At 47.5% G+C, this 67229-nt stretch overlaps 7 protein-coding genes across 9 annotated transcripts in view; all 7 read right to left on the bottom strand.

The window, feature by feature from the left end:
• Positions 1–200: 200 nt before the first annotated feature.
• Positions 201–5045, bottom strand: LOC119712200 (keratin, type I cytoskeletal 15-like). The gene is made up of 8 exons (XM_038163166.1): positions 4484–5045; positions 3922–4004; positions 2960–3116; positions 2516–2677; positions 2269–2394; positions 1911–2131; positions 1015–1040; positions 201–514 (listed from the first exon to the last, which is right to left on the bottom strand). The coding sequence occupies exons 1-8, from the start codon at positions 5000–5002 to the stop codon at positions 432–434; spliced, it is 1377 nt and encodes a 458-aa protein (XP_038019094.1). The 5' UTR covers positions 5003–5045; the 3' UTR covers positions 201–431.
• A 4043-nt stretch (positions 5046–9088) lies between these two features.
• On the bottom strand, positions 9089–14284 carry LOC119712255 (keratin, type I cytoskeletal 19). Its single transcript, XM_038163294.1, has 8 exons — positions 13575–14284; positions 12114–12196; positions 11651–11807; positions 11284–11445; positions 11025–11150; positions 10699–10919; positions 9794–9822; positions 9089–9336 (listed from the first exon to the last, which is right to left on the bottom strand). Exons 1-8 carry the CDS (start codon positions 14013–14015, stop codon positions 9317–9319), a joined length of 1239 nt encoding a protein of 412 aa, XP_038019222.1. The 5' UTR covers positions 14016–14284; the 3' UTR covers positions 9089–9316.
• An 8055-nt stretch (positions 14285–22339) lies between these two features.
• On the bottom strand, positions 22340–26629 carry LOC119712177 (keratin, type I cytoskeletal 15-like). Its single transcript, XM_038163095.1, has 8 exons — positions 25767–26629; positions 24868–24950; positions 24558–24714; positions 24198–24359; positions 23909–24034; positions 23590–23816; positions 22955–23040; positions 22340–22643 (listed from the first exon to the last, which is right to left on the bottom strand). Exons 1-8 carry the CDS (start codon positions 26211–26213, stop codon positions 22624–22626), a joined length of 1308 nt encoding a protein of 435 aa, XP_038019023.1. The 5' UTR covers positions 26214–26629; the 3' UTR covers positions 22340–22623.
• A 4634-nt stretch (positions 26630–31263) lies between these two features.
• Positions 31264–35477, bottom strand: LOC119712176 (keratin, type I cytoskeletal 14-like). The gene is made up of 8 exons (XM_038163094.1): positions 34728–35477; positions 33851–33933; positions 33503–33659; positions 33142–33303; positions 32853–32978; positions 32534–32760; positions 32286–32374; positions 31264–31896 (listed from the first exon to the last, which is right to left on the bottom strand). The coding sequence occupies exons 1-8, from the start codon at positions 35172–35174 to the stop codon at positions 31877–31879; spliced, it is 1311 nt and encodes a 436-aa protein (XP_038019022.1). The 5' UTR covers positions 35175–35477; the 3' UTR covers positions 31264–31876.
• A 2471-nt stretch (positions 35478–37948) lies between these two features.
• On the bottom strand, positions 37949–43820 carry LOC119712258 (keratin, type I cytoskeletal 14-like). The gene is made up of 8 exons (XM_038163299.1): positions 43134–43820; positions 42299–42381; positions 41699–41855; positions 40932–41093; positions 40454–40579; positions 40016–40242; positions 38922–39277; positions 37949–38474 (listed from the first exon to the last, which is right to left on the bottom strand). The coding sequence occupies exons 1-8, from the start codon at positions 43818–43820 to the stop codon at positions 38449–38451; spliced, it is 1824 nt and encodes a 607-aa protein (XP_038019227.1). The 3' UTR covers positions 37949–38448.
• Positions 43821–50433: 6613 nt separating this feature from the next.
• LOC119712287 (keratin, type I cytoskeletal 9-like) lies at positions 50434–56281 on the bottom strand. 3 transcript variants are annotated; one of them, XM_038163313.1, is made up of 9 exons: positions 55641–56281; positions 55469–55551; positions 54696–54852; positions 54081–54242; positions 53681–53806; positions 52836–53062; positions 52230–52531; positions 51673–51774; positions 50434–50811 (listed from the first exon to the last, which is right to left on the bottom strand). In XM_038163313.1, exons 1-9 carry the CDS (start codon positions 56238–56240, stop codon positions 50786–50788), a joined length of 1785 nt encoding a protein of 594 aa, XP_038019241.1. In that variant the 5' UTR covers positions 56241–56281; the 3' UTR covers positions 50434–50785. The 3 variants fall into 3 exon arrangements, with proteins under 3 accessions (XP_038019241.1, XP_038019242.1, XP_038019243.1); XM_038163314.1 differs by lacking the exon at positions 51673–51774; XM_038163315.1 differs by lacking the exon at positions 50434–50811 and having other exon boundaries at positions 51685–51770.
• A 6989-nt stretch (positions 56282–63270) lies between these two features.
• LOC119712196 (keratin, type I cytoskeletal 13-like) overlaps positions 63271–67229 on the bottom strand; it is a 5129-nt gene continuing 1170 nt past the window's right edge. Inside the window, 8 exon segments of the mRNA XM_038163158.1 lie at positions 63271–63562; positions 64088–64206; positions 64675–64694; positions 64696–64901; positions 65063–65188; positions 65640–65801; positions 66213–66369; positions 66880–66962. Coding sequence (XP_038019086.1) covers positions 63560–63562; positions 64088–64206; positions 64675–64694; positions 64696–64901; positions 65063–65188; positions 65640–65801; positions 66213–66369; positions 66880–66962 — 876 coding nt within the window. The 3' untranslated portion in view covers positions 63271–63559.

Below are 67229 nucleotides of genomic sequence, written 5' to 3'. Positions count from 1 at the left end.
CTCCAGATGGCTGGCAGAATCTAATGGCACTTTATCTGTCCATTCATCACCATCTTTATTACAATTTTTAAGGTTATTATTTTTACTGCTGTTGTTCTTCCCAGAGTATCCCCTGGCTGGGTTCCAGCAGCCCATGCTGGGAGGGCCTGTGGGCCGTGTGTGGCACAATGGCTTCAAAAAACACCATTAGACTGGATTCATTTGCAGAAGCAGAACAGAAACTTTATTGTTAGGACACAATAGAGCACCAGCAGAAAACAGGCTTGGCATGTCTGACCCAGCGAGCTGATGCTCGTGTACAGAGGCAGAGCGAATCTGAGGAAAGACATTCTTGGATACATTCTTGTGATTTGGGGAAGAGAAAGGCTCTTTAACTCAGCAGTAGCCAGTGTGGAGGCTGCACTGGGTCCACGTGGAGATTTGCTATTTCTTTATTGGTATCTCCTGTCACGGGTAGAAACGGGTTTTCCATCATCTTCTGCGCCAGAGCGACCTCTTGTAATGCTCCCAAATGCTGTTGTAGGGGGAATAAAAAAAAATTAAATAGGGAACAAAAAAAACCACTATGGCACTGCCAAGACCCTGAGGAGCTGAACCATGAGGTTGTGTTTGTTTGTTTCCTCACAGATCTTTCACATATCAAAGGCAGAACTGCCTTTACATCTTATCTACTTTCCCTCCTGGTCCTCATCCAGAAAACCTTAGGAGTGCACATCAGATATGGATTTGGAAGCATCTTGTATGTTACGTGAATCAGCAGAGGAATGATTCTTTGGGAGATCTGGGTATTTTAGAATCCCATGAGCAGTTCATGCAATCATTTTGGAAATCTACTGGTTTCAAAAATGCACATTAAATAAAGTATTATATTTTTGTCCCTACATGACACAGAACATGCTCATTGTGGGGAGAATGGAATCTGTGGTAGTAAGAAGAAATCTAAAGATAAAAGGTTTATTTAGTCCTATTTTGCCTGTTCATTTTAGCCCCTCGTTAAATAAAAATGTTTCTTACCATCCTTGGGGTTCAGTCCTGACAACCTGTAGAAAAGAAATATTTGATTAATGACCATTCCTGACCTTGTCCCCTGAAACCATTGAACCATTTAGGGATCTGTGAGGATAGCCAGGATTTCACACAGCTGCTCTCCATGGCTGGTTCTGAGGTGTGCTCTTGCTAGAGGTGGTGTTAAGGTGCTTTCAGCTTTGAAATCCACCCCTATGTACTTGAAAGGGAATGGGAACAGTGGTCAGACCAGTTCCTTGTCCTGAGGTGTCTCCTTATACTGCTCCTCTCCTCAAAATGCCTCTTCTAGAAACTACATAAGAGCTGACTCCTTCTCAGAAATCAAAAGTAATTCCATGGATGGATCAGATATGAGAAGTGGGCATGAAAATGCAGATTTTACTGAAGTAAGCTGGAGTCTGTTCCAGGCTCTTTTCTTGCTGGGGATACTGGTGGGTGAGGATGAGTATTTATTTTCACCTCTGTGCACAAATGGAGAAAACCAAGAGCTAAAGAAATACTGGGAGCAGGTTTTTACAGGTTGTCTCAGGCTGAAGGCTCTAATTCCAGTGCAACCAGAGGATTAAGTGAGACATATATATGGGGCCTGGTGCCTTTTGTAATTCATCATAGTCAAAATGATAGTATTTATATTTTCAAACCCTCCACACCACCGATGTGCCTATTTAGGTTGAGTTATGGCAGTACCAGGGACTTTGCCAGACACCTGCCCTGCCAGTGCTCCAAAGGCTGCGAGTGCAGGGAGCGTGACTGAGCTCTCCAGAGTCAGCCTGGCAGCCTCAGCTCCCGCTCCAGAGTGTGTTGTTACCCTTATCTGCTTATCAGGACCTTATCTGCTCATCAGGACCTTATCTGCTCATCAGGGCCGGGACAGAGTGACATACTGTGCGTCCTGGCCCTCCAGCAGCTGGCGGTAGGTGGCGATCTCCTGCTCCAGGCGACTCTTGATGTCCATGAGCATTTTGTACTCCTGGTTCTGGCGCTCCATGTCGCAGCGCAGCTCGCTCAGCTGCTCCTCCACGCTGGTGATGAGCGCCTGGATCTGCGCCAGCTGCGCGCAGTACCGGCCTTCCGTGTCCCGCAGGTTGGCCTCCAGCCCGGCTTTCTAAAGTGCAGCCATGGCAGAACAGGTTAGAAGGAAGTTTGTCCCATGGAGGGGGAGTCAAGGAGAGGTGACACAGCGAGGGAGGAAGGGGACAGTGCGAGGCAGTGCCTCGTGGAGGGCTCGGGGCAGCTCCGTACCATGCTGAGCTGCGACTGGAGCTCGATCTCCAGGCTCTGCAGGTTGCGGCGCAGTTCCGTGATCTCTGACTTGCTGGTCTGTATCTGCTGGGTGTGGGTGGCAACTTCACGGTTCAGCTCTTCAGTCTGAAAGGAAGAACAACTTTAAAATCACATACAAATGTATAAAAAATCAATCATTTTGAGAAAGGGAGGTAGGGACCTGCCAGAGCGGTAATGCTGAGGCAGTGCACCGCTGTGACCGTACCTGAGTGAAGAACCAGGCCTCAGCATCCTTACGGTTCTTCTCAGCCAGAGCTTCATACTGCTCCCTCATCTCAGCGAGAACTCTGGTCAGGTCGATGCCAGGAGCTGCATCCATTTCCACATTGACTGTTCCACTTAGCTGGTTTGAGTACTCTTTCATTTCCTGCATGGGCAGCAGACAGGGGAGACAAAAAGATCAGGCTCTCTCCTCTCACCCTGCTCCTGCCCCCAGCAGTCCCTGCTGTGCTGCACAGTACCTGTGCTGTCAAGTATCACAGATGGAACACACATAAAACATTTATCCCATTTTCTTTATCATTGCAACAGCTTCTCTATCTCTGTGTACTCAGGACACACGTGTCTACATGTAATTTAATGTATGCTTCATTTACAAGAGATAAATTCCAAAGGGGACTGATCTCCCTTCACTGTCCAGGACTCTCACCTCCTCATGGTTCTTCTTCAGATAAGCCAGCTCCTCTTTCAGTGTCTCAATCTGCATCTCCAGGTCGGCTCTGGACAGGGTCAGCTCGTCCAGGACGCGGCGCAGGCCGTTGATGTCGGACTCCACGCTCTGGCGCAGGTACAGCTCGTTCTCATACCTGCAGTTCAACAAAGAAACAAGCACTGGAACATGTCCGAGTTTGTATTCACTAGAGCTATAAAATGATCACATATAGGATGACCAGTGGACCTTAGATGAAAACATACTGATTTAGAAGTGTACAAGCAATAAAGCTGTTTTTTCCCAATACTCAGCTATGGCATAAGGAAGCACAGACAACGCCGAATGATTTTGTTCCTGAGGAGGACATGACATTTCACCTTGCAGAACCTAATAGTGGTTATCAGCATCAATAGAAACATTGTCACACAGGACAGGAGTTTTGCAGTGTCCTCCCAGATTTGTGTAGGAAAGCACAGGTGGGCCAGGGCTGACAGGAACACAGGAGGGAAAATAGAAACCTGCAGGTGCATTGCTGCAGGGAAGGCAGCTGCACGTGCACCTTTGTCATCTGATGTACTGCTGAGCCTGGGAGCTGGAAAAGCCCCACCTTACTCTAAATTTCAGACTCCAGCAGAGAAATGCTGAAGCCCCACAGCAATCTCTTCCTGCCACTCAGTTCCTTCTAAGTGGAAATCTATTCATGTCTTCTTTCCTCTGTCATTCAGGCTACTAAAAATATTTGAGTATCACAAACCAATGAAGTCATGGGCTGTAACTGATCATGCAAACAGCTCAGTGGTCTGAATGCTGTGTTCTGTCAGGCTTATACTCTGAATTGGTCCTTCATCAATGGATTCTGCTTGCCCGGATGTTTTGTGTCTGAAGTTACTGAAGAAAAAACTGTTTTGAGAAAGTGAAGACAAGTAGAGTAAAGACAAATGAGCTCCTGGTGAACTTACTTCAGTCTAAAGTCATCAGCAGCCAGCCTGGCATTGTCAATCTCCAAAATGACCCGGGAATTGTCAATGGTAGCAGCAAGGATCTGCAATTAAGAAACATGGAGAAAAGTTCCTGTGAATAATGGTAAAATACCTGATCCACGTTCCATGAGCAAACCAGAGGGCTGTGATACTCTGTGCAACATGGATTAGAACCATAATAGGGAAATGTGTTTGTACAACACCTGATCTTATCTGTAGCCAGGTGAATTATCTTTCCAGCCTTTGAGGCCTACCTGTCACATTCTTTGCTATTTGATTCCTAAATAAATAGATTGATAACTCTAAATACATTTTGCTAACTTTTACTGTAATCATTTTAATTTCAACAAACATCACATTGTCAGGATATTTGGCGTTTAAATTGAGAAGAGGCTACTCTTTTCTGCTAGAATGCTTAGGAGCTCAATGTATTTGTGATGAAGAATTCACTACTTCTTTTGTAATTATTTTAAAGACACGGAACATGCAGTTCCATAATTTTCTTGCCTTCTTATAACTCCTTTACATATGAATGTCATACCTTGTCTCGGAGATCTTCAATTATCTTGTAATAATTGCTGTAGTCACGGGCGGGGCTGGTGGGAGCTTGTTTCTGGTACCAGTCTCGGATTTTCACTTCTAAATCAGAATTGGCCTCTTCCAGGGCTCGTACTTTGTCCAGGTACGAAGCCAGCCGGTCGTTCAGGTTCTGCATGGTTATCTTCTCATTGCCAGAGAGGAGGCCATCGCCGCCACCAAAGCCACCGCCGAGGTCAAACCCTCCACCAAAGCCAGAGCCGCCTCCAAAGCCGGCGCCCCCTCCAAAACCGCAGGCTGCCCCCCCTCCAAAGCCTCCTCCATAGCCCCCCCCAAAGCCGTAGCCCCCTCCTGAGGAGGAGACGTACCTGGCCGAGGAGACGGAGACGCCCCGGCCGCCGGAGCCGCCGTGGATGCTCGGGGCCCGGTAGCTGCCCCCGGCGCGCACCGAGGACAGGCGAGAGCTGCTGCCCCCAAAGCCGCCCCCGTAGGTGGAGGAAGAGCTCATGAAGGAAGTGGCCATGGCTGAAGCACGAGAAGGAGCAAAGGTCACTTATGCAGCCTGGCAAGAGAAGACAGCGTGTACCTTCACTGCCCCGGTGCCTCTTTTATATCCTCATGATGGGGTGTTGGGAGACAAACCCCACTGCAGCCCTCCCTCCAAAATTCCTCCTCCCTAGAGGTGAGGCCAACTGTGATGACATTCCTGACAAGCAGTGCTGGCAGCACATCGCAGGGGCTTGGGCTTGGGGTTTCTTTTTTTAATTAAACAAAAGGCATGAATCAGATGATGTTTTTTCTTCAGGCTATAGTTCTGAAACTTGGAGTTTACTTCTCTGACATTTAAGAATGGAAAAACAAAGTGAGTTCAGCCCCACCCACTTGCCTATTTACAATGCTCACCATGGCTACCTTCAGAAAATCAACTTTTTCTAAAAACGAGGCTTAAGTAAAATTAAGAAAAATGTACAATCGTCTCTTCATCTCACCATTATTCCTTTTTTCTATCTGGATTTTTTCCCTTTAAAATTTTGGAATTGAATTAGATTGTTCTGATTTTTTCTTGGAACTAATATTTGGATTTTGGAGCCTGAATTGTTATTACAGGAAGCATCTATTCATGGCACTGTGTGAGGTAAAATCAGCATCCATCGGTGTGCAAGAGAGAGTGGAAACAGTAAATTTATTAATCATTGTGAAACAGTCCAGAAAGGCAACACAGATTGAAACAACTCAGTTAAAAGAGTACATGTGGGAGGACTAAGATCCTGTTACTTTGGAAAATGTAAAGAGAATGGGTTTAAGATAACACTGTTCTGATAGCAATACACGTGTTTAATGCCAATGTGCACGAGGAAATGGAGCGGTGTTTGAAAATAAGAGAAACACTCAGAAGGGGCACCTTAATCCTTCATTTAAAGCAGGAGTCTGAAGCAGAAATACATTACTGAGCTGATAAATGGCCAGTGAAATTCAGGAGTTCAGTCCCGCAGCCCTGCTCGCCCTGCAGGGAAGGCAGATTTGGGCAGTGTGAGGAGGCAGGAGCTGCCCGTGTGCCCTGCTGGGGACGGGCTGTGGGAGTGTGGAGCTCGCAGAGCACCCACTCTCTGCACAACACAGGGACCACAAAGAAAGCTTAAAGAAGAAAACTGGTATGTTTGCTAAAAACATCATAAGAAGAGCATTGTTTTTAGCAGTCTCTGGCAGTACAGAAACTGAGCTTAGATCTTGGGATGGGGATTTTGGAGAAGCCAAGGCTCACACAAGGGGCTTTCTGGCACTTCCAGCTGAGATGTTAATGCAGGCACAGGGAATGCACAGCATTTTCATTCAGAGATGAGCACTTGGGAGGGAAGAAAAGGCAGAGTCCAGCTGTGATGTGCCCCTGCAGGCTGGCTCTGGGCACGGCCACTCGCTGCGGGCCGAGCAGAGCGCAGGGGTGGGTGTTCACCGCTCTGGAAACGTGTTTCAAACTGAACCTGGCCCTTTGCCACAGCCCTTCAGTTTTGCTGCTGGGCAGATTAATGGTCTGTGTACCTTGCCAGATCCCTGTGTCTCCAAGGGTTGGTGGCTCATGAAACAAGTTCAGACAAGCCCTCCTGAAGATAAAAAATTGTCTTAAAGACTCCTGTAATCACTGCCCCGAAGTGTGTGCACTGCCAGGGGCTGCTCAACCCAGAGAGCCCACAATTAGCAAATCGTATTCCATGAAAAAAAACCCAAGCAACAAAACCCCACAAAATTTAGTAGGAAACTTTGGGGAGTTTTCATTGAGTCTTCTTTCACTCAGGTGTGGTAACTCCTTTGGAAGGTCATGGTGAAACACACTTTGCTGCTTTCTAACATGCCCCAGGCGTCACGCTGGATCGGTATCAGATGAACGCTTACAAAAACCAGGTAGCAGATAAAAGCTGTTCCTTTCTGTTGAATATTTACCATTGGGAAACAAAATAAATCAAGCAGCCAATACAGATCATGCCCCATAACATAATTTAGACAATGATTTCTACAGCATTTTCTCCTTACAGGCTGTACAGGGAAATAGAAGCCGATCACTTGCTGAAATTAAAAAAAAATTAAAAAAAATAAAGACTCTTTCAAGCTTATGCCTTTATTCCAGTCTCACTAACTTTGCTCAGAGATTCCTTATCCAATGTCTTGACACACGGACTCATCCTTTGCACAGTCTCAGAATTGTACCTGTGGTCCTTGAACTCCTTGGTTTGTCATCTTCCACAGAGCTTTCCTGGAAGACATTCCCTGACATGCCTGTGCTGCACAAACTCCTTTGTTACCTCTGCTGTGGGATTAACGGGGCTGACACACTGCAGCCCCTCCTCTCAGGACAGCAAGTTCCAGTCAAGCAGCAGCTTGTTTGTCATCTCAGGGATCACTCTATGAGTGATAAAACCATCACTCAGAGAAGACATGACATGCCTTTAGAAAACACTTTTTTCCCTGAACCAGACGCTAAAATTATAGTGTCTGAGTGATTTATATCAAACATTTTACCAGAAATCCTTCACTGCCTTACAGACAGAGGAAAAAACTAAGAAAATTATAAAATAAAATTATAAACTAGAATTAGAACTAAGCTATAAAAACAAGAATTCAGGATTTTTATAGCTTGCATTCTTGGAGCATGAGAATTTCTTGTCAGACTTGCACATTTGCAGCTGGACAATACCAGAAATCTGCAACAGTGAGCTCCCACCCTGACTGGTTTTGTCACAAGAAATTGCTGTCAGAGAATGGGATTTGTTAAGATTAAAAAACAAATCTGGAGCTGTTTGTTCTTTCATGTAGGGAGGTTTCCAGGTCTCGGTGTTGTAGGGAATAAGTTTGGTACCAAGCATGTGTTAATGTGTCTGCACTCAGCAGCTGCCCTTACTGAAGGCACGAGATCTTCTCCTGGCTCTTCCAGAAGTGAACCCCACAGAAATGGGTGAGCTCCTGAAGGATCCCCTGCACCCCGTGTGCCTCTCGGGCCACTTTGACTCTGCCCTTTGACTCTGCCCGTTCTTCCCCCTGTTCTCCCCATCGTGTCCCTCTGTCTGTGACTGACAGTTCTCTCCTGTCACTGTTTCCCCCTGTCAAAGTGAAGCCACTGCTAAATGCCACCATACTCCATTCCAGAGGCTGAGCTGGGATTGTCGGTGTCAGTAGTGACAGCTGATGTTGGCAGGTCACCTGAGTCACTGCTGAACCAAACCCAAGCATCAGCAGCTTTGGATTGAAGAGGATTGCCCCACCTTGAGAGAGGAGGTCTAGAGCTCAGGGTGCTCCAAGCCATGCGTGCACTCCATTAATCTGCTGTGAACGAGGGATCGTGGATGTTCCCCAGGGCCAAGGAGAGAAGTGCTGAAGGGTTTTATGATGTCTCCCTGAAACACAGACTGCAAACTGATCCATTCTGGGGGACAGCAGTGTTGGGATACTTTCAGTCTGGGCATATCTCTGTTTTCACTCCCCCCATCTGTGGAGCAAACTGTGCCTCTGGTAACAGCAGGAGCTGGGAAGGTGCTGGTTGGGCTGGAGCCATGGTTTGCTTTTAGCACAATCCCTGAAGTTTCCTTGGCTGTCAGTTTGGTAATGAATAAAATCAGTGGATTGGAACTAAAAGTGTAATTGTAATTTCAGCTAGTATAATATCCTTGCAATGGCATGGAAGGTCAGTGGGCTGAAATTGGTGCTAAAGGTTTGTAAGCCCTGTGTGAATGGGGAATGGAAGTGAAGAATTCTCCCCACTGCAGCTCACCCTCGCGTGCTCCTGCAGGAATTATCTACCAGCCAGTATTTTACTTTGTATTTTACCCTGTGAAACATTTCCCACCTCCTGCTGCTCTCCAGAACCACTTCCCATCCCACTGCCCTGCACTCTGCAGAGTGCACAGCATCGTAGTGAGAAACCCAGGTCACTCTTGTGTCCCACTCCAAGGGGCTGGGGCTGGCCCTGCCTCTGTATTCCAAACAAGAGGAACCAGCAAGGATCAGGATGGAGCCCAAGCTCCCCACGCTGTGAGCGCTCTCAGGGAGGCTGGCTGGATAGCTCCTGCCTGGGTAAAGCCAGACTTCAGTGAATATCACAGTAACTCCAAAGAAGCAAAGGTTGCAAGGATATCATCTTTATTTGAGTAGATGCAGCAATTCAATATATGCAAAACCTAGAAATAATTGCAAAGCTGACCCAATTCGCATCTTAATCATCACTAAGTGAATGAATCTGCCTGAACTTTGTGTGGCCAAGAACCTTCTGTGCTTCAAGAGTCATTTCCAGCAGTTCAGAGTGATTTCTCCATCTCAATCCTCATGTGTTCAGATGACCTTTGAAGGACCTTCAGTGCTTGTCTCTTTTGTCTGCAGTAACATGGAGAGAAGGAACAGCAATTATTTAAGCCCAGCTCACACAGACCACTCTGTGATGGGTGCTGAGCTTGGCTGGGGCCTCATCTCTCATTCCCTTCTCTCAGAACTTTTCCTCTCCATTGCCTGGATTTGACTCATCCCTTTAATGACACTGCTGACCTCTAACAGCTCAAGGCAGGTTTTACTGGCATGTTCCTGCAATTCCCCCAAGCTCTGGGGAAATGATTAAGTGTTTTGTGCTTTACGGTAGCAGATTCTGAGATGTTTTTCTGGTATCTGACAAATTTTAATTGCTGAAATTTGTTCCATTCTAACCAGAGACATCATTTGTTGCTTTTTTTTTTTTCCTGTGACAAATTATGCGGACCCAAGTCTCTAGAACAGACACAACTACCAGTTATGTGGTTTTAGCAAATAAAACTTCTCCTGAAAGAGAAAGAATTCTTACCAGCAGTTCCCGAGAGGGAGCCAAACATCCTGTGGAACAAAGAGAACAATTGAAAGGAGAGTTAATACATCAAATGCTGCATCAGATGAGGATTGATGAAAGCAAATTGTCTTTATTGTATCAATCAGGTGCACTGTGTGCAGTCAGGGAAGAGATGCCCATCTCCCTGAGCTCCTTCTCAGCAAAGGACAGGGAGTTGTGGTAGGAAATACATTTTTAAACTGAATTGGGAAAAAAAATATGGAAAAGAAGTAACAGAGCAAACCAAAACCTCTCAACCCCTGCCTCATTTTTTTCCTCCTTGAGGCTGTGTGAGACGAGATTGAGCTGTGCTGCCATGTGGGAGTCACTCAGTGACTGCCCTCATTTTCTTCCCAGTATTTCCACCCACACTGATTCCTGTTGGGTAAGAGTTCTCCACCTGGTAACAGGGAGTTTATGGGAGTTTGGTATTAATTTTTATATTCTGTAAAACATTATTAACTGCACTTTTCCTGACTGTGATGCAGCTGATCACCTCAACTGTTAGTTGCAATTAATCTGCTGTGCTGCTTGTCAGTTCCCCTTCCTGTTCAGAAACTCTTTGAGGTCTCACTTCATGTAAACTGTAACATTTCTAGCTCCAGAAAAATTAGTTTGTTAAAAACTGTAGAACTCCAGGAGTACTGTGTTAACCAAGGTGCTGAGCAGATGAGCACCATGACAGGGTCAGACTCATGAGGCTGAGCAAAAGGCTCTTACTGGGACTCCTGGCCTTCCAGGAGCTGAGCAGATGAGCACCATGACAGGGTCAGACTCATGAGGCTGAGCAAAAGGCTCTTACTGGGACTCCTGGCCTTCCAGGAGCTGAGCAGATGAGCACCGTGACAGGGTCAGACTCATGAGGCTGAGCAAAAGGCTCTTACTGGGACTCCTGGCCTTCCAGGAGCTGTCGGTACGTAGTGATCTCTTGCTCCAGCCGAGTCTTGATATCCATGAGGATCTTGTATTCGGTGTTCTGGCGCTCCATGTCAGCTCGGAGCTCAGCCAGCTGTGCCTCGATGCTGCCAACCAGCCCCTGGATCTGCGCCAGCTGCGCCCCGTAACGCGCCTCTGTGTCGGCCAAGGTGCCCTCCAGCGCCGCTTTCTGTCGGGGCAAAGCACACACAGGAAAGGTTGCTGCCTCTGTGTAGGGAGGGAAATACGGGCCCTTTTCAGTGGGGGGTGTCAGGCAGTGCCAATCGTGACGTACCATGCTGAGCTGGGACTGCAGCTCGATCTCCAGTCCTTGCAGGGTGCGTCTCAGGTCAGTGACCTCGGACTTGCTGCTCTGCAGTTGTTCGGTGTTAACGGCGACCTCACGGTTCAGCTCTTCAGTCTGAGACAGGGAAAACACCACGTGAGAAATGGGGGGGGCGTAAGGCTGTCACAGCATTTTTCTGCGTGTTTTAATAGTTGTTTCTTTCATGGATTTCTTTGGTGGGCGTTTGTACAATATGGAGGGGTTTTACCTTGCTGTGGAACCAGGCCTCAGCATCCTTCCTGTTCTTCTCAGCCATCTGTTCATACTGGTCCCTCATATCTGCCAGGATCTTGGACAGGTCAATGCCTGGAGCAGAGTCCAGCTCAACGCTGACTTGACCTGCTACTTGCCCTCTCAGGGCACTCAGCTCCTGTGGGGAAAGGCAGAGGAGGCAAAAGAGGGTACAACTGTGAACTGAAAACATTATGAACCTTCTGTCCTTTCTTCAAGGGCTAAGGGATCCTACACAGGAACCTTTCCTCACTGTTGGAGAGCCCAGGGCAATCCTGAGGGACTACACATCTCCACAGGCTGTTTTTCTAGTGCCACTTTCAAATGTGTTTCTTGGGGTTTACCTCCTCATGGTTTTTCTTTAGGTAGGCCAGTTCCTCCTTTAATCCTTCAATCTGCAGCTCCAGGTCGGCTCTGGACAGGGTCAGCTCGTCCAGGACGCGGCGCAGGCCGTTGATGTCGGCCTCCACGCTCATGCGCAGACCTTGCTCCGTCTCAAACCTTAAAAAAGCAAAACAAACCCATTCAGGTTCACTGCTTATCCAACCACAAGAAACACAGTATGAATACATCTGGGTTTGTAGGATTATGGTGTAACAAATGCCATCAAGCATTAAACCTTTCTCCATATGCAAAATTTTCAGTGGTGCTCTTAGCAAGGACATGAAGGGCTGGACTGCATGCACAGGATCAAACCAATATTCATACAGGGGTTTTAGGGGCATTCCATTCCTGTTTCACTGCCCTTTGGCTCAACAAGGATTTTTGCCTACTCATGAGATCTTTTCCCTCTCAGAAATGACTCACTTGGTTTTGAAGTCATCAGCAGCCAGCCTGGCATTGTCAATCTGCAGCACAATCCTGGCGTTATCAATGGTGGCATCCAGGATCTGCAAACAATGAGAGCTCATTACTGAGGCTGAAACAACTGTTATCAGCTTCCCTGCTGTGCAGATAAGAGTGAAGAGTCTATTTCACCTGTAGCTACAGCAAATAGAGATGTAGGGAAGGATCAGTGATCTCCAGCAAACACGTCACACAGATTTATCACATACTTCTGCCAGGATTCTGTTTTGGACACATCCTCATGTCCAGTGTATGAAGTGAAAGCCACTGGAGGTAGAAGTTCCACAGTGAGACAAAACTACGTGCTGGCTGAGAGGGAGAGGACTTTGAGAGACCATCTTTGATCACATTTTTATTTCCTAGAATACCCAGGATGGTGTTTATTGATTGCTTTAATGGATCATGAAAGCCTCTGAAGGAAATTTTATTCAAAGGAATCTCTGTTCAGTTTTACCTGGAAAGCATGTCTTCTATGCCTGCCACTTCTAAAACTCAGAAGGTCATCCACAAACCAGCTGTGTGGTTTCCCACCCCTAACTAAGGAGAGCAAAAGAAAGGAGGGAAAAGAATACTAACAGGAGGAAATCCCATTGCCAGTTCTGCCACCAGCAGAGCTCAGATTCTAAATCAGGAGCAATGTGGATGGGTTGCAGCAAGGAGAAGCAACCTGCGTGGGAGCGGTCATGAACTCCAGGCTGAACTCAGAAAACTAAACCTCAAGTTTTCTTTCTTTTATTTACATAGTTAATCAGCTACTCCCTGTGTTATGCAGGGTGTGTATCACCTCAGCAATCTGTTATCAGCTACCCATGGGCTCTTGGGGCAAATCCTGCATTTATATATGGGATTGATTACTTCATGTCTGCTGTCTCCTTTTTTCCTACGCCAAATGTTTCAGTTCACTTAATTCCAAGGTTAAGTATAGGAAATGTGAAAAAGAAATTACTCTAAACCCGTTTTTATTTTCATTGTTAAAGCAGTGTGTCTGGGCCTCTGAGGGTTTTGAAGCTCTGTGGCAGGTGAGAGGTTGCAGAGACAGGCAGGGTGCTGTCAGGGCTTGGCTCTCGTTACACAGCAGTTTGTACACGGTCATAGATACATGAACTGGTCATATGTGTGTGCATGACCAGCATGTGTATAAACATATGCTTTGTTAAAAGCAAACATTGCCAGACTTCAGTACTCGGGCATCCCCCACTGACTGGTTTGTACCTCCCCTTGGCTAGCATTTTAAAAAGTAGATAATTCCATACTGACATTGACTTTAACCCCCCCACCCATTCCTTGCATTTCCATCTCATCTTCCTCTCCCTCCCATGACCTGCAATGCTTTCTAGGGGTTCCCTAAGGATATTGTTGGGTTTTCGTGCTTCCTTTGTGAGTGGAAATCTAAGATGACTTCCGATAAATATTAACACCTACCTTGTCTCGGAGGTCCTCAATAGTCTTGAAATAAGGACTGTAGTCCCGAGCCGGGCTCGGTCCTTGTTTCTGGTACCAGTTTCGGATTTTGGTCTCAAGGTCAGAGTTTGCCTCTTCGAGCGCTCGCACTTTCTCCAGGTAGGAGGCCAGGCGGTCGTTCAGGCTTTGCATGGTCGCCTTTTCATTTCCCGAGAGGAGCCCGTCGCCGCCCAGGCCACCCCCGTAGCTAAAGCTGCTGCTGAAGCTGCCTCCACCATAGCCCCCCCCCAGGCCGCTTCCCAGGCCAGAGGACACGAACCTGGCAGAGGACACGGACACACCTCTGCCACCAGATCCCCCGTGGATGCTGGGGGCCCTGAAGCTGCCGCCGAAGCGGAGGGGGGAGGCGCCGGGCCCCCCCACCACGGAGGAGCTGGTTTGCCTGAAGCTGTAACTGGCCATGGCGAGGAAGAGCAAGGAGCCAACCTAAGCTGCAGCTCCGCGATTCGTGATCCCGAGGCAGGAGAGTGCCCTGCTCCCCCACCGCACCGCTTTTATGCCGGTGACAATGGGAGTTGTCTCCAGAATGTGTTATCTGAGACCCATGGAATTTATCAGCCCTAAGCCCTCTGCCAACACGGCGGTTCCCCTTATTGGTCAGTGCTGTGGAGTGGGCCGTTTCCTCCCCGCTACCTCCACTCGCGGGAGGCCATCCCCTCCCCCGGACCTCTGCCGCTTGAAGCGAAAGGTGGGATTTGGAGGAGGCGTCTCCCTACCGAGGGGAGCGCTCCTAAACCTGGTTAGAGTTTACCTACGTGGAAACAAAGGGGTTAGGAGCGCACCCAGTGCGGCCAACGCCGCGGTCAGAGCGGAGTCACACGAAGCCTTGTTTTAAGAGTGATTCAGCCTGATAACAGAGCTTGTAAGGAGCCCAGATGGTGAACAATGTGTGTGGACCTTCACGTTCCCACCCCTCTGCTTCTCTCATTCCCCCTGAGAAAATTTCTTCTTTCAGAACGTTTCAGGACGTCTTTCAGGACGTTTTCACTCTTTTTGTCTTTACTCTCGGTTCCACTTGGGCTAACAGAGAACGTGCTGCGTCTGGGAACGGTTTTCTACAGACACAAGAATCCTCCTGAAGCAGCCATGGCTGTACCTGTAGCAGAGGGAAGCAGTGACATCCCTGAGTACCTGGGGAGTGAGCAGAAACAAGTGTCTGATTACACACTGAGTCCTTTGATTGCTACTGAAAGAGAGAAGCAAAGAGAAGAAACAGAATCACTTAGTCTTCTGATCTTTGAGAGTCATGAAAATGTTATTTCTAAAATTTTCAGGTCCTCTATTATCCAAAATGGATTTTCAAAACCTTTTGCTACTGTGAGCTCTTCCCTGAGCATCTCTAACACACAAGGGGATACTCTGAGCTTTCCTTGCATTCTCTTTCTTTCTCATTCCCTCCAAATTCTGTGGAACTCCTCAGAAGTGTTTTGGAGGAAGGAAGTTCTGGCCTGGCAGCACTTGCAGCTCTTGGGAGCAGCCAGGCCTTTCTATACCCATGAAAGCTGCTCCAGGTGTTTCAGGCTACACAATGAGCTGCACTCCCTGTGTACAGAGGTGTCAAACTGCGGGGCAAATTCAGGGAGGGAAAGAGCAAACAGCAAATGGGAGGCCAGCCAAGGCACCTGCATCACAGGTAATGAACGAGGAGGCCCCATCAGCAGGAGGAATTGTGCAGTGACTCAGGTGTGGAATATATCCCTGGATACACACAGGATATGTACCACACTTCAGCCCCAGGACACCACAGCAGAGCTCTTCCCTCTCTGTGCAGACCTTGCCTCCCACAGCTCTCCATCCTGCACTGCAGAGCTGTGCAGCCTTTCCTGCCAGGCCCGGGGATGCTCCTGCTGCCAGAGACACGCCAGCTCCTTCTGGAGACCTGGATGTCCTGTTCAGCCCTGGCTGGGACAAACCTGCCCAGCCAGTGCCTGCTCCAAGGGCTGTGAGCAGATGAAATAGTGGTGTCAGGAGGTGACTGAGAGAAAACAACCGGGGAACAGTTATTTTTTTGTTAAATATTAAAGTCCATAATTAGAGCGTAAAGAGCACCAGTGCATGTGCTTGTCTTCACTGAACAGAAAAGCAAGAAGCTGAAAGGAGAATAAATACTAGCGTGTTCTTTTGGAGATCTGTATCCTGGTGCAAGGAGAGGTGAACATCTGTCCCTCCAGGTATTCCTTCAGCATTCCCTGGACTCCCATTTCAGGTCCTCAATGCAGTGTATTTTTGGGTTTTGCAAAATGAAAAGCTCATCTGCATAATATTTTATGATCCAGCTCATGAAAATTGTCATCTGGATGGCTTCTGGATGCCCTCTGCAATATCTTGAGTGAAAGCAGCAATCCCCATGCATTGCACTGTCAGAATATTGACCAGGTGCTGCAGGCAGGTTGGGTTTGCATGAGCTTACAGGGAAGCATCTCCCAAAGAATGAACTGCAGTTCTCAGTGGCAGTTTGGAAGTACAGCTGAGGTGTCAGTAAGAAGAAAGGATTGGGACACACAGTCACATGGATTAATCTGATTTATAACACCAAATACAGCATAAGCCTCTCGTACTAAATCAGTCCCTCACACAGCATTTTTGCCAAAACTTAATTCTAAATCTTTTGACTTTCATTTCTGTTTCACCTTAATGGTTGCATGTGTTTTGGTAAGAACTTCCTTAAGGTGAGAATGTGTATTTAAATGCTTGGAAAAGCCTTCAGTATAGCAAGCTGAAGAAGGAGCTGTTAGCTTTCAGTGTAAGTCTCTTTTTCTGCCAGTACTATAAACCTAATTTATGGTAGGGTCAGCTTTTTCCCAATAAGGAATGGTCAGCACAGGGAATTTCCCTTATCTGCACCTTATCAGAGGGGAAGGGAGACACATATTTTCAAGCAGAGTCATGCAGACACACCCAAGCTCCTGGCTCAGACCTGCTTCTCTTCACCTTTATCTTCTCTGCTTTGCCAGTGACTGCTGCTTTATAAAACCGTTCATATTGTTTCAGGGTAGCTTTATTAATTGTCCTGTAAACACTTTTTTTCTTGCCCTTGAGGGCACTGGTATATTCTTCTCTCTTTTCACATCCTGCTGAATTTGCTTCCAGGGATAGCTAATGCAATTACACTTTAATGAACTTACTGAACATTTAAACCAACTTTGTTGGTGCCTGCAGTTCCATGGATGCATCTAGGAATGAATGAGCAAAGCCAATTTATTATTCTGCATTTATCTTTTCAATTTTTAACTGTTTGTCCCTTCTGGTAATTTTTCCTTTCTGCCTTTGCTTCCATCAATGAAAATGTGCTGCTTTTTCATGTGTACATTTTGGGTCTCCATCTCTTCTCTTGCTCACATGAACTTTTTCCACCTTCCCCACCAATCCTGTCACAGGCCCTCTGAAGATCACAGCTTGGGATGATCTTCTCCCCTTTTGAAGATCAGAGGCATGAAGTATTTGCAGCTTTTTAATTCAAGCACAAAATTTTCTATTTTTTCTTTTAAACTTCCTTGTGGGAAGAACCAGTGACAACAAGCTCTGATCTGCAGCTGGCACCAAGCTAACTGCAGTTATGGTTTGCCCAAGATACAATTCTCAGCTGTCAGACTTTTACAGCCCATCATAAATCTTTGTTGTTTTTATTTTTTTAAATCCTCAAACCCTGGCATTGCCATATATTCCCTGAATGTGCCAATAGATTGTGAGACAAGAATGCTGCTGTGCTGAAGAGGCAGGTCCCAGCACATGCACACCCAGCTGTGAGTGGCTGGAGAAGAGGGTTGGGAAGAGCACAGCAACACTGGGAATTTGCTCAAAATGATTATTTTTGTGAAGTAGAGGAATTGGGGTGAAGGGAATGCATAATTTCTGCACTGAAAGAGGAGAGAAACAAAGTTGTGTAAGGGTTCTGTGTTAACAGAAATTGTGAGAGTAAGACACAGGACAAGACATTTCTGTCCAGGGCTCTGGTTTGCTCATGGCAGGACAGAGATGATGGATCAATGGTTTGAGCTGACCTGGAATCATTCCTGCCCAAGCTGCTGCAGTGCTGTTGGGGCACAGAATTTAATCTGTCAATGATTGCCATTTATAGAACATTTAAACAGATTGGTATGAGGAAAATAAATAGAAGATCCTCCTGAAGAGGTCAAGCACTTTAACTGGGAGCAGTGTAAATATCTCACAAATCCTTGAAACTGGCTGTGGTGTGGAAATGCTTCATTATTGTCCCTGTTTCCCTAGAAACATAACTAACTTTAAACTCCTGACTCCTCCATCATTCCAGAACTCTAATGATAAAACAAATCGTGGAGTAAAGTACCTGGGACAGGAAAACCAAATTTTCTTATCGTGTGATTAAAGATTGTGTGGGAAGGAAGGCTCAGCTGGGGCACCAAGCCCTAGGGAGTGCAAGTCAACTCACTGGATGTACTTTCACACTTCCTTTACCCTGTTATCTGGCTGGCAAATCTCAGCAAGGTATGATTGGGCTGGAAACTATTATTGAGAGTCAAACATCCAACTGACAGGAGGATGTGTTCCAAAAGTCAGGTTTCTGCAGGCAGCAGCAAAGGCAGTGCAGGCCCTCTGCCAAAGCCCAAGGGACTGAAGCTGTCCCAGCTTTGGGAGCTGTGGCTGTTGGACACTTGCCACGGCCTCTGCACCTGGGGCTATCCACAGGGATCTTCCCATACACCACATGGAAAATTCCTGCTCAAAAATAAATCCTAGACTTGGGAGGGATACGGAGTAGATGGGGCTCATAGCCCAGAGCTGAGCTGTTTTATTCTGTTCCCATCAGTAAAGCATTTGTATGCCTATTATCTATATCTATGTGCTCATATATTTACATGCATATGTTTGTATTTATAGACTTATATATTATTATTCTCTTGTTAATTTTGTAAAAATATATTCCGATCATAGGGGTATGCCACAGCTTCCAGTAAGGGCAGAGATTTGACTATGCAAGCCTTGAATATTAGTTTAAACATTGGTTTAAACATTAGTTCTGGAACTAATTAGAGTAAAGGAGCTCTCTTTGCACCCTCCTGGTGGATCCTTGCATTTGGGCTTTCCTGATCCTACTGGTGGTTTTGTACTCAGTTTTTCTTGACTGGAATTCTCAAAGCCTGAAGATCTCTGGTCGGGCTCTGAGAAAATCCAGCTGTTGCTCTGTGAGGGCAACCCTGCAGCCCCTGGTTTGTGGAGCCCCTGCCAGGGGAGGCGTTTTTAACCCTTGCTCTTCATGGCAACTCTCAGCCCATGGAAACCCTTCGGAGCCCAGCTTCTGCCTGCCCTGGCTGGGCACACAGCTTCAAGGGAGCAAAAGGGGATTTCTCACTACTTTTGCCAGTTTGTACCTTTCAGAAAGGACTGTGTTGCTCATGTTTGTGTGTACCAGGAAAGTCCCTTCCTGGGCAGTCCTGGCTGTTACCTTAACTAAGAGCCGTGGTTTTCCAGCAGACTCTGACACCCATATTCAGCTTTAAACATTCCTTTAATTAAAAACTGAGGCTTGTGCCAACTACCTGTGTTTTGGGCAGCCCACCGCCAGCAAAACAAGTGACTGAAGTGCTTTCTGAGTGCTTTTTCATGCTTTCCTAATGGCTTCAGCTTTAATAACTGATAAAAATCTGGTGACATGATTTCTAACAGCATTTTCGACAGCAAGGAGTTGTTGGAATTTATTTAAAATCCTTGCATGTGTGTGAGCTCCGTGAGCTTTTGGGTACAGCTGTGATTCTCGATGGTCTGACATCAGGCTGTGGGAAAGAACTGAACTGAGGTTGGGAACGCTGTCAGGAAATGTTGATTGCTGAGGCTGTGGCAGCTTCGGTGCCAGCCCTGCGCGGGTTGGGAGCGCAGGTGTGTGCAGGAAAGGTGTTCCCTGGAGCCAGGCTTGGCAGAGCGTGGGCTCCCAGCCTGCTCCATTAGGAGTAATTGCAGCGTGCAGAAACCTCTCTTTAGGCACTGCTAAAACAGCTCTGAGAGTCGGCTCCGCTGCGCCTGGGACTACGTGGTGGCTGTCACTTGGCCTTTATCATGGGATCATGGAATGCTTCGGGTGGGAAGGGACCTCAGAGCTCATCCAGTCCCACCCTCTGCCACGGGCAGGGACACCTTCCACTAGAACAGGTTGATCCAGGCCATGAATGCTTCCAGGGCAGCCGCAATGTGGAAACACTTAAAGAAATTCTGAGGTTAGCTGGGATTAGCACTCCAAAGTGTTATATATGATGTGAAACCGAACAGAAATGGTTACAGAGAGAAAGGATTTTCCTGCATGAATTCTCCTACTTACCTAACTGGGCTGCTGCTATTTTTCATGGTTATGGTGGGCTGGTAGATGTCAGAAATATCACAGGAGCAGCTTCCTTTCCTCTGGCTGTTTGTTACAGGCACAGTGAGTCAGAGTTTCTTTTCTCATTCCTTGAGTTGGTGGTGGGTCGAGAGGGAAATCTGCCTTGTCACCCGTGTGGTTCCATTTCCTTATAGCCAGCAGTGCCAGAGCCTGGCAGGAGCGTGCACAAAGGCACCAAGAGTAGCAGTGGGCTGCTGTTCCTGTCCATCCTCACAGCTGCCCTTGCAAATGGAAGCATTGCCGTGGGTCTAAATCCTAAATCCTGCTGTGTGCCAGAATCCTGACGGAGAGTGACACCCCTTGGAGAACCCAGTCCACTGAATTCTGGCTCTTGTCTTGAATTTCTCTCCATACAGCCATTTCACCCTCTTATCTTCCTGAAACCTCCTGAAAATGTTGGGTTACCCCTTGGAGATGATGAATTCCCAGAATTGAGTCACCAACTGTGGGATTCGGGGCCTTGGGAAGCGGGAGCAGCACAGAGCACCCCCTGCAGGCCCGGCTGTTAAACACAGCCACCGAATCCAAGGCAGGAAATAAAAATAAAAATAAAAATAAATAAAAATAATAAAAATAAAAATAAAAAACTAAAACTAAAACTAAAACTAAAACTAAAACTAAAACTAAAACTAAAACTAAAACTAAAAATAAAAATAAAATAAAAATAAAAATAAAAATAAAAATGTGCCGACTTTCCTATTAATGAATCTGTTCTCTCCTTGTACAAACCGCGTCCCAGGCCTGAGGCTTTGAGTTTATTTTGAGAATGTTTTGAGCAGTTTGTATCACAAATCCTACTTGTTATTTCCTTAATTGCCAGGGAGCCGACCCAAATGGACGGACACACAGTCTGTCACCCACAGATAAAGCCTGTCCCTGGTACAGAGCTGTGGGACACGCCACGGGAGCAGGGTAAGGCTCAACCAAAGCATTCCCTCATGCTGCCACTGCAAACGTGTCCCACCTGAAAGAGAGCAGAAGGGAAGCAGGAGACTCGGGAATGTTCCCAACAGGCAGCCTAGAGCACAAAGGGCTCCTTTCTGGGATTGCAGATATTCTTCCTCGTTAAACTGTGCCTGAAGAGGGTTTTTGATCCCAAAGTCCATTAGAGCTGGCTAGCGCTGAGGGGTTTTGGGGTAGATTGATAAGAGAGAGGAGTAAAAGGGATGATAAGGCAGAAGAATCTCTGTTGCTGGCACAGAGCAGAAGAGTCCTGTTGTGACTTCAAGGAGAGGCAGATCTGCTTTGACTTTACAAACCTTTGTTTCCCATGGAAATAGTTTCTCTGACTCATCCCTGTCCTGCTGTGCTGAGAAATCAGCCTGGATTGTAACACGGAACAGTTTGATGTATTTTAAAATAATACCTTTTTAGCAAAGTGATGATGTTTTACCTGTCCTGACTCTTTGCAAACCGAAGTGTAAGTGTAAAGCTGCGTGACAGATGAAGAAATGTCGGTGATTTAGGAGGTGTTCGGGGAACAATGAACCACTGAGACCCACCCAGGGTCTGGGGCAGGGCGGCCGTGGAGTCACTGCCCTGCTATGTGGCTGACCCTGTTCAGCAGCTTCCTCAGCCCTGCAAACCAAACACTGAATTGCAGATTTCTCCGTTTGAAATGACTGAAATATTTCACCCGTTTTCCTCCCGCGTTGAGCCCAAATCAGCTGAGTGTGGTACCCGAAGTGGGGCAGGTTTAGTAACAAAGCTTGAGCCTTGCCTGCACCGTGCCATTCTCCACCCAGAGTTCCACACAGCACGGATCTGGGAATGACCCTATGGAATATAGGAACACGCTCCTCCATGTGGGACTTCCAGGTAAAAGACCTGAGCTCAGATTTTCCAACAGGTCAGGAGGAATAATCCCAACAACTGAATGTGGGGTTAGTAGAACTTTCGTAGTCCTCATCATTTCCTGACCTAACCCTTTGCTTAATTGAACAAGATCAGACAGAGCTCTCACCCAGAAGCTGGGAAAGGGCTGCCTGAGTAGGACTGATTCCTTGTTCAGCGACTGAGGAGAAGTGGTTTTGATTTGACAAAATTTTCATGAAATTTTGGGGTTAATTATTCCTAATTTTTCACTTCAGCTGCTGAATTGGCAAATCAGCTACTTGCACACCCCTTGCAACATATGCTGTGAAAAAGGGGTTCCCCACCCCTTTCTGTTCCCCATAGGTGTCACCCTTGAGTTTACTGTGGATGTGTTTATTCATCTCCAGGATTTTTCCCAGTCATCATATGATTTAGAATTCACGTATTTCTTTGGAGCCATATTACATAATTCACACAAACCTTAATTTCTTTGCGTACCTGACTTGTTCCACCTAAATGTAAATAGAATATTAATATACCAAGCAGACTGCTGGACACAGAGTTTTCTTTGCATTGCAGAAAGATAAAGCTTTATTCGAGGGATTGTTGTTTCTAGAGAACCAAGTGCACTGCAGAGACCTGTGTGTGTGAGCACAGTGATCACAGCGCTGGTCAGGATGAAAAGGGAGGAGTAGATAGTTTTAGGAAAAGCCTAGTAATTATTAATTTTGATTTCAGGGATAGCATTTGGAGAGCAGTCTGTGCGTGGGGTAGGTCACAGCGCTGGGGGCTGGCTGCTCTCGTGGCGCTGACTGGATCAAGGGAGCCCAACACGTCGGTGGTACCTTAACACACTCTTGACTGGCCTGTGGAAAGAAAGAAGAAACCATTGCTCTGACAGGGAAGCCAAAAGTCTCTTTGCAGCACTGACATTTCAGACTCATTCACTATTTAAATATCCATTTGTTAGCAAAAGCATGGGAAAGGAGCTTAGCCTGTCTCTGGAACTGGAGCCAAACCACTTTGAAATGAAGAGCTTTGATTGTGAATGGCTTAATCCCTGCTGCAATTGCAGACGTGGGAGCCATAGCACAAGGCTGGTATTAACAGGAAAAGGGGTGAAACACAAAAATGCGAAAGCCATAAGTTTGGATGCTCTTTGAAAGATGTTTCTTACCTGCCTTATCACTCGACTGACCATGACAGTAAGAAGTAGAAGAGTGGGAGGACATACCTCCTCCTTGGAGAGCTCCTTGAGAAGATCTGTAAAAGGAAAGGAGTTTTAATGAAGGGAACTATAAATACATACTGACATCATGTGCAGAGCATGTAACGGCTCAGCTTTTCCTGGATCTTGCAAATATATTTTTATGTACATTTTTTCATTTCATTCCATTCAGCTGTATTTTCCTAGAAAATTGTAAAAGCAGAGACAGCAAGAGACTGTTGCAGTAAAATTCTTGTACTCTCACAGTCCAGCTGTGCTTGTTTGTCTGCTGACAGAAGGAACTTCATTACAATTTGGTTTGGCACAGTGATTCCTCTCATGGAATTCACTCTGTGCAAACAGGTCAAGAGGAACTGATTAACTGAAAACCTGGCACTAACAATCTGCTCTGTGTTTCCCTTGATGTTTGATCTGCTTATGAGGTTTTTGATAGACACATTCCGATGCAGATGCCGTGAATAAAAGTAGCTTAACTTAGATTCCAGCTAGAGACAAGTAAAATATTCTGCTCTGTCTTCCATGAGTGCCAAGGGAGAAAAGCTTGTGATAAGATTTGTGCCCTTATTTGCAAACAGAGAACATACACAAGATCCTGCTGCCCCTCCTGCAGCAGCGACCGGTACTGCTGGATCTCCTGCTCCAGGCGCATCTTGATGCCCAGGAGCATCTTGTACTCCTGGCTCTGACCCTCCATCTCACAGCGGATGCTGCCCAGCTCCTCCTCCACGGAGTTGATCTGCATCTGGATTTGTTGGAGCATGCGGCCATAGCGAGACTCGGTTTCTGCCAGGGAGTTTTCCAGAGAGCTTTTCTGGAAAGGCAAGCACAGGAGTTGAGGAGCAGAGTTCTGCGGCTCCCTGCCCGTGCCGAGGAGGGAAGGGCCCGCAGGTGCTGCCCACGTACCGTGCTGAGCTGTGCCTGCAGCTCGATCTCCAGGTTCTGCATCTCGCGCCTCAGCTCGGTCAGCTGGTGGCTGCTGGTCTGGATGTCCTGGCTGCTGGAAGTGACCTGCTGGTTGACTTCTTGGATCTGCAGAGTCAAACCCCAGAGACACTGTCTGAGCCACAAGGGAGCAGATTTGCTGGATGAGAGCTCACGTCTCCAGGGAGCCTCTGTGTTTCAGCCAGTCCCGCTACCAGGGTGTCTGGGCTGTGCCACCAAAGGAGACTCCACTCTGGGCATTGCCACGTACCTTGACCTCATACCACTGCTCCACCTCCTTGCGGTTCTTCGCAATGATCTGCTCATATTCATCTCTCAGGTCATTCAGGATCTTTGTCAAGTCTTCTCCAGGGGCAGCATTGACCTCCACGCTCACGTCGCCACCAGTTTGGGACTGGAGCTGCCTCATTTCCTGCAGGGAGTCCAGAGAGAAAGACAAGAGCACACACAGGTCACTTGTTCTGCCGGGGACTGTGGGCAAGGCAATACCAAGGTACAAAGGAACGACAATCCCATGGCATGAGGTGAAATGGACTCGATGTGTGATGGTGGGAGCCATGAAGAATCAATGGATTGTGTCTTGGCTGTGCTATCTGTCATTGGATCGTACCTCCTCATGGTTTCTCTTGAGAGCAATCAGCTCATCCCTCAAGGACTCCAGCTCAGACTCCAGTGAAGACCGAGTGGTAGTGAGACCATCCAGGATGTTTCTCAGGCCATTGATGTCAGCCTCCACGGTCTGACGGATGACCAGCTCGTTCTCATACCTGTACCAAAGGAAAGCAAATCATTGCACACTCATTTCATTACGATGTGTAGGCTTGATCACACCACTTCAGACAGGGCTTCATCCACCGGCATTCACGAGTCTCATAAAATTTGTGACATAAAAGAGGCAAGGTTCACAGGGAGGTACTCACTTCATTCTGAAGTCATCGGCAGTCATCTTGCTGTTGTCAATGTCCAGAATCATCCTGTTGTTGTCCACAGTAGCAGAAATGATCTACAATAGGGGAAGGTGGACATGTGTCTTTCTGTGTTCTCTATTTCCAGGACAAGTAGAAAGAAGACACAAAGCTTTGGAAGAGTGCTACTGCTGTTCTTCCAATTGTTTTATGGAGTAGTGCAGGGGCCACAGAAACTTCCTGAATTGCCATAGCACAAGGACTGGTTTGTGCAAGGTTTTGACTTTCCTAAGATTTTGATGAAAGAATAAATTGATGGGGGAAAGAACAGAAGAACATTTATTTTGGGAACTGGCCAAGCCCTATGGGGCTCTGCAGCCTGGGTGTCGAGGCAGTGTGGGCTTTGCCCCTGATGCTGTAAGTCATCTCATTATGAAAGCAGTTGATTGTAATGGAAGACCTCAGTCCTCCCACATGGTGTCTGCAGGAGTGTGAAGGGACAAAGGGAGCTCAGATCCTGCCATCCAGGTGCTTTGGCTTTGCCCTCCATGCAGCTGATCTGGCTGGGAGCAGAGAGAAGCACTGCAAACCACACACGGCTGGTTTGGAGCCACCTGCACAGCGTGGGATGTCCATTGCGTGAGCCAGCGTGTCTGTGGCTGCTGGAGCTGCTGCTGCCTCGGGCTGGGCCCTGCTGCCTGTGGGCTGCTCGGAGGCTTTGCTCAGCCAGGGGATGGGAGCTGCAGCTCTGCAGGTTTGTGCCTCAGGTGCCACCAGCACGGCCACGCCACGGGTGGCAGAGCCCAGTGCTGGGGATGGAGGGAGGAGGAAGAAGCAAAGAGGAAGGAGGAAGGCCTCAGAGGAGCGAGAGGAGCATGTGGGAGATGGAGCCCCGTGTGCCGGGATGGTCGTACCTGGTTCTGGAGTTGTTCGATGGTCTGGTAGTAGGAGCTGTAGTCCTTGGAGACGCTGGGAGCTTGTTTCCTGTACCACTCCCGGATGTGGTGCTCCAGCTGAGCGTTCTCTTCCTCCAGCCTTCGCACCTTGTCCAGGTAAGCGGCCAGGCGGTCGTTGAGGTTCTGCATGGTGACCTTCTCATTGCCGCTGAGCAGCAGGTCCCCCCCGGGGCCGCAGCTGCCCGCGAAGCCCCCGCCGAAGCCCCCGGCGAGGCCGCCCATGCTCAGGCCGCCGCCGTAGCCCCCGCAGGCTGCCCCGCCGTAGCTGCCCCCGCCGATGACGGAGGAGGCGTAGCGCCGGCAGGACACGGAGGAGCTGCGGCCGCTGCTGCCTCCGCAGGCGCCTCCGGCTCCTCCTCCGCTCCTGTACGAGGTGCTGGACGTTCTCTTGATGCTGCAGCTCATGGCGAAGGGATCGGATGTTCAGCCCCAGATGCAAAGGTGTGCACAGCGAGACTCGGGAAATCAAAGTGCAGCGGGCTGTCCTTGCTGCTGGCTATTTATACCTGCCCGGGTGGGTGTCACCTGCCAGGCAGTCCAGCTTCCCATGGGCTTTGCCAGCCATAGTGCTCATGCCGAAAGTGATGTGCTAAGGGGAATTTCTTTTGGGGCTTGGGACAGCCCTCCCCCCAGGTACTGGGTTTGCATGCTGATTCACACCAAGCCTGCGCTGCAATTTCGGGTGGGTGGCTGTGAGTTAGATTTTGTTGGAGATAGTTTGTTGCTGGCTACTTAGTGAGTGAGACTCATTTTAATAGTTGTTCTTTGTTCTTTGGAGTAATTGTCTTTTGTCCTGAAAACAGGTGGTGAAAGCACCACCTAATCACTCTGCTTTTATTTCAGATTTGGAGAAGTATGAACTCAAGCACCCTTTGTGTGAGGCTGGTTCAAATTTGCCTTGGAACTGCCACTTCTGGAGACACAACCTCTATAGAATTTAGGTTTTATGTCAGACTCTAGAGTTTAGGTTTCGAATTTCTTCTCCCTAGAAAAGAAAGCTCACTGTGGGCACTGTCTCTCAGAGTGCTTAGTGATCAGTCACAGTAGAATGAGCTCAACAGCAGCGGTGTTATTTCTGTTCTCACCAAACTCTGGTGGTATCATTTACAGGAAATCCTCCTGTCTCATGCTCTGGTATGCATGCAGTAATGCCATTTTAAAGTTGTGAGTTTTTAAACATTTTTGTGCAAATTTCCAATCGCTCAGAGGTTATCTTAAACTTAAATGCCTACATGAAATCTATATGGCTGCATTGGCTGTATTCTGGGAGAGGAAAGAAAGGATTTGGCTTGGCCAGATAGAGGTTGAGATTGTTATCAGCTGGCTCTTGAGGAAGGAGGTACCAGGGCTGTTTGGAATACAGAACAATCCTGTTGTCCATGTAGGAAAGGGCACAGTCTGGATTTGAGTGTGTTTGGGCTGGAAACTAAGGGGAAATTTTTAACTATGGGAGGCAGAAGGGTCTTGAAGAGTTTCCATTGCAGGAGCTGTGGATGGAAGAGAGAGTTTCAAATCTGATCTCAGTCAATTGATGTTGGGGATTTTATCCTTGTATAACAGAGGTAGCTGTGCTGACCCTCTAGATCCCCCTTGCCTGCAGTCTTTTGTCCCTTGGTGCTGCACCACTGCACCATGTTGGTAAGGGGGCAGGTTGTGTTAAGCCCTTCTTTGAAAAGGAAATTTTGCCTTTAAATAACTTTTAGAAAATGTGAATTTTAAGCCTGAAAAACAGGGGGCCACATTATGGGAGGGTTGAACTTTGATGGAAATCCATCTCTACTTGGAAGTTACAATTTACCCACTTTTTTGTGTTTGGTTTCTCCATTTATGCTGTTACTTACACACACCCTGCAGTTGTGGCTCAAGCAGGATTTTTTTCCTTAGCCACAGTGATGATGAGATCCATAAAGTTACTAATGTGTGTTATGGCTGACTGAAGGATCACGGAAAACCATTCACCCGCTTTCTTGACACACCACCACCACCCCCATATCACAGATCCTTTGATCTGCATAATTATGATTGTTGTTTTATTGGTAGCTCTCTAATTATCCGCACGTCAGAACCAGGTGCTTTGCATATGTTATTGAGACTGAGTCATCTTTATTAAAAAATAAAAATTATTTTCTCACAGGGTGTGATTCCTTAGTCATATTTTCCTCATTAGATTGTTGAAATGCACTTTTATTCTCTCCTATGAGAAGTTTATTGCTGATTGGTGTTAGTGCCAGAGGTGTTGATTTTATATCTCCTCCTCAGCATCGTTGCATCACAACACCCGGCCCAACAATTTCTGACATTTCCCAATGCTGTAATTTCATACTGTCATTTCATACTGTCATTTCATACCAGGTCCCTTTTCTCTGTCTCTCTGTTCCTCTCTTCTTTTTTGAATGGTGATCTGACCATCCTTATTGCCTTAACTGCATCCCAAACTTTTCATCTCTAGACTGTTCTGTATCTTGGGGTTTTTCCTTGTCTCCATGTGCATTTCTGGCCACTGTGCTGTGGACATGGCTCTTGGCCTGAGTTGGCTGTTGTGAGTGAGTTTGGACCTGCTCATTTACTTCACAAGCCAGAAGAGCCAAGGCTGTTCAGGAGCCAAAAGAGCCAAGGCTGCTCAGGAGCCAAGGCTGCTCAGGAGCCAAAAGAGCCAAGGCTGCTCAGGAGCCAAAAGAGCCAAGGCTGCTCAGGAGCCAGAAGAGCCAAGGCTGCTCAGGAGCCAAAAGAGCCAAGGCTGCTCAGGAGCCAAAAGAGCCAAGGCTGCTCAGGAGCCAGAAGAGCCAAGGCTGCTCAGGAGCCAAAAGAGCCAAGGCTGCTCAGGAGCCAGAAGAGCCAAGGCTGCTCAGGAGCCAAAAGAGCCAAGGCTGCTCAGGAGCCAAAAGAGCCAAGGCTGCTCAGGAGCCAAAAGAGCCAAGGCTGTTCAGGAGCCATTACCTTTCACAATGACAGAAGCAGGTCAGACATGTTCTGCTGCAGAAGATGTTGAGGCTCCTCAGCCCTTCAGAGGCTCTGTAAGAGCTTTGAAATCACATTTCCCCCGGCAGACCTTTTGCTCACAGTGTGCCCCATGGACCTCTGCAAGTCAGAAGTTTGTTTGAAGCAGGAGTGCTGTGAATCCTTTCCAGTGCTGTTTACTCTCTGGTGAAGTTGGATGTTTCAAATTGGCAGAAGAACCAAAAGCAGCCTGTGGTTTCCACAGAGGCTGTGATGCCATTACTGGATGTATGCCTTCAGTCACACTAGAGGGAGAGGACAATCCCAGATACAATTACTGGTAATTAATTGTTTTACAGTAAATGAGTCAAATGTGGTCTTGGTAAGAAGAGTGCTACTCCCAAGAGTTTCGTCAGGAACTCCATTGGAGCATTCCTCATCCATTGTCCTGCAGCAGCACCCAGCCTGTGTTTGTTCAGTTCATTCAGAGCTGTAGGATTTCCACAGCTCCTCATTCTGGGCTCATCTTCCTCTTATGTCACCCCATGGGGTGGGCTCATAAACTTGCATACGTATGGACCTACAGAAAATCCTATTGAGTGTGAGCTGTTTTAATTCCACAGCTCATCTAAATCATTACTCATTGTCCTTCCTACCACTGAAAAAGGACAAATGTAGAGATGCTTCCCGAGGGAAATTAAGCTCTTCCAGCAGAGGGATCCTTTCCTGTTCTCTTTCTCTCTACCTCCTTCCATGCACTCTTGTTATTGATGATGGCAACTAATTGAATTCTAAATTCCTCCCTACCAAAGCCCTTTTTTCCTATCCTGTAGATATTTTCAGAACACTGAGCAAGTGTTAAGAACATGGATGAGTGAAGTGAGCACCGGGAGCAGGCAGTGGTGTCAGGATACCCGATCACAGAAATAGCACAAGGTTTCTGGAGCACCTGCAAGCCTTGGATGGAAGCTGTGGGTCTTGCTGTGCCTTTGGCACACCTTGGCGTGTGTTGTCCCCAGGCCAGGCCTTGGCCCATCCCTGGGTGGGGGTTAATGCCCTGAGGACCAGCAGGAACGTGTGGAGGGCATTGTGCTGTCAGCAGCAGGACTCCATGGTGAGCTGATCCTGCTGTGGAGACTCCTGAGCACTCTCCCCAGTGCCACCCACTGCACCAAGACCTCACACTCCCAAACGGGCTCAGAAATGGGGACAGACGCTGCAGCCCTGGAGTTCCAGGAGTTCTCTGAGTGAGGACTGCATTTTTGATCATTCTGGTGCTTCTCTATGCCTCAGGAACATCAGAAAGAAGCAAAATAACCTCTCAGTTCTTTAATTACAGACATTCTCTGTAGTTTAAGGTTCCATAATCTGGCTTTAAAAGACGTCTCCTTCATCTGCTTTGGCTACAGTAAATACAGCTGGGACCTGAGTGAGCTCTGGCAGCCTCTAGAGACAAAACTCATGTTTGCATTTGCTTTACATCACTTTCTATACAGTTAAAACCTGAAATAAGCTTTTTATTCATTGTAGACAGGCTTTTATTCACACAAATCCCTGATGCTGGACTGATAAAAGTCAGTTTTTTAACAGAAGTAGAAAATATATTCTTTGTGGACACACTGCAGGCTGCAGTCAGGGTGCTGTGCACAGACCAGGCATGTGGTTACTGAGAGAAGACCTAAACAAAATCAAGCTCTTCTAAGTTGGTTGTGGTGAGAAAGTGTTTAATTGCCTCGCCCTAACAGATGAATCCTTCAGTCTGAAATGAAATGGGAAATACTAGAAACCAGGTTTAATCAGCAGGGAAGGGACAAACAGGCAGCTGTAAGTGATACATGGCTGATTTCGTGTATCTGGTGCACAACAGTCAGAGACTGAAAGGGGCTTCACTGTGATCTTCAGAAAGCAAAATACATCTCAAGGAGCTGCCCTAATTTAGCATTGCTGTTTCATCTCTAATTTTGTTGCATATTTTATGTTCTTAAGCAGTAAAATACAGCAAATACCTTCAGTGAAAAGAATGTGTCTCTCATTTCTCTTCAGGCAGAGTATCAGCCAGCTGTGTGCACTAACAGAAATCGGGTTCTTGGTATTATATCAGTATTTCAATTGAAATTTCTATCATAAAACACTGGAGTGGTTTTGGTGCATGACACTGAAGGGAGCAGATCTGATTTCTTGCTGTCTGTTTCTCCCAACAGAAGTCAGCAATACGTCATTCCCTGTGCAACAGAAGGTGTAGAAATACTTGTGAGGAAGCCCCTTCATACGGGAAGAACCTCTCCTGAGTCACACCTTGCTTCCCACAGTACTGTGGCTGTGAGGAGATTAATGGACTCAGATAACTCACTGTAGTACCACTGGGCACAGTTTAGTAAATTAACAGTTAATCTCCTGATAATTCCCCATCATTTGTACTTTCTTTCTCCTTTCACTCACATAATTCATTCTCTTTAGTACAAGTGGCGATGCAAGGGGCCAGAAAGCAATCCCTTAGTGACCACTAAGAAACAAAATGGTAAATGGTTTTTAACATCTCAGGAAGGAGAAAAAATGTGTCAAGAAGTGACAACAAGATTTCTGTTTTCCACCTTATATCTCTTGCTTGTGAAGAGAGAGTTCTGCCAGCCTCACCCGGCAGTTCCCCTCGGCAGAGGCTGGCTGTTCTCTCACCTCACACAGCCATGGTCACAATTCCTGATATTTCTTTTCACTCGGTGGTTCTATCCCAGCACTGTGTCCATTTTCCTAGTGCAGAATGGCCTGTCCTGAGATCATGTACCCAGTACAGCTCCAGAGCCCGTGTTTGGTGGATGATCTGGATAAGTACCCGCACGAGGTTGGTTCAGTTTATTTTCTCAGACATGTTGTGATTTGAATTGCAGACATAAAGGTTTATTAGAGCAGAGTTACCAGCAGAGTGTGAGCCCTTTAACAAAGAACGAGTTGCCAAAGACAAGTTGAGTAAGCCAAGCCTTGCAGGGCAGAGGAGGGGGTGCTGGGGCAGGTGACCAGGCTCGTCTTCCAAAGCCTTCCCGCTGCCTCGGCCGTGCTGCAGAAACTCTCGGGTGTCCCTCGCCGCCCACGGTCGGTGCATCTCAGCTGGACGGTGCCAGGGCCCCTCCACTGCTCTAGCACACTCTTGACTGCCCTGTGTGAGCACAGAGCAAATCGCTGCCTTGAGGGCAAGTCTGAGCATTCCTGCTAGGTGGAATTCTTACACCTGACAGTGTTAGCAGCAGAAGAGCAGAGGCTCCGTGCCCAGCAGCACCGTGGGCACTTTCTCAGAACTGTATTTTTCTATTATTCCAGTAAGCAAAGAAATATTTCCCATCCCATAAAGTTTATAAACTGTATTTTATATTTAGGCAGAGGGAAGAGCAGCACTTGCTGTATTTTTAACCTCTGATTCTGCTGCAGCAGAGTAATGAGATTTCTCACTCCGCTCAAACTACAAACATTTGTCTGACCAAATACATTGTAGCCATTGGGGCAGATGTAAACTACTAATAATAACATGCTGACAAAGTATTGACTTACCTGACATATCTCCACTCTGGGAATGAGAGTAGGAAGCAGAGTATGACTGGGAGGATTTTCCACCTGCTTGGAAAGCTCCTTGGGAGGCACTGTAAAAAAAAACCAACAGAGAATTCATCAAAACCTACTAACGTTGGATATTCAGTTGAAAGATATGTTGATGTAGCTTCAGGGGGAAAAAGTCTCTATTGGGAAATAAATGCTTGAGGATTTCTTTTGACTCCCTTGCTCTAATATGAAATACGTACACAAGATCCTGCTGCCCCTCCTGCAGCAGTGCCCGGTACTGCTGGATCTCCTGCTCCAGGCGGGTTTTTATACCCAGGAGCATCTTGTACTCCTGGCTCTGACCCTCCATCTCACAGCGGATGCTGGCCAGCTCCTCCTCCACAGAGTTGACCTGCGCCTGGATTTGCTGCAGCAGGAAGCTGTAGCGAGACTCGGTTTCTGCCAGGGAGTTTTCCAGAGAGCTTTTCTGGAAAGGCAAGCACAGGAGTTGAGGAGCAGAGTTCTGCGGCTCCCTGCCCGTGCCAAGGAGGGAAGGGCCCGCAGGTGCTGCCCACGTACCGTGCTGAGCTGTGCCTGCAGCTCGATCTCCAGGTTCTGCATCTCGCGCCTCAGCTCGGTCAGCTGGTGGCTGCTGGTCTGGATGTCCTGGCTGCTGGAAGTGACCTGCTGGTTGACTTCTTGGATCTGCAGAGTCAAACCCCAGAGACACTGTCTGAGCCACAAGGGAGCAGATTTGCTGGATGAGAGCTCACGTCTCCAGGGAGCCTCAGTGTTTCAGCCAGTCCCGCTACCAGGGTGTCTGGGCTGTGCCACCAAAGGAGACTCCACTCTGGGCATTGCCACGTACCTTGACCTCATACCACTGCTCCACCTCCTTGCGGTTCTTCGCAATGATCTGCTCATATTCATCTCTCAGGTCATTCAGGATCTTTGTCAAGTCTTCTCCAGGGGCAGCATTGACCTCCACGCTCACGTCGCCACCAGTTTGGGACTGGAGCTGCCTCATTTCCTGCAGGGAGTCCAGAGAGAGAGACAAGAGCACACACAGGTCACTTGTTCTGCCGGGGACTGTGGGCAAGGCAATACCAAGGTACAAAGGAACGACAATCCCATGGCATGAGGTGAAATGGACTCGATGTGTGATGGTGGGAGCCATGAAGAATCAATGGATTGTGTCTTAGGCTGTGCTATCTGTCACTGGATCGTACCTCCTCATGGTTTCTCTTGAGAGCAATCAGCTCATCCTTCAAGGACTCCAGCTCAGATTCCAGAGAAGATCTAACCAGAGTCAGGTCATCCATGAGATTTCTCAGGCCATTGATGTCAGCCTCCACGGTCTGACGGATGACCAGCTCATTCTCATACCTGTCACACACACAGAGACAGAGAAATGGGGAAATGAAATGCTGGCAGTCGACAGCACACATCCCTCTAAGATCAGTATTCCAGTAAAATAGGATGACTCAGTAATACCACCCAGGGCAGTCCTCCCTTGTCTTCCTAGATGAGATGAGAGGGATTTGACAGACATGCAAGGTTCACAGGGAGGTACTCACTTCATTCTGAAGTCATCAGCAGTCATCTTGCTGTTATCAATGTCCAGAAGCATTCTGTTGTTGTCCACAGTGGCAGAAATGATCTGCAATAGGGGAAGGTGGAGAGAAGTCTGTGTTCTCTATTTCCAGGACAAGCAGAAAGAAGACTCTAAGCTTTGAGAGGGTGTTATTGAGGGTCTTCAAATTATTCCTTGCAGTAGTGCAGGGGCCATAGGGAAGGGTAACGATCCAGATTTACTTTTCAGGGAAGCTTGTGCTATCACAGACCATCCTGCCAAATCCATGTTCCTCTATTTCTCAAGGTAGGAACAGCCCTCATGAGTCCCAAAGAGTGTTTGCAGCCCATTCTATATAAAGTGCTTCTTCACGGTGTCTGTTTAATTTGGTTTTTCGGTACTGTGTGACCTGATTGTAATGGAAGACCTCAGTCCTCCCACATGGCGTCTGCAGGAGTGTGAAGGGACAAAGGGAGCTCAGATCCTGCCATCCAGGTGCTTTGGCTTTGCCCTCCATGCAGCTGATCTGGCTGGGAGCAGAGGGAAGCACTGCAAACCACACACGGCTGGTTTGGAGCCACCTGCACAGCGTGGGATGTCCATTGCGTGAGCCAGCGTGTCTGTGGCTGCTGGAGCTGCTGCTGCCTCGGGCTGGGCCCTGTTGCCTGTGGGCTGCTCGGAGGCTTTGCTCAGCCAGGGGATGGGAGCTGCAGCTCTGCAGGTTTGTGCCTCAGGTGCCACCAGCACGGCCATGCCACGGGTGGCAGAGCCCAGTGCTGGGGATGGAGGGAGGAGGAAGAAGCAAAGAGGAAGGAGGAAGGCCTCAGAGGAGCGAGAGGAGCATGTGGGAGATGGAGCCCCGTGTGCCGGGATGATCGTACCTGGTTCTGGAGTTGTTCGATGGTCTGGTAGTAGGAGCTGTAGTCCTTGGAGACGCTGGGAGCTTGTTTCCTGTACCACTCCCGGATGTGGTGCTCCAGCTGAGCGTTCTCTTCCTCCAGCCTTCGCACCTTGTCCAGGTAAGCGGCCAGGCGGTCGTTGAGGTTCTGCATGGTGACCTTCTCATTGCCGCTGAGCAGCAGGTCCCCCCCGGGGCCGCAGCTGCCCGCGAAGCCCCCGCCGAAGCCCCCGGCGAGGCCGCCCATGCTCAGGCCGCCGCCGTAGCCCCCGCAGGCTGCCCCGCCGTAGCTGCCCCCGCCGATGACGGAGGAGGCGTAGCGCCGGCAGGACACGGAGGAGCTGCGGCCGCTGCTGCCTCCGCAGGCGCCTCCGGCTCCTCCTCCGCTCCTGTACGAGGTGCTGGACGTTCTCTTGATGCTGCAGCTCATGGCGAAGGGATCCGATGTTCAGCCCCGGATGCAAAGCTGTGCACAGCGAGACTCGGGAAATCAAAGTGCAGCGGGCTGTCCTTGCTGCTGGCTATTTATACCTGCCCGGGTGGGTGTCACCTGCCAGGCAGTCCAGCTTCCCATGGGCTTTGCCAGCCATAGTGCTCATGCCAAAAATGATGTGCTAAGAGGAATTTTGTCTGAGGTAAGTAAAAGGCATTACCATTCGGTGCAAATATGTCTCAGTTGATTCACACCTAGCTGCACTATAATTTTCTGTGGGTGGCTCCTTGTTGGATGCTTTGTTGAACAATGTCGTATCTCTCAGTTTCTGTTACTCTGGCAATATCGCGCTGGTAACGGCAGCTAATGAAGCTTCTGGTTCATTGTCTGTGGCCATCATTTTTATGCTTTCAAACTCAGTAGCTCAGCTTTACTCTTCCACCTGAGATCACAGACACGATTCGTAACACCAGCTGCCTCCAAGGGACTCTTCATTCATTGATTTATTTCAAATTACATCAGCTTCATAGAAATCTCCTTTAATGCAATGAAATTAAAATTTTGAAGACTGCATTCCCATGTCCATTACAGAAGAAGACTTGACTCCGAATTTTTCACTCTGTGTTGAATAAGGTCCTGCTGGCATTCAGCTTTCTCTGGACATGCAGCATGTGGATCACTGTCTTTTTTCTTTTTGAAGAATACCCTGTGCAACAGCCATGAAAGTAACATTGTGCAAGGAAAAAGATATTAAATCTTTTCCTATCAAAGAGCTCTTAATTTTATTGTAATGGTTTTAAACCAACTCAGAGGAAATTGAGAGGAGAAATATTTTACTTTGCACGTTTTCATTACTGTATTTAAATAGTAATTTCTCAGAATACTTCATTGAATTATATAATACAATGAAAAAATAAGTTTGATTAAAACAGACTAAGATTAGATCTGAAAAAAATATCATCATTACAGTGAGCTCATTACAGTGAGGAGTGTTTTGCAACCACGACAGAACAGCTTGCACCACCCAACAGAGTCAGAAATACTTGTGTACTTTTTTCCACTGCCCATGCAATAGGGAATGGCAGTGAGCTGCTTTTTCCATCTTTACTAATCGAGCTCCTGTGAAACTGAGAAAAGCCTTGAACAGAAACAAAATCTCAGATTTCCAGCTGTGCATTAAATTTCAGCATTGCAGCTCCTATGGAAGAGTCACTGGGCTGTGCAGAGGAAACACGAGGAGCTGGTGGGACCTGCTGTGAATTGTCACCTCAAAATCAGCTTATCCACAGAGAGGGAGGATGGATTCAACCTAGAGGTGTTTCGGGAAGAGGTTCTGTATTACAGAAGAAGAAAGAAGCCCGCTCCTCTCTCTGGCTGCAGTTGTGCAGGTTTGTGGCTCTGTTCCCCCGAGGCCCCCATCGCTGAGGGGCCCTGCCCTGGCTGGCAGCGGGGCTGTCCTGGGCTGCCACTGCCTCCATCAGACACAGGGGGAGCTTCTGGCAGCTTCTCACCAGATTTCTTCTCAGAAATCCCCCTGGATCCCCTGCTACCCAAACCTTGCCACACAAACCCAATCCTGTGCCTTATGGACGTAAAATGATCTTGGAAATCCTTCTGTCCCTCCACCTGGGTCTCTCAGTAGCTGCTGCGTGCATTCTGTTTTAACCCCTTCTGCACTTCACTGGATGGTGTGTAGCACCTAGTGCCCGTTGGGCAGCGAAGTAATTAGGAGTCAGGGAAATAAATACTCTTCCAAGGTTGGTTTAAAGCATGGACTGGCATCAGTGGAGGTCCCTGTCCCTCTCTCTGCACCTGTAGGAGGTGACAATGCAATTCCCTCCCTTAGAGGGCTCTGCAATACACACAATTCCTAATCCTCAGACCATCTATCATGAACACCATGGCTTTTTCTGGATGCTGTGTGTAGCCCAAGTTTCTAAACCAAAGAAAGAGAAATCAGCATTACTGGAAGCTCACTGTTCCTGTTGTGTGTCCTTGGCAGCATTTTTGCCACACAAACTCTGTTTGACAAGCCTGCAAAGGCTCGTTCATGCCAGCACAATGCCAGCACGCTTTGGCTTGGTCTAAGTCAAGTGTTTCTGTTTCCCTGAAAGGTTTCCAAGCGCTGAGATGGCAGTGTGACGTGTATTTCTGGAAATCAGTTTTGTGTCTGTTCTCTCAACCCATACTCAGGTGCATCTGTGGTGTTACTCAGCAGGGCTGCTCCTCTTCTGTGGAGCTCACCTTCTGTTTCACTCTCAACTCAACCCCAGAGGCCCCTCCTTTGTGTGCAGCCCTGCACCTGCAGCTCAGGCTGCAAGGTTGTGTGCAGGTGAGGTGTACCCTCCCCTCGGGCAGCCTCACTGGGATTTTGGCCCCTCAGTTGCTGGGATACACTGGTAGCTGTATACAGAAGTGAACATTCCACCCTTTTACATGTACTAAATTTCTCAGAGGTCGAAGGCAATTGCTGCCAAGATGAACATTTTATGGAAATGAACTTTGTAAAGTTCCTGTAGATTATATTTCCCTTTCACTTCTTGTCATTTCAAAACAAGATCCCTTATCTGTGCATTTCCAGGTTAAACCAAGGAGCACCCATCAAGGTTTTGTGAATTGAAAGACTGGTTTCATTTTACAACCACAGCTCTGTAATCATTAGCGTTCTTTGTGGACACTCACGTGCTGCCAGCACCATTGGAGTCATTGAGCACTGAGGTTCTGCAGCCCCTTTAAGGTTGATATTCATCTGTTGGGTCTCAGAACTCAGCTCCCAGGAATATCTGACACATTGTTAAAAAACAAAGAAGAAGATTCTGATCTGCCCCTACTGCTCAGAAATTGTGTTTTAACTCTAAATTTATCAACTACTGGAGTGTATCATCAACCTCTCTACCTGGAGGTGTGTCTTGGCATGGCCTTGTGTTTTCTAAGTGTTTACACCTACAGAAGGAAAGAAAAACCCCATACAGGATTCTGGTTGCATCAGACAGAAATAAAATTTTATTAGAGACATGTTCCTGATTCAGAGCAACCTGAGTACCAAACAGGTTGGATCTGTAAAGCAGCAGTTTGAGTGCCAGTGACCAAAGCTGCAGAGCTTCGTGGGCAGAAGCAGCACAGAGCATGCAGGGCAGGGGGAGAGGTGGCATCTGCACCTCCCAGGAACTGTTCAGAGCATCATCTTTCCTTGGGAGTGTGGGGAATGCAGCGGATTTGGGCCAGTTTCTCTTTGAAAGGTCTTGCGTTGGAGGATCCTTGATGTAAATTCTTAGTCAAAAGATTTTCTTCCATACCCTGTTTAGAGACAAAACAAGCACAAACTTCATCAGTCCTGGCACTGAATGTCCAAGATACCAGCATCCCCCAGACATCAGGATGGTGTGGGAGTGGCCATCAGCATTCCAAAAGCAAAAAGGAAAACTCCAGCATGGCACAAAGGCTGCAGGATTTACCAGATTCTGCAAAGAATGAGATGGAAAAAACCAGCTGAAGTGAAACTACAAGATCAGCTGATATCAGCTACAAAATGGAATAGAAATGGACTGTGTGCTCTGGAAGTGGAGTTGATCCTTTGCACACAAAGAGGAAAGAATTGTTAGTAATGGTAAATCTAATACTTCCCAGAAATGTTAGTTTATCCTCAGTACTGTTTGCCTCTGGAAGAGTATGTTGGTATAAATTAGTGCATAAATGAGTCAGGATGTGACTGAGAGAACACTATGCCCATACCAGAGTTCTCACCTTGGCTTTCACCTCCACTCCTGCAGGACTGGGACTGGGAAGATGAAGAGTAGGAGTGGGAACTGCTGATGCCTCCTGAGGTTCTTCCTCCTCCTCCTCCTCCAATGCATCCACCGCCGCTTCCCCCTCCCATTCCTCCACTTCCTCCTCCCATTCCTCCTCCACCACTTCCTCCTCCCATTCCTCCTCCACAGCTTCCTCCTCCCATTCCTCCTCCCATTCCGCTGCCACCACCTCCATATCCACCACTCATGCCACCACTTCCTCCTCTTCCTCCTCCAGAATAACCACCACCTCCAATTCTACCACCTCCCATGCCTCCTCCCATGCCTCCTCCCATTCCTCCTGCTGGGATTCTGCAAAGAGAGAAAAAGAAGAGGGAAAAAAGTTAATCAATAGCACTTTTCCATCGAAAAGCCTTTGAGCTACAGCTGCTGCCCAGGAGCCAGCACCGCTCTGGGCTGTACTGCTGTTAGAGCCCAGCACTGCACACCAAAACAACTGAGGCAGTGCCACAAATTATCCTCTCTTTCAGCTTCAACTTGAATGCAAGAGCTTTTGCTTTTCCCACATTCTGCCTAGGGATTCCTTGCAATATTTAGCACATACATCAGTGTACAGCTCAAAATCAGAATGAAGATACTGAAACTGCTGTTTCAGGCACCATTTCCAAGAATAAGCTGGCACACTGCATAAGTGAGGCTGAAGTAGATTGAACTTTCAGAAACTTTTATAAAGGTTTGGAAAACTTTGGTTGGTTTGGGTTTTAGTTTGTTTGTTGTTTTTTTTGGTTTTTTTTTTACAGTCTTTTCCTGCCTTTCCAGTTCCTGGCTTTCCTGGAACCAGACTCTCTTACATGGGTTTCCTTGTCCAGCCCCAAACTGGTAGTTCAGAATTTCTGCATTAATTTTTCTTCACTTGAGTTACATTCTGAACAGAATGAAACATATCACAGCTGGGAGGCCATTGGCCAAGACAGGCATCAGCCTCATTTCAGTACAAAATCTGTTCTGCAAATCTCCACTGTTACATTTCCTGCCGGTGGCTGACCAGCAGCCGGGTGTCACACGGCGCCGTGCTCTGTCACTACGTACACAAGATCCTGCTGCCCCTCCTCCAGGAGTGCCCGGTACTGCTGGATCTCCTGCTCCAGGCGGGTCTTGATGCCCAGCAGCATCTTGTACTCCTCGTTCTGGCTCTCCATCTCGCAGCGGATGCTGGCCAGCTCCTCCTCCAAGGGCGCGATCATGGCCTGGATCTGCTGCAGCTGCATGTTGTAACGACGTTCTGTGTCATCCAGGTTGGACTGCAGGGAGTCGATCTGCAAAGGGAAAACAAAGTACACTGGTTATGGGAATGTGGTGATTTTAATTTATTTTTGTGGGAAAACAGGAGATCTTCACAAATCCTCAGGAAAAAAGTGTATCATTGAAGGTAAGTAATCAAATATCCCATTGTCCTTGGATGGATTACTTGCTGGCTGTAGCTCTTTTTCTCACTGTGTCATGGGTGAAGCAAATGCCTTTCCTTACCATGCTGATCTGTGACTGCAGCTCAATTTCCAGGCTCTGATATTCACGCCTCAGCTCAGAGATCTGCTGGTTGCTTGATTGTATCTCCTGGCCACTGGAGTGGACTTGTTGATTAACTTCTTCCATCTGAAAAATTAACATCCAAAATTGAGCCGTTTTTTATAATTAAAAAACATTGTGAGGTTATCATAAAAGCATCATGAAATCGATTAATAATAATAAAGATGCCATGCAGACTGTTTATTTCCCACAAGCCACTCTGCCAACACCCTGGTAATTCACTGGCTGCTGGAACAAAGAAGCTCTCCTTGTTTTACCACATACCTGATATTCCAGGACTGACCTGTTGTAAGAAACTGCCTAAAGTAATTTAAAGTTATTGTCCCTTAAATAACACGTGATAAGTTGCTTTTCACCAGCTGTAAGTAGGTCCAGTACTTTGTGAAGGTTTTAATTACCAAGCCTGCCTGTGCTTTACCTTGGTTTCATACCAGCTTTCCACCTCCTTCCGGTTGTTCTCAATGAGCCTCTCGTACTCGCAGCGCATCTCATTTAATTTTTCCATTAAGTTAATGCCAGGAGTAGCATTGACCTCCACATTGACATCTCCACCAGACTGGCCTTGCAGTCCTCTCATTTCCTGAAAAAAAAAAATCACAGAAACCCCATGAGGTTCTTAAAGGGTGAAGGTAAGGAGGAATGGCATAATTTCAAATAAAGAGAAGGAAAAGGGCGTGGGTCCTCACACAGCTCCTGACTCCGGCAAAAGAGCCTTGCTTGCCCTGGCCATGGAACAATTCTGATATTCCCAAGGCTCCAGTGCTCACAGCCAGGCACTGCATGCATGGTGACCCCGGCGCTGCCTCCACAGGGTTGTAAGGAATTCTATGCAGGGTACTCTTTGTGGGACTCTTTTCTTCTCAGTGGGAAATCTCATTGAAGAGAGTAACAATGCTTTCTTTTGACTCCTCCATATAGTCTATCCAATTTTCCTTCCATGAGTTCAGCAAGCAAACTGTAGTTTGTACTGAAAGCCATTCATCCCCCTGGTCTCCCGTGTTGACCTGGTGTCTCCTGACACCAGCTGTGGACAGCTACGCCCTCTACACAGTCCTCAACATCAAAGTGGGCTTGTGTCAAGTTGGGTGATCAAAACCAGAGGACAAAACCTGGTTGCTGTTGGTGGAAAAAGCAAGGGGAAATTCTTTGAGTTGTCTTTAATTATTGAAGTGTGAAGAAACTTACCTCTTCATGGTTCTTCTTCAGGAAGATCAGTTCCTCTTTCAGGGACTCAAACTGTGTCTCCAAGTCAGATCTGGACAGAGTCAGTTGATCCAAAAGTGGGCGTAATCCATTGATGTCACTTGCCACACTCTGGTGGAGGGTATATTCAGTCTCATACCTGAATGACAGACAAGCAAGAGAGTAAAAGTGCTGCCAGACCTCTTTGTTTGGTATCTCAGTTATGGACAGTTCCCATCTTACATCTCTGGTCAATTCTTAGAAGAAAGGACCTCATTCTCTTTCTGTCTCCCATAGCTGTGTTTGATTTCAGTACAGTTTCTCTCTGTGAGATTTATACCATGGGGATTCTGCTTATAAATCTACATGCAAGGATGGAGAAACTTAGAATGGAGTCCCTTAAATGTGTCCCTTTAAGAACTTGTCTGGAGAAAACTAATAATGAAAACCCAAAGCAATCCTTCTCGGAATGCTTTTCCCAGCAAGTCTCTATTCTGTGATTGTAGCCAAAAGTCTCCAGCTTCTACAAAGATTCATTGGCAATGGAAACTCGTGGGGGTAAAGGGAGGCAAAGTGGATGGAAGCAGGAAGGGAGTGACTCACTTCAGTCTGAAGTCATCCACAGTCATTCTGGTGTTGTCCATGTCAAGGAGCATCCTGTTAAGGTCCACATTGGCACCAACAATCTGAAAGGGAGAGTGCAGGTGTTATCAGTCAGGTGTCTTTTCAGTCTGACAGCAGAGACAAGAAACTCCTGTGCACAAACACCTTGCACAAAGCGTTTATGGCAAAGTCAGGCCTTCAAGCCTGACTAGAGCTGCAGGAGATATTGAGAGAGTTGAGTTTATTGCTTCCAGATAAAAGAAAATGCCTTTACTGTTAAATATCCATTAAAAATACCTTGTTGGAAAGAATAACCAAATTAACTCCTCATATTCAAAAAAGAAAAAACAAACAAAAATCCCCAACCCAACCAACAAAAAACAGTGGGGAAGCAGAATTTCCATTACTTTTTGAGAACAGCCATGTTTACACAAGACATACATGACTGTTAAATGGCTGAGACTAACTGCACATGCTGGCTCATCCTGTGTATTCGCAAAAACATCCAATTAAAATGGCAATAATAGCACAACAAGCAAGGATGAAGTCTGCTGTTCGAGTGAAGAACGAGCGAGCGGCAGCCCAGCATTGAGGAGAGCATGGCACAGGCCATGTGATGGGGCACTGGTGCTGATGTGCCACTGCACCCAGCAATGCTTCCTGCCCCAAATACACGTGTGGCAGAACACACAGACAGCAGCTGGTCCCCACACCACTCTGCTTCCTGGCTAAAGCCCAGGAAGGGGAACATCACCCCAAACAGGGGCCTTGTGCTGCACGAGGAAAGCGCCGTTCCAGTAGGAACCTGTTCCAATTTAGTCAAAGTACATCATACCTGGTTTTGCAGCTCCTCAATTGTCCTGTAATATTGGCTGTAATCCTTGCTCTGAGAGGGAGCTTGATTTTTGTACCACTCCCTGATCAGCTGCTCAAGCTGGGAGTTTTCTTCCTCCAAGCGTCGCACTTTATCCATGTACGACGCCAGGCGATCGTTGAGGTTCTGCATGGTCAGCTTCTCGTTTGTGGAGAGCAAGCCAGCATCGTCCCCAAAGCCCATGCCACCAAAACTGCCTCCTCCATAGCTGCCACCACCACCAAAGCCACCACTGCCACCGAAGCCACTAAATCCACCTCCACTGTATCCACCACCTCCGTAACCACCTCCCATTCCCCCAAATCCCCCCCCTCCTGATCCAAATCCTCCTCCCATGCTGCCACAGCTCATTCCTCCTCCGTAGCTGCCACCACTCATTCTCCCCCCGTAGCTGCTGCGGCTGATCCTGCCACAGCTGCCGCTGCTGAAGCCCCCCCCATAGCTGCTCCTGGAGCCTCCTCCACCAAAGCTTCTCCCAGAAAAGCCCCCGCTGCCTCCGGAAGAGGTGTATTTTCTTGAGGACACCGAGGAGTATCCACCAGACCTACCCCCTCCACCACCTCCACCACTGCATCTTCCACCACCTCCTCCCCCTCCACTGCTAATTCTCATGGTACTGGTGGTCGAAGATTTGGTGCCACAGCTCATGGTGACAGCAGGCAAGAGTCAAACCACAACCCCAAATTTAGCTGCACAGCCTGATAAGCTTCAGGACTGCAAATGTTCATCCCCAGCTCTCTCTATTTATGCATTTGACACTGGGTGTCACCATCAGGGTGTTTCCTTCTCCCAGGGCATTTACCAAACTTCTTGTTTGTGCCAAGAATAATTTGCTGAACAGTATTTTTGTGCAGCTATCTCAGGCAATCCAGCCCACGGCTGGGCTTCCGAGGCTTGGTTAAGGTTGAACATCTCACTTCTTTTGGGTGACATATTCTTTTCATTTAGTGCCTTCTGGAATAGGTCCTTCCTCTGCTAAGGTTTTGTAGCTGCTGTTGCTAAAGATTGTTGTTTGTTCTCTTTTGTTCTTTCCAACTTTGTGCATTTCAGATTTTCTACACAGCTTATGTTCCTTTTCTCACCATACGTGCTAGTGCAGAGTTTTATTAATAGGATTGTGTGACTTGTCTGTAAAGATTGTACTCATGTGTTCCTGCCTGCACTAAGAGAACATCTTATTTAACACGAACAGGCTATTCCAAACAATGCAGAGGGATTCTTGCTTAAAAATCAAAATCCCTCCTTTGTGAAGAAAGCACTAGGGCAGCTCACAACCAGCCAAGTCCTAGAATTCAAAAAGAAAAATAATACTGAACTCTTTTCATCAAAGCACTGTTGATCTAAAATAGAATGAAGATCAAGGATGTGTTAATTGTATTATAAAGTCAATTGTAACCCAATTAGAAGTTGTTTTATTTCAGACAATGATTTAAAAACTAGTGTGTGGGAAGACTTTTTATCATTTAATATAAAGCAGCTCACTCTATTGTTAATGTGTCATATATTGTAGGTGATAAAATAATCGTATCTACTGTTCTTAAAGCAAAGATCCTTGAGATTAAAAAAGCATCCTGAGAGGAAAGCTGAAAGACTTTTTACACCAATCAGTAGAAACCAGACTGTTGAGAGCACAAAAGAAAGGACCCCACACTTCAGTGTTGCCCTGATCCCCAGAGGCTGACCCTGGGGGAAGGGTTCCCATCCTCACTAGGTAGGCTGGATGCCAAAGGCGAGTGTCTGAAGGCAGATGTGCAAATAACAGCACACCACCAGCATTTGTGTTTGCTACAGATGGACCCAAACTGTCCCCAGTTTGCCCAGGAGAACGTGCAGAGTTTCCCAGTGAAGCTCTGCTCTGTCTGACATGTCCTCATCGCCTGCCCTCCTCTCTGTGGGGTTCTGGAGCCTTTCATGACTGCAGGGAGTTATGAAACGCAGCAAACCCTAAACCTCAGGTGCAGGAGCAGAGGGCTCCCCCTTTGTGCCCTGCTGTCCTTCTCCCAGCCAAGACCTCTTGGAGATAACAATGCAGCACGGTCCTTGCTTTCCAAAGGCTGCCTTGGTGGGATGTTGATTGTAAATTCAGGATTATTGAACATTTCCTGAGCGCATCCTTCGTCCTGGCCTTCGTGCCGTGTCTGTGCCAGCATTGCTCTATTGCTGCTTATGCAATTGCTTTCAAAACCTCCCGATTTTATCTTGCTATTTGATCTCTCAATGGCTGGAAGATGATGAAAGATTCCGAGCACTTTGGTGATGGAATAATTTCTCCTGATTCTCAGCTGTAGGCTGGTAGTGACACCTCAGCAGCATAAACAGTTTCTGGGCTTTAGCACAGTCTGGTATTGGTGCAGAAAGAGGGAGTTTGCTACAGGCAAAGTGGTTTTTCTTATTTCGTGCAGTTTTGCCTCTGGGTCTGGATACTGCTGCTTTGCTCAGTGGGACCCTTTGTCACAAACTCTGCTGTGGTGAGTTAAATTGATTGTCATGTTCAAATTCCCATCAGTGGTTCCAGGGATATTCCTGAGACATGCTTTTCACAGCCAAGATAAAAGATCTGTAGGTTTGTTAGTGATAGTAAACACAAAAATTCCTGGAATGATTAAAGAAAGAGTAAAAAAAATTGCCAAAATAATATCTTAATTCATTTATTTATCTTCTGACAACCCACATAATTTCCTATTTTATTTATTGGTGTCTTTTTCCATATGTAACTATTCACAGCAGGGATTTGTCCATACAGAAGAGTTCTTCTGGTAAGTTTTATTTCAGGCTTGGAAAATATTTTAAAAAATAAGAACAATGAAAGGAAAGAAAGATTCAAACCACTAAGGGCGGAGAACTTTCACTCACCTTGACATTTCATTTTAGCTTTTTATTGTTACCACTCTTTGTATGTAAAAGAGGATCACAAATCACAGGTTTTCCCATAGATCTAAGGTAACTTTTAAGTCACAAGCTCGTAGGATGTTCCTGTTTTGTCTTTGGCACTGCTGCTATTTCATTTTTGTTAGTAGTTCCACCTTGGTTTGGAAGACCTTGGTTTCCAGGATCCCTGCTGGCCATGAGGCTGGGCCATATTCCTGTGTGTTCCTGGAGCTGAGAGCTGCCCCTGGGATGTTTGGTGTCTGTCACAGTCACTGTGTGTCTCTCTGGAGCAGGACACTGAAGTGCCTGAAAAATCCAGGTGAACTATGACTCCTTCATCCTCCTGTATAGTTGCACACACTGAATTCTCTCCTGGCTGATTTTTAAACACTTTTTGATTATTAAATGTTTGACTCTGCAAATACTTGTTAACCACAGAAGATCTGTTCTGTGGACAGAATGAATTTTTCATTTCTGAAATTTCATTTTTCATTTCTTGTCATTAGAAGAGCCTTTAAAGATTTTTGTTCTCTGATGCTTTTCACTAATATATTATATGGATGATGTAAATTTATGGAATTATTTAAAAAGGAACCATCAGGTTTAGGACCATCAGGTTTAGGATGTCTCATCTCTTTCCCATATGTGAAGCACAGTTGAATCATTAATGTTTCTGTGTCCACGCAGCATCCATACCCTATCCAGCATTGCTGTTTCCCAGTGGGAGCAGGGGAAGGAGCTTTGTTACTGCAGCCAGCAGCAGTGCCCAGCCTGCAGAGTGCTGGAACATTCCGAGCGTGCAGCCTCTGCTCGGGCTCAGCCCAGCCCTGTTCCCTCACTCTCACTCTGTTCTCGCTCTCCTTTTAATCAGGCCTCCGTGATCCATATCAAAGAAGTGACCTCCAATCACCAGAGTGATGACAAACCCTGGGAGCATCCCATGCTGCAGAGCTGGGAGACTTCTCCAACAGGCTGGAGCTGCTGCATTCCAAACAGACCTGGAGAAAATGTGTTCTCCCTTTTGTACCTGTGTGCTGAAAAACTGAAATATTTCCCCTTAATTCAATGTTGTTCTGCTGGCTCAGGCAACTACCAGGGTTTCTTTTCATCTATTTAATGACCTCTTCCCATCATTTTTACCAGAAATTTGTATAAGAAGAGAGGGTCTGTTTTTACCTCACTCCTCATTCCTGCTTCAGCTCAGAATGTTCTAGTGAAATCCAGTGAAACTGTTGTTTCTGAAGAAATTTAGATTAGACCCAGCAAAGCAAACAAGAACCCCTAAGGCAGCAGTGGGCTTGTCTGTGAAGTTTAAAACCTCCAACACTCTCAGCACAACCCTTTGTGCAGGATAACCTGGACCCTCCATGCAGGGAGGCTGGTGGGAAGAACAGCTGTTCCTCAGATCCTACAAATGCCCACGTGGGCTTTGCCACGTAGCTGTGAGAGCTGTGGGTCAGGGTGTGTGTCACAGCTGGGGACACTTTGCAGGCTGCTAATTCCCTCCTGTCAGCCGTCAGCATTTCTAGCAGTTTCTGAGCCACAGTCAGAGTGGTCCCACTGTCACTTCCCCAGTCTCCTCCAGGGTGAAGACAATTAGATTGGAATAATTCCTTTTGTTGGTATCAGAACAGCTGGAGGGCATGGTCAGGACACTGCCAAGGTTCCTGCCTCTCTCTGAGGTTCAGATCCCTCCGTCCAGTTGAGCTGTGCAGCCTCAGAGCCCCTCGGAGCTGCGGGCACCCACACCTGGCTGGCTCTGCTCAGTGCAGTGTCCTGTGCGATGGCACAGGGAGAGGGGCACTGCTGTGGCACGTTCTGCCACTGCAGCTCATGCTGGGTGGGGAAGGAGGACATCCCTGGCGTCTGCTCTCCTTGCAGCATGGCAAGGCAGGAAGGTCCTGCTGGGCTGAGCTCTGGAGAAGGATTTACACGCTCAGGGACAGTCCGGGTGGGCTCTGCCTTCCCCCACAGCACAGTGACATGATGTACCTGCTGTACTCACTCTGCAGCCCGTGAAGATGGCCTGGGTAGCATTTGGCAATGAACAGGGCTGACAATCAATGCTCAGCAAAAGAGACATCAGCACAATATACGCACAGGCAATTTGGAAATGACATCTGTGCTTTCAAATGGACACAGGGATTGCTTGGGAGCTCTGAAGCCAAACGCACGGGAGTGTGTGCACATTGCTTTTTGCCTAGGGTGCTCTGAAGGTCTTGTTCCAACACGCACCACAATTACCTTCTCAGAGCACTACCAGGAGCACCAGATAAGTATCCGAATTGCAACACTTTGTGCTCATAAAATTAAAGCTCATTATGCTGATTAATGACTAATGACATGCATGCAAATAAAAAGTGCAAAGTTCTCCTCACCTCTCAGTATTGCTGCTGCCCCACTTTGAGCCTGCCTTAAGCTTTGACACCTGACACTCCAATGTTTGTGTTTTTTACTCCTGCTTTGCCATGGTTTGAGTTTTGCAGCTCTGTTCCTCCATGTAAGCCTGTTTTCTCAGTAAGCAAGGGCCAGTGATTACCCAGGTGCAGATTTTGTAATCCAAAATGTAAAAAGGAAAGAACCCTTAAAACTGGCTTTTTCTTCTGGGGTCTGGTAAGAAACCATCTCATTTTAGTCTGCTTTTTGTCTGTAATGAGTGCTAATGCCATGATGAAGTAGGGAATTTTGTCCGTTTATTGGTGGTTTGTATTTATTTTGTCACATAGCATAGCATGCAATAAACCATATTATGAAGCTGATTTACACTGTAGAAGATGCAGACTCATTAAATGTATAAACATTATAAAAACATCTTGTTAAGAAAGCCACAGATTTTAGATAAGGAAAAGACAGCACAATCAATGCTGAGTGGCAAAAGTAGTAGCAATAGTATATTATTTATCCTTCTGGCTCAGAAATTGTCACTGATTGGAACATATCAAAATAAGCATTTAAATCAGCAGCAGAAGTGCACTGAGTATTGCAACACGCTGCACCCTCGTACGTGTCTGTGCTCAGCACTGGGTTCTCAGCCCCTGACCTGCCTCACTGCCCTGCCCACGCTCCAAATTCCAGTTTCTGCTTTGCTCCCCCAGGGGTCAGTTCAGGAGAATTTCTTCTGCAGGGTTAAATTCAGAGATGCCTGATAACCAGCAGTAAAATACTAAAAGTAAGTTATATTTTTGGAAAGAAGGATAGGAGCAAGAGGTTGTCAGTGGTCCCACAGTGGCAGAGAGCAGTGAAGTTCAGCATGGACAGGCTGCTCCTCTGGGTGAATCATATCCAACCACCCCAAGAGCCTCCTGGGTGTCGCTGTGAGGCCAGAGGCCAGGTGATGGCCTGTAAATCACCATGGAAGCAGGGAGCAGGCACTGAGCAGCAACACTTTTGAGGTTAACTTGGCAGGCTCCTAGGGGAGGTATGAGAAGCAGGGCTCCTGGATTGGGAGTGTTCCTTAGTTTGGGCTGCAAGTTGAGTACCCTGAACAGACAGGTCTGAGAAATAGCTGTCACCACCTGCCAGAGGTGGAAATGAGCAGAGCAATGGGAGAAAGTAGGCTTGGGGGACAGGTAGAAAACAGAGACAAGTGTGATGTGATGCTGCAAGGGGTTAAAAATGAAGAAGGTGATTTTGCAACGGCTGGGAGTTGGGGTATCCTGACAAACAATCCCCACCATTGCTGTGGTGTCAGGCCAGGTGCATCAGTGCTTGTGTGTGCAGGAGTCCTTCATGCAGGTGAGCTGGTTCCTCCAGCCCCCAGAAAGACACTGGTCAGGAAAAAAAATCAGATTTTTTTTTGTTTTTCAATACTAATTCATGGCTGAGAGCCCAGCATAAGGCAACACTGTGAATCACTGGCACAGATCTGCCTGGAACTCGGGAGTTTAGGAGTCCTGTTCCCACGGTCTCCCACTCAGTCTGTGTTTCCCAACATTCTCCCATGGGTGATGCCTTCCTCAGAGGGAAAAAACAAACCTCATGGTTGTAAAACTGAGAGAGAAAGACTCACTGAGTGATTGTTCTGTTTGGGCTAAAGCCGGTGAGGGGAGAAGTGCACAGGAGAAAGGATGTGTCTGTGAGCAGGTCTTGTGTAAAATACAACATCATATACAAATATATATAATACACAAATAACCCTCGGGGCTATTTTCAAGGGAAATTCCCAACAGAGCTCATTTTTTAAAGAAGTTTTATAGGGAATAGTCAGTTCCTTAAACCCACCCTCCTGTCCCTGATGGAAATCAATAGCAGAAAGGTTTTGACTGAGTTTTCCCTCAACAGAGCATTGTTCCTGGCAGTGCAAAGTTTTGCCCAGTGAGTCTTAAGTAGTGAATATGTCCCTGAAAACTTTGGGGTTTATGGGTTATCTGACACATCATTGTGTATTCCACAGGTAAAGCTTGATATTTGTAACCGATTCAAACAAAAATCTCTGCTAAAGCAACTTGCACTAGACACAGCTTTCTGGTTGCATCAGAGAGAAGCCAAGATTTATTAGCATTTATTCCACAGGAACACCAATCACGGCAGAGATTAACTCAGGTAACAGTGATTTGGAGCAGAAACACTGATGGAGGAAGCAGACAGGACATGCAGAGAGCTCTGGTGAGCCCCTGGAGTGAGCAGAGGGGAGTAAGCTGGACAAGTGTTCACTCCTGCTCGCGGCAGGGGACGTTCAGCCTTGCTCAGTAGGGTCCAAAGGCCTCACTGGGAGGTTGTGCAGTGGAAGATGCTGGTCTTGCTCATCACTCCTCCACCCTTCTAAAGCTCCCTGTTGAAAGATGGAGGAAAGCAAGAATTTTTTTGAAGAATTCAGCATTTTTAACCTCATGTTAATTCTTAAGTATCACCTGTGCAGTTCTCAACGCATCAGGGTTGTTCCCAGCCTTCTGGAAAAGTCCAGACAGTGTCACACCTGAGTTTGTGCCGTGTGTGTGCAGATTTAGCAGTTTAGGACCTGCTTCTGTTCTGAGCCACGGCAGAGCAAATCACTTTAATTTAGTGTGGCTGCAGCACTACAAACCAAATACAGGTGAAATTAGAACCTGTGTTTGTGTGTCTATGGATACTTATAGTAGATTTGTATAAGTTAAAGAGAGATGGCACATAATATGCTTTAATCTTGCCTACCAAACATTTATATCTGTTGGAGTGTTGCAGGGCAGAGGGGATGTTTGATCAGAGATGTTTGATCAGAGGAATAAATTTTTGCCGAGGAGTTTGCAAAGCTGATGTAGGAATTTTTTAAAAACTAGAGCTCATCTACACCAAATCTTATCAAATAATCTTCCTCATGACACAAAATCCTCCTGAATTCACTGCCTTGTTTTCAGCAGCAGGAGTGTCTGTGCAGGGTTCCTACTGTTTGCCCTGATGGCTTCAGGCCCTTTGGGTGAGAGCCAGCTCTCATGTCATGGCTGACTGTCAGTCTGCAATGGAAACTGTTTGGGGCAGAGCCTGACTGAACCTGGTCATTATAAGGAGTAAATGCAAACCTCAAGGCAGGATTATTTTCCATATTTTCATAAAAAATCCAAAGTGGAATTGAATCTTTCTAAAAATTACATCTTCCTGCTCATTTTCCCCACTTTCAGGCTTTTGTCTGAGGTGCTGCCTGGACCTGGACCCTTACCCCGTCTCATGTGTTTTATGGCTTCAGACACTTCCTCCATGGTTGCTCCTCTCTCCAAAGTTTTATTTCCTTCCAGGCAGAGCTTCATGTTTTCAGCACTTCCTGGAACCAGAGCCAGGAAGTCAGATATGGATCAGACCCTTCGGTCACTCTCCATCTTTTGCTGCTTCAGTATTTTGCAGCCAATGCCCCTTGTATTTTCAATGTCTGGAGTGTTCCAATTATTCAACCCTGCTTTAAACAAGCCCTGCTTAATGGCAGTCACATTTCTATCTTCTGACTTTCCTGATTCCCTGCACACTTTGGATTTGGCACCATTGTCCCTTTTCCCCCTCCATTTCCTCTTTTCACCCATCCTCTGACACAGCTCTTCGTGCCATCCTTCGTGCTGCTCATGTTGATTTGTTACTGTCTAAGAACAAATGTCAGAGTGGCCTTAAAACAAGACTGGGGAAAAACATAGCAAAAATATTTCCAGGGAGGAAGTCGTTTCATCCTTTCCTGCTATTCAGAGAGAATTGTGGATTGCAGGATGTATTTTTTAATTCCATTTTTACCTGGGCTTTCAGAAGAGTCGCCAGGCTGGGACTGGGAAGACGAAGAGCGGGAGAGGCAGGATTTACCCCCTCCTCCTCCTCCACTGCCACCTCCTCCACCTGAGGTTTTACCACAGGTTCCACCTCCTGTTCTTCCTCCACTCCCTCCTCCTCCGCTTTCAGAAGAGGAAGATCTTCCATAGGATCCTCCGGCTTTTCCTCCACTGCTTCCTCCACCTGAGGACCAACAGCTTCCTCCTCCACTGCTTCCTCCGTGACCTCCTCCTCCTGAAGATCCACCACCAGCTCCTCCCTGTGAAGTGCTGTAAGGAGGAAGGGGTGTGTTATTTCTTTCTTACCTTTCATTTTCCCAAATAATGGCACTTCCTGATGTGCCATCACTTCCTGATGGTACCGAGGGGAAGAAATGGCAAATTACAATTCTAAACACTTTTGTAAAAGTACAGCTTTGCATGCTGCCAGCTGAGGTTTAGATTCCATGTGAATTCTTGTGCTTGCAGTAATATGTTGATGATTAATCCCTTGCACTAGTTCCTAATACAAATATCCCTGCTGTCCTCTTTCCCTGATGGCATCAACAGGAAGTTAATTAACTGATGTCTGTACCTAATGCCATGCTGCCCCTCCTGCAGCAGTGCCCGGTACTGCTGGATCTCCTGCTCCAGGCGGGTCTTGATGCCCAGCAGCATCTTGTACTCCTCGTTCTGGCTCTCCATCTCGCAGCGGATGCTGGCCAGCTCCTCCTCCAAGGGCGCGATCATGGCCTGGATCTGCTGCAGCTGCATGTTGTAACGACGTTCTGTGTCTTCCAGGTTGGACTGCAGGGAGTCGATCTGCAAAGGGAAAACAAAATGCACTGGTTATGGGAATGGGGCAGGGTTAGACCATTCTCATGCCCAACATGAGAAAGTCCCACATGGTGTCATATGGAATTTGCAGGCAAGCCTGATGAGGGGAGAGAATGATGCATCTGAGTCCATCTTATCAGAAGGCTAATTAATGACTTTATTATACTATATTATTCTGTACTATATTGCACTATATTAGATTACATCTAAACTGAATCTGCCAGGCCCTCAACTCTGCACACAACTGCACAGAATGTCATGACTGTCACCCAACAGTCCCGACACACACACACACCTGGCCCTGACAGGCCAAGGAAACAGAACAGGATCACTTTGGGTGAACAATCTCCATACTGCATTCTACTTTGGCACAAACACAGGCGCAGCAAATGATAAGAATTGTTTTTCCTTTCTCTGAGGTTCAGAGAATGTGAAACCCAGAAATATTCCTGGGAAGAACCATGCCTTGCTTTTGTCTGTGAAACATGGCTACAGTGTCTGTTGTGCCCGGGATGCTCAGTGGCTCTCTCAGCTGGCATCCTGGCATGCCAGCAGCTCCTGAGTTCTTTGCTTACCAGGGGATGAGGAGCAGTGGTTACCTACCAGACTGATCTGCGACTGCAGCTCAATTTCCAGGCTCTGAAATTCACGTCTCAGCACAGAGATCTGCTGGTTGCTTGATTCTATTTCCTGGCTACTTGAGTGGACTTGTTGACTCACTTCTTCCATCTGAAAAATGAACATGGGGAATTGCAGTTTCTGAGTTTTACTTACAGTGCCAGCATGGCAGTTTATCATGGGACCGTCTGGAACACAACAATTTGCAGAAGGGCGCTGGTAGAATGGGGCTGTTCAACTTGCTTGTGTGGCTCTGCCAGAGCAACTCAAGCCCACTTGTGATTTACTTCATGTTGACCAAAGGGACTCTGCTGTTATTTTGTAAAATCAATGGATGTTGTCATTTCTTTACAGGAAATTCTTATCAAGGCCTGTCATCATTTACCTTGCTTTCGTACCACTTCTCAACCTCTGCACGGTTTTTCTGAATAATAGCTTCATATTCCTGCCTCATCTCATTCAGTTTTTTCAGCAGATCCTCTCCTGGAGCAGTGTTTATCTGCACATTCACATCTCCATTGGACTGGGATTGCAGCAGTTTCATTTCCTGCAGAGAAAACCCAGGCCCGAGGACAATGAACACAAATGGAGCCTTTCAACAACACATATATATATATATATATAAAAATATATGACAGTAATTCCTACCCAACAATTCATAATTGCTCTGTAGTGAGGGTACAATGTGCTTGGAATCTTTTGTCTCCCCACTAACACAGCTGTGGGTGCCTGGGAGCAGTTCCATCCACAACTCTCATATATATATGTATATATGTATGTATAGATAGATAGATAGATAGATAGATAGATAGATAGATAGATAGATAGATAGATAGATTTGGAGGGTTTGTGTTGCAATTATTTAGCCTTCACTTTCCAGTCACTGCTTGTTGAGGGGGCTGAGCTCAGGGGCACCCTGGAGCAGCCTGGCCGTGCCCCTCGGTCGCTGTTGGATGTCAGCTCCCACATCTCCAGTGTGTTTCAAGGCCCTGGCTCTTACCTCCTCGTGGTTCTTCTTGAGGTCGATGATCTCCTCCTTCAGAGACTCAAACTGCATCTCCAGGTCGGACTTGGCCAGGGTCAGGTTGTCCAGCAGGGGCCGCAGGCTGTTGAGGTCGCCCTCCACGTTCTGCCGGAGCCCGCTCTCCATCTCGTACCTGCGCCAGCGACAGGCAGAGAGGTCAGCTCCTGGCACCTCAGCCCTCCTCCCAGCTGACATTATTTATGGAAAATTCACCTATTCCAGAGTCAGTGCCTGCTTTTGTGTCTGTACTTTGGAGCTTGCAGCATCTCTCAGCCATCAGAGTTAGGAAATCATCAGCCAATACTTAACATTTAATTCATAATACTACTTAATAACAAAGTTATTATTCTTTATACTAAATAAATACAAAGTTTATTATTAATATCAAACTTTAACACTGAAATGTGTTTTATGGCCTCTTTCATCCTCTCTTCTTACTACAGCTTTGTGTAGATTTCATCTATCTGGTTAACCTGACTTTCAGTGACAGAAAATCCCAATTTTTATTTTCTTAAAAATAAAACTTTTTGTAAGCTCCGGCTCTGCAACCATAGGCAGCATTCCCATCAAAGATCACTCTAGGAATACTGAAAAATTTAAAGTTTCACAAATTATTTCAGTTGTGCTGCCATGGAAGCAGGAGGAAGCCAAGTCCCTGTGGATTGATATTTGTTTATGGAATGAATCTATGAAACTAAGGTCAGGAAAGCTGGAGGAAGTGCCTGTAAAAGAGCAATATATATATTTACTTTATTCTAAAGTCTTCTGCAGTCATCTTTGTGTTATCCAGGTCCAAAAGTACCTTGTGGGTTTCCACAGCTGCAGCCACAATCTAGAAGAGACACAACATGTTAGGAAAACATTTCCTGTGGACCTCTCAGTCTGTCAGTGCTTCGGCTTCTCTGGCAAAGAACATCCTACCTGCTTCTGAAGTTCTTCAATTTGTCCATAATAGTGGCTGTAGTCCTTTGGGCCAATAGGACCTTGCTTCTGGTACCACTCCCTGATTAACTGTTCAAGCTGAGCATTTTCCTTCTCCAAGTTCCGGACGGTCTCCATGTAGGAAGCCAGGCGTTCGTTAAGGCTCTGCATGGTCAGCTTCTCATCGTAGGAGAGAATTCCCACATTCCCTCCGTGGAAGCCACCACTGCCAAAGCTGCCACCACTGAAAGCAGCCCCACCTCCAGCAAAGCCCCCAAAGCCACTGCCAGACCTGAAGCCCGTTCCCATGCTGCTGTGGCCCATGCCCCCTCCGTAACATGCACCACCCAGTCTCCCTCCGCAGCTGCTGCTGCTCATTCCTCCTCCGTAGCTGCTGCGCCTGCCATAGCCACTTCCTGCACCACAGCTGCTCCGGGAGCTTCCTCCTGCACAACTGCTGCCAGAAAACCTGCCCCCACCACTGCTCCTGGAGGTGACTGTCCTCGAGGAGGCCGAGGAATGAGAGCTGCCCCCTGCACCCCCTCCGCCGCTGCTGCCCCGCAGGCAGCTCTTCAGGGGCTGCTTGGAGCCACAGCTCATGGTGGCAGCAGCAAAAAACTCAGGTGAAAAGTCAAAGCTGGTCCTACAGTTGTTCTGGAATCATAGCTCCAAGTTCCAGCCAGCCTCCTCTGCATTTATACCTGAGACAGTGGGTGTCACCGTGGCAGGGAGTACCCGCTTTCCATGTGTGGTTGCAAGCCCTAATTTGCCAAAGGGAGATGCTTGGCAGTGGCAGGAAGCTTAACCCTTCCTCTAAGTGTTTGTGACCATTTGTTTATTAACACAAAAGGTGTAATTTCTGTTGGGTGGCTCTGAATTAGGGAGATCTCTATTGAGATCTAGTGCGCTGGCTGACAGTCATCCGAAACAAACTCGTCCCACTCACCTCGTCCTGGTCACAGCCTCTCAGCACAACACCCCACTGCCGCAGGACACGGCAGCAGGGATGTTCCCATCTCTCTTCTAATGCTCAGATATTTGCCAATCTGACTGATTTTCTGTAGCTAACTGAGATTTTCATAGGTTTATCATTATCCTATGCTGTATGCCCCTTATTTGCAATCCTTTATTGCTTTATGCCTTTGGAAAGCCCACTGCAGGATGCATGTTGCAGGTACACAGAACCACTCTGGCTTATTTGTAATATCTCATAAAAACTCAGTGAATAATGGCAAATATCACATGTCAGCAATTATTTCAATCACACCTCTATAATTGTGGTTTATAAATAACAAATTAATGATGAAAAATGCTATCACAACAACTGCAGAACTGCCCTGTGTCAGGCTGAGGGAAGGAAGTGTGGCAAGTTGTAGCAGGGAAAATCCCTTGCTTGGACCAAGTGCAGGTACAGGATGGTTGAGAGACCTGGGAAAGCTTTGAGGCTTGGGGCTGGTCTCTCCTGACATGGCTGGGAGTGTCACTGGTCACATTCCTGAAGGAGATTCAGAATTTTATCAGGATGTTTTCCCTATGCAGCTGGTCTCTCCTGACATGGCTGGGAGTGTCATTGGTCACATTCCTGAAGGAGATTCACAATTTTATCAGGATATTTTCCCTATGCAGCACAAATACAATACTTGGAGGAGAAAGGTAAAATTCCTGGTGTGGGGATGAAATCAATAAACCACATCAAAACACCATTTTTCCTTCAGATTTGTTTTCCATTCACAGACACAGCATGACCAAAGGTTAGAAATATTTGTTATCTTCCATTTTCTTCCTTTAGATTGTATCTTTGCCCAGTGCAGGGGATAGTTCAGCTGCACATCTGCCCTGTGAGCTCTCACAGCACCCTGAGCCTCAGACATTTCTCCCCTGGTTACCTCTCACCCCTCTCCTCCTGCCCAGGTACCTGATCCTTAGCAAATCCCAGTCTGTTACCTTGTAGGTGGAACTGGTGTGATGCCAAATTTCCTGTATTGATTTGGGATATTATTGTTTTCTCACTCGGCCTTTGTGGTGGTGCTTGTTGCTAATTAAGTTTTGTTTGTTACAGCAACTGTTTATAGAAACAGCTTTTGACAGAGGCCCCTCCCAGCACACCCTGGCCCACGCAGAGGACATGCCTCACGTTCCACCTGCTGCTCCACTTCACCTCTGAAACACCTGAGGGAGCAAGGCCTCCCCTGCATTGCAGAAATTTCAATGGCTCACCTCAACACTCGGTGGAGTCTGGGGGATCATTTTCTCCAGTGAGAAACCCTTTTCTCCCCAAGGGAATGAAATCCTCTTCTATACTTGCAGCTCCATTGGCTCAAGAAGCACCTGGGTCATGTCCCATATAACTGATACAGAGACATGGGAACAAATCAATGTTTTCTGTATAATTCTGAGGAAGTTATTTGTTTGTTGGTTTGTTTTTGGTTTTGTTTTTTACCTCTATTACTTTACCTTTATTACATCTTCTGTAACATTCATTCTTTTTAGGAAAACCAACCTTCCTGTCTTCCCTTAACAAAAGAACATTTTTGGATGGTTTCAATATCAGTGAGGATGCTTGTGTGCAATTTCATAGCTTCATTTTTAATACATGAAAGGAAGATTTCTTGCCATTTTCCCCCTAGAACTTGTGCAGGCAATTACTTCAAGAGAGAAACTTAGCTCCTTAAAACTGAGGCAGCCTGACAGATCCATCATGTCTGGAAATCCTGGCCAGGATCAGAGATAGAAGTTACAGAACAAATGGTTCCTGAAAGGAATGTTTTATTTCAGAGCTGCTGTAAGGTGGAAGCTGGTTTATGAGGTGGTAATTTTCTCTGCAGATCTGTCTCACAGTATTGTCTAGGCCCTTGCAACACACTGAGCTTCCTGGGTGATCCTAGATAATGTTTCCAGCAAAATCCAGAGATGCTGCTGAAGTGCAGCTGCAGGGCTGGGAAACCTTCACATAAAAGTGATTGCAATAAACTTCAGGAGCCCAGTCCCTGTGAAATGGGAGAGTGAAACGTTACGGAATCTGGGGCTGGTGCTGCTCACTGCAGCAGAGCCAAAAACTGGGACGGGGAGTTTGGGGGATGTGGAGGAGGAGGAGGAGGAGGCAGGTGGCTCCACAGTTGTTTGCAGCAAGGCCTCTCCCTTTTCCTGTGATGAAACTGTTAGAGCTCTGCCCAAAGAGGAGGGTGCACTATTTAAGCCTGAGTGCTCAGGAATTCTCCCAGGATGGGCAGGAGTTCACTCAGCATTTCAATGGCCGGGTTCCCGTGTGCTCTGCACAGCCCAGATGTGTGCTCTGCACAGCCCAGATGTGTGCTCTGCACAGCCCAGATGTGCCTTGGCTGAAGCAGAGGCTGCAGGAGAATTGTTTCCTTTGGGAGTGTGCCAGCAGAAAGGGGCTGTGGGTGAGCACACAGCTCCTCTCAGCCCCCAGGACCACCTTCCCCAGCTCCACACCCTCCCCACACTGTTGTGTTTGGGAGAAACCACAGAGGCTGCTGAGCATGTTTGTGGGGTCACAGCTGGACTGCTGTCCCCCTTTCTGGTGCCTCACTGGGATCCTTTTCCATCCTTCCTGCTTCTGGTCAGGTCTTGTTGGAAAACTCAATTCTTGTATGTTGCCACACAGAGAAAAACGATGAAATACTTACCTGGGCAATATGACTCATTCTCATAATTATATGTTATAGAATAACTCCCATTATGTGATCATCAGGCAGTTTTGTTAACACCAGATAATCCCATAGGATTTCTCCAGAGTAGGAAAGAGAGCCAGGCCGTGCAGTGTGACTGTGTTGGAGGGTGAACATCATTCTTTGCACTCTGCTCTTCATTCCAGTGAGCTCCAGCTGCCTGACACTGAGCTTTAAGCTACTCTCTTCTCCATTAAAGTTTAAATGGTGAGGATCTTTTTCTTATCCAATAAAAAGCTAGATGTTTGAAAATGAAATAAATTTGATTTAGATCAGTTGTAATGCATTAGAGCTCAATCACGTTTATTGTTTCAGTAGTGGATTAACTGAGAGTTCTAAGCAAAAAGTAATTCCTACCCAACAATTCATAATTGCTCACTCTGTAGTGAGGGTACAGTGTGTTTGGAATCTTTTGTCCCCCCACTAACATAGCTGTGGGTGCCTGGCAGCAGTTCCATCCAGAAACATTTGAGGATGAAAATGCTCAGTTCCAACAATTTCCTGTGAAAAGTGTGATTTTCTATAAATGTGTTTTTATAATTAGAAATAATTCTGGCAGAAGATGGTGCCTCATTCTTCTCCAGGCATGGGGCTCCTAACCAGTGTGCTTGGGTTTGTTCCCACAACCCAAAACACACAGCATTGTTTTAGATCTCAGTGATATTCTGTGAAAATCATCTGCAAGTGTTGGCGGCCTTGGCAGTGCTGGGTGAAGGGCTGGACTCAAGGATCTTAGAGGGATTTTCCAACCTTAATGATTCTGTGATTCCCTTATGCCAAAATCTATTTGTGCTTTTTTTAAGCGAAGGGTTTTAAAATATCTGTTTTGAAGTGAGAAAGTCCCCGCCTCTCCTGAACTATTCGGCAAGACAGGGTGTAATCTTGGTGTCCACCCACACCCCAAGGTTTGTGGTCACAGGGAATATCCCTGGAATCTGTCCCCTTGTGTCCAACGCTCCCAATGCAGCACGTTCAGCCGCTGGTGAGTTAAAGCTGGACTCGGCATGGACAGGTGACCTGCTGCCCTCTGGGAGAGTCCAGTGCAGCAAACATCCCTCCTTTGGGAAAAGCATAATTCCTGCCTGCATCCTCCCTGATCTGTTACTCACTCACTATTGCAGAGCCCAGCAGTGATGAAACATTAAAGAGCACCTTCAAAAGCTCCACCACCCAACGGAGCGATGGTGGTTGTGATAGGAGCAGCAATTAGGTGAGTCAGAGCTGGAAGAGACTTTCAGAGCACAAACCCTGTGGTTTGGAGCTGCTTCATCGTGAATCTAAACAGCCCCCGGGCCAGCTGTCTCTCTGGGGTCTCGGCTGCAAGACCCTCGTTAGCAAAGGGTCATTACAGCACATTTACAACCCCTGAGGAGACCCTGCCTTTCCCGGCTGTCCCACCTAACAACCCAATGCAAAATACTCCGGTGCCGTTTGGGAAACAAACAGGTATTAGCAAAGCGGTGAGCGAGTTTCGGTCTGGCGCCCATCCCGCACACCCCCACACGGGAGAACACCTGGGATGTGCGGGAGGCAGGGGGACACCTGCACCATCCCTGAGGTCACACGCCAAACCGGGTCACAGCAGCCTCGCTGAGAGCGTGACCATGAAATGGAGCAGGGTGCCGGGGCGGGCAGCGCGTTCCGTGTTGGGGGCGCTGGGGTGTCCCCAGCACATGCCGCAGTCCCCGCTTCAGCCGGCGGCGAGGGGACGAGCCGAGCCCCCAGCGCTGCCCCTGCCGCTCGCCCCGGTGGCAGCCGAGTGCCCTCTAGAGAGCACCTGCAGCGCAGGGCCGGGATCATTCATCCTGCACCTCCAAAGAATCTCCAAATATCCCGTGCGCTGACACGTACAGTGTGTCGGGATCCCTCGGCACGATGGGCTCGGTGGCACAGAGGGAGCGCTGCCCATCCCACTGCAGGGCAGGGGGCTGGACAGGGCAGAAATGGCTGCAGATCGTGGATCAATGCATTTTTATATCGTTTCAATCACATATTATTGTACTTCTGCTGGATAGGCTAACAGCAACTACTTCCACTTAGTCAGGATTAGCTCTCCATTAACTTAGCGCCTCTGGGCCCCTCAGGAAAATGTAAGCTCGGCTTAAGCAGAGTCTCAGCCCTTGGTCTCAGGTTACACAGCGTTTGCACACCTGGGGCAGAGCAGGGACCGGACAGGCTGGGGACAGCACAGGGCTGGGGACCAGGACACTGACAGGTCAGTGTTTCCTTGGGATCTGCCAGCTGGGAACAGCTGACACCTGATGGGGAGAGCTGGGAAGTGCCAGGATTTCCCAGGCACTTTCTCCATTTCCTTGTTTTTCAGCACAAGAAACATTTGCAGTCAGTCAGGATTACTAATTATTCCAGCTTCCCTTAAATTTTTATGTGACTTTAAATATAGAAATACAGTGTTAATGGCAAACCTCTGCTTCAGACTCGGTCCAAACTGGACGGTTTTTGGATTGGCCAGTTTTGCCCTGTATTCTCAGGCATGCTCAATATCTCTGGGGAAAAAAAAAATAAAACAAAACCAAGCCGGTATAGGTATTTTAAATTTCTCTTTCCTCTGGGAAAAGCAACCAAACCCAACCCAGTGTAAATATTCTCACAGCTTCTTCAGGCTGGTATTTCACTCTGTGCTTCAAGAGGGGCAGTGCCGATGGAGCAGAAGGTGAAAAGTCAGATGCCAGATTCCCAGGATTTTAGTTTCGATCAGCATCTGCCTCTTGCTCACGGAGGATCTGATTCACGCTGTTCTGCTGGGAGGAGCGAGCAGCAGCTCCGGGGCGTTTTTCAAGGTTCGGGGCAGCTGCAGGGAGGAATTCGAGTCTGGGAAGAGCAGGGGGAGACCCTGGCCCGGCCCCCGAAGGTGCGGCGCTGCCGGAGGAACCCCGGCTCCTCCCCTGGCGGGATGAGCATCTCTGGTGGCGGTGCGGCCGCCCGGGAGCGCCCGTCCCCGCCGCCTCCCGGCCGCCAGGGATCACTCTTGTCCCTTCTCCGCTTCCTCACAGCCGAAATTCCGCCCTCCCTCTGCCTCTTCTGTGCTCCCGGCTTATTGCCCCTGAGGAACCGGCCAGAGCAGGCGCAGGAATGCTCCTTTGCACGCGTGCGGCACAGTCAGGAGCGGGACTTGGCGAAATGAATTTGCCTTTATGTTTCAAATGTTAATTTCTCAACAAAGGAGTCCAAAATAGTCCATACATGTTTAGGTGTGAGAAATCTTTGCACCGTGTCACATAACGTATAAAACCGGCTTCAGCTCTTTCCGTCCTGTGGGTGGCTCTGCACGGCTGTGCATGTCCAACCACCCCTTGGCTGTGTGAAGGGCAGAGGAGCTGAGAACGTCTGCCATCTCAGCACCTGCTGCCCTGCTAACAGGGACACTGTCCTCGCAGGGTCCCCCTTCCCGGGCAGTGGTTTGACACACAGGAGGTGGCTGCTCTGCCGAGGGACAGCCCCCTCCTCGGACGTGCTCACACTGCACCAGGCCGGGAGACGGGCAGGGCCAGGAGACACCTGCTGAGACTGTGTGACAGACAGCATGCTCCCCAGCACCAGCACATCTCCCCGTTTAACACCTGGCACATCTGGAGAGCAGCTGGAGATGTGCACCACAGGTGGTTGCTCAGGTGGCACCTGTGTGTGGATGCACACCTGCCTGAGCCTTGGACATTTCTGCCACCATTCTGTCACCGATGAGCTCCAGCTCTGCTGGCCTGTCTGACTCCTCCCGTGCCACACAGGAACGGGCAACATCTGCCTCAGGCTGTGACAACAGGGAGGAGCTGGACAAGACCTGCCAGGTCAGCAAGGCCACTCTCTCCTGCTGGCAAAGCAGCTTTGCTCCCAGTGCAGGATGATCCTGACCAGTTTAGGTGCCCCTTGCTCATGGATCACACCCGGTGTTCAAAAGGAACTCAGTTTCAGACACAGCTTCTTGATTGCATTAGGCAGAAGCAAAGTTTTATTAGAGACATTTTTCACCAGCAGGTGCTTAAGTGACCTGACTAACTCAGGTAACTTCTAGAGGTTACAGCATTGCAGAACAGAAGAGCAGAACAGAGGAGGTGGCTCCTGACACCCCCTCTAGCTACGTGGCCAAGCGTCGCTGAGTTACTTCTACTTTCTCTGCACAGAGTGTGCAGGGAACAGGGACTGTTCTCAGGTTCTCTCTGGGTTTCCCTGTCACCTTCCAGTCCGTTTCTCCTTAATCACAAATTCTCCTGCAGGTCACTGGAGAGAAAACACAGCAGTGTTATTGGATTGGAACACAGTAAAATCCTTCACATAACAGATGTCAGATCCTGGTGGTGCCCTTGTTTCTGGAATGTACTGCTAAGCTGGTGCAGCTGGCAGCAACCCTGGGAGCTCCAGAAATTCCCTAAATAATTTACTTTAATGGGAATTTTCGCTTGTAAAGTTATAGGTTTACTCTTTTTTTCACTCTTTCCAGACTCTTTTGCTAAGCTTTGGCCATTGTCTTCTTCACTTCTTCCAGATCTTCCCATCGTGTTCATTTCCCTGGCCTTCTCCTGTGCATTCTACTGCTCCTTTTTGTCTCCCCTTTGCTTCCTCCACCCCATGTTCAGTCCAAGCTCTCTAAATCCATTTCTCAGTGACACCACCAGATCACACACCCTGCAGCACAGTGACTGAGTGGATCCTATGACACATCCTGGGAATGTGCTGTCTCCTGGCCTCAGTGCACGAGGAAATGAACAAAAGCCAGTTTTCCTTTTGTGAAAGCTCAGGGCTTACCTTGTATGTCTCCAGTCTTGCAGGGTGGGACCTGGGCCTGGCAGTGGGCAGCTGAAGTTGTTGTGTAGGTGTGGCTCGTCCTAATGACCCCTCCACCAGTTCCAATTCCTCCTCCGTGACTAGTGGGATAAATTTGGTGAGAGAAATAGGGAATTTTAGAACTTTCCATGTCACTGCTGACTGACTACATGACACAAAGTCTCAAACTATGGCCTTTATAGGCATTACAGTATTTTACATTACATTTTCTTTCACTTTCAGAGTTGCTTTACATTTGTGCTCCCCCTTGGCATGGACAGTTCTCACCCATCTCACTATAAAAAAGGGACTGTCACCAATGCTGACATAATGCCAGGAGTGACAGTGTTGTCACCAGCAGTTAACAGATTTGGTGTTTTATTTTGCAGATCCCAAGGACTGACATTTAGTTCTGACTGGAATGTTCATCACAAGGAAATTATTCATGAGGCAACTTTTTCATCTCAGAGAAAGCCTTAAGAAGGACTGAAGATCAGGCTGGATACCCAATCTAATGCAGATCCTTGACATTTTCATTTATTCTCTGGTGGATCTGGAGGGGTACTTACATGAGGTCCTGCTGTCCTCCTTCCAACAAGCACCGGTAGGTCTGGATCTCCTGCTCCAGACGGCACTTGACGTCCAGTAAGGTCTTGTACTCTTGGTTCTGGCACTCTATTTCTGCTCTTATTTCAGCCAACTGCTGCTCCACACATGTGATCTGGTTCTGTAGGTCACTAAGGAGAGTGTTGTACTGGCACTCAGTTTCAGCCAGAGATGATTCCAAGTTATTTCTCTGATAAGATAAGGAAAAAAGCAACAATCATTTTAGTGTCACCCTCCAGTCCAAAAATGAAGGAGCCATTCACCACCATTGTGCTGGTTGGTGGGTCTGGCTGTTCATGCTGAGAAACCCAGCAGTGACCAGCTGGAGCTGTGAGTCAGCTCCTCACCCACCTGGCTGAGCTGAGCTTGCAGATCGATTTCCAGGGTTTGCAGTTGGCGTCTCAGTTCAGTCACCTGGTTGTTGCACGTCTCCACCTCCTGACCGCTCGTAATAACCTCCCGATTCACCTCCTCAATCTGAAATCACCAATCCAGGATAAGGAGCTTTAGGCATATCTGGGTATGCTGGGTTTGCTTTTACAGGAGCAGAACACAGTGAGTGTTCAGCAAAAGGAAACAGGGAGCACGTTCTCTGTGCACAGGGTGTTCCCTACCAGCTCCACTGCTTGTTCTTTTTACAAATCCCATTAACCTCGTGGCTATTAAATCTCTTTAATCCAAATGTGGAATATCTCTGTTCCAACAACACACCACAAGGCCTTGTGGCAAATGCTGCTGTTCCAGATGGGACATAACAAACTGGTCAGACAGGCCTGTGGCTCCTGTGGAACACAGGGTATAATGAGTGCCGCTCTCGGGCTTCACTGGGAAGGAATAACTGCTTATTGTCTCCATGTCTGGTCTCTGAAAGGCTCCGGGGCCCGGGGCTGTGTGTGTCAGTCTGGTCTGCAGCACAAAGGTTGCTTACCTTGCACTCGTACCAATCCTCGACTTCCTTGCGGTTGCGCGCTATCAGTGTTTCATACTGGCATCTCAAATCCTCCAAGATTTGCCTGAGATCTGGTCCCGGGCAGGCATTGACCTCCACACTCACATCTCCAGTTGATTGTTTCCTCAGGCAACTCATCTCCTGGAAATAAATCCCAGATCAGATCATACTGGTTTTTGGAAGGCAGTGCAGAAGAGCAAAGCTCAGTGGCCAAGAGCTGCCCTCCCTGTGAGACCTTCCTCCCTGCTGTGGCTGTGAAAGGCACTGGAGGATGGTGCAAGTGTTTTCCCTAGGAATCTGTTGGCTTATTTGTTTCTTCATCCACTGGAGTCAGCAGCAACTTTGCCCCCTCTGGCACTCCTAGTGTGAGCACAGCCCCAGCAGCAGCACTGCCCCTGCCAGAGCTCCCTTCCCTTCTGAGGCAGACTGGTCTGAGCCCCAGAAAGTTTGGTGGGAAAGCTGTGGCCTGAAAGTGGATAATATAAATTCCAAGCACAGTGGCAAAGCTTTCTACCAGGGCCATGATGCTCGTAGGGGCTGGGCAGGACCTACCTCCTCATGGTTCTTCTTGAGGCAGCAGAGCTCCTCCCGCAGCGACTCCAGCTGTGCCTCCAGGTCCGAGCGGCACAGCGTCAGCTGGTCCAGCACCTGGCGCAGCCCGTTGATGTCGGCCTCCACGCTCTGGCGCAGGGCCAGCTCCGTCTCGTACCTGGGTTGTGTCAGAAAGCACTGAGTCAGGATGAGGACATCCCACATGGGTTCTGTTTGTGCCAGGATCTCCTTCCCCAGCTCCATGCTTTGACCTGCACTTTGCTGTCCCAGGTGAATGCACCGTGCCTTGGATTTCTGCACCACTTCATGTCTGTTACATGAAAGCTTTTCTTGCTCATGTTTTTTTCCCTGTTCCTGCTCACTGTGTATTTGGTATCACTTACCCAGCTGCATTTTTGATCCCATCTGAGCTGGTCTGGGGCGAAAATGAGCCACTCCCTGAGCTGTCTGTCCCCAGCCTCACCACAAACGCCGTTGCTAAATGTTTTACCCAAGAACACTAATTAAGCGAGGGCTGGTGACCAGCAGCAAAATGCCTTTCATCATCCTGCCCTACCGAAGTGCTGTGGGGAGACGTGTCTGGAGCCTCTGCAATTAATGCTCTGAGCATCCCAGGGAGGTGGAAAGGAGCAGGGGGGAGGCAGCAGGTTCATAGAGGGGCACTCACTTCACACGGAAGTCATCAGCAGCCATCCTGCTGTTATCAATGTCCAGGATGATCTTGTTGTTATCAATGGTTGCGCAGACAATCTGGAAAACAGCAAACCATGAGAGATGTCTTCTCTCTCCTGTTCCACTCTCTAGGTTTTTCTGCCTCGCAGTTAGGTAGGAACTCTTCACATTTCCCTTTTTCTGTTACCTTCTTACCTAAGTAACCTTGTCCCTTAAGCAGAGAAGTTGAAGGAGGTGGCTTTGCCTCCTTCACTTGCAGAAGAAAGGAGATCAACCACATAGAGCTGGGAATTAAAGAGTTGTGGGATGGGACTTCCAGTTTCAGGATCTGAAGGCAAGTTCCAA

This window comes from Motacilla alba, chromosome 27 (genome assembly GCF_015832195.1).
Source record: "Motacilla alba alba isolate MOTALB_02 chromosome 27, Motacilla_alba_V1.0_pri, whole genome shotgun sequence".
Taxonomy (NCBI): domain Eukaryota; kingdom Metazoa; phylum Chordata; class Aves; order Passeriformes; family Motacillidae; genus Motacilla; species Motacilla alba.
The sequence above is the reverse complement of the archived record's forward strand: the minus strand, read 5'-3'. Positions and strand labels throughout refer to the sequence as shown.

Bases quoted from the DNA above. Each gene is read 5' to 3' on its own strand.
- LOC119712200 (XM_038163166.1), bottom strand. From the start codon at position 5,002: ATGGCCACTTCCTTCATGAGCTCTTCCTCCACCTACGGGGGCGGCTTT. The intron at 3,117-3,921 runs GTAAGTTCACCA...GTTGAACTGCAG, and splicing joins GCTGATGACTTTAGACTGAA to GTATGAGAACGAGCTGTACC. The intron at 2,132-2,268 runs GTACGGAGCTGC...GCTGCACTTTAG, and splicing joins TCCAGTCGCAGCTCAGCATG to AAAGCCGGGCTGGAGGCCAA.
- LOC119712255 (XM_038163294.1), bottom strand. From the start codon at position 14,015: ATGGCCAGTTACAGCTTCAGGCAAACCAGCTCCTCCGTGGTGGGGGGG. The intron at 12,197-13,574 runs GTAGGTGTTAAT...CATTGTTTGCAG, and splicing joins TTGAGGACCTCCGAGACAAG to ATCCTGGATGCCACCATTGA. The intron at 11,808-12,113 runs GTGAGTCATTTC...TGCTTTTTTAAG, and splicing joins GCTGATGACTTCAAAACCAA to GTTTGAGACGGAGCAAGGTC.
- LOC119712177 (XM_038163095.1), bottom strand. From the start codon at position 26,213: ATGAGCTGCAGCATCAAGAGAACGTCCAGCACCTCGTACAGGAGCGGA. The intron at 24,360-24,557 runs GTACGATCCAAT...GACTCCCTGCAG, and splicing joins TCAAGAGAAACCATGAGGAG to GAAATGAGGCAGCTCCAGTC. The intron at 23,041-23,589 runs GTATGTTCTCTG...TTCCTTTTACAG, and splicing joins GAGGGGCAGCAGGATCTTGT to ATCTTCTCAAGGAGCTCTCC.
- LOC119712176 (XM_038163094.1), bottom strand. From the start codon at position 35,174: ATGAGCTGCAGCATCAAGAGAACGTCCAGCACCTCGTACAGGAGCGGA. The intron at 33,934-34,727 runs GTACGATCATCC...CCCCTATTGCAG, and splicing joins TCGAACAACTCCAGAACCAG to ATCATTTCTGCCACTGTGGA. The intron at 33,660-33,850 runs GTGAGTACCTCC...TGTGTGTGACAG, and splicing joins GCTGATGACTTCAGAATGAA to GTATGAGAATGAGCTGGTCA.
- LOC119712258 (XM_038163299.1), bottom strand. From the start codon at position 43,820: ATGAGCTGTGGCACCAAATCTTCGACCACCAGTACCATGAGAATTAGC. The intron at 41,856-42,298 runs GTGAGTCACTCC...TCTGTCATTCAG, and splicing joins GTGGATGACTTCAGACTGAA to GTATGAGACTGAATATACCC. The intron at 41,094-41,698 runs GTAAGTTTCTTC...TTTTTTTTTCAG, and splicing joins TGAAGAAGAACCATGAAGAG to GAAATGAGAGGACTGCAAGG.
- LOC119712287 (XM_038163313.1), bottom strand. From the start codon at position 56,240: ATGAGCTGTGGCTCCAAGCAGCCCCTGAAGAGCTGCCTGCGGGGCAGC. The intron at 55,552-55,640 runs GTAGGATGTTCT...TGTCTCTTCTAG, and splicing joins TTGAAGAACTTCAGAAGCAG to ATTGTGGCTGCAGCTGTGGA. The intron at 51,775-52,229 runs GTAAAAATGGAA...CTCTGGTTCCAG, and splicing joins CGACTCTTCTGAAAGCCCAG to GAAGTGCTGAAAACATGAAG.